The sequence below is a fragment of the Leptodactylus fuscus genome, chromosome 5 (genome assembly GCF_031893055.1).
Source record: "Leptodactylus fuscus isolate aLepFus1 chromosome 5, aLepFus1.hap2, whole genome shotgun sequence".
NCBI lineage: Eukaryota > Metazoa > Chordata > Amphibia > Anura > Leptodactylidae > Leptodactylus > Leptodactylus fuscus.
In genome coordinates, this window is record NC_134269.1 from 161787826 (window position 1) to 161854199 (window position 66374).

General features: G+C 43.2%; 1 protein-coding gene across 4 annotated transcripts; it reads right to left on the reverse strand.

Moving 5' to 3' along the window:
• Window positions 1–14517: 14517 nt before the first annotated feature.
• On the reverse strand, window positions 14518–59599 carry RNF44 (ring finger protein 44). Of its 4 annotated transcripts, none has more exons than XM_075274686.1 (11): window positions 59348–59599; window positions 32653–32829; window positions 29347–29548; window positions 28372–28536; window positions 25138–25305; window positions 22595–22756; window positions 22183–22298; window positions 21978–22065; window positions 21767–21888; window positions 19146–19245; window positions 14518–18033 (listed from the first exon to the last, which is right to left on the reverse strand). In XM_075274686.1, exons 2-11 carry the CDS (start codon window positions 32754–32756, stop codon window positions 17971–17973), a joined length of 1290 nt encoding a protein of 429 aa, XP_075130787.1. In that variant the 5' UTR covers window positions 32757–32829; window positions 59348–59599; the 3' UTR covers window positions 14518–17970. The 4 variants fall into 4 exon arrangements, with proteins under 4 accessions (XP_075130787.1, XP_075130785.1, XP_075130786.1 ...); XM_075274684.1 differs by having other exon boundaries at window positions 59335–59598; XM_075274685.1 differs by lacking the exon at window positions 59348–59599 and adding an exon at window positions 40476–40778.
• Between the last annotated feature and the right edge of the window lie 6775 nt (window positions 59600–66374).

The window sequence follows — 66374 nt, forward strand, 5'->3', positions numbered from 1 at the left end:
CTATAGTGTGTTGTATTATAATGCGTTATTATTTACCCCTCAGTGTTATGGTCTTAGCCACCTATGGTTAGGTAATTTTTGGTATTTGGCTATTATGTCCCCCCTATTTATGTGTCTTATGTTATTTGTATCACATTTTTTTAATAGTGGCATTAATACAATTTATTAGTTTTATACTAATTTTGTGTGTATTTTTCTTAGTATTCTGATCTGCTCCAGGCAGCGTGCTGACACACTGGATGGGAAAACACCTTTAATCCAAATTGACAGTTTGCCAATTTTAAACATGCCAGGAAAAAGAAAATCTAATTTGTCGCAAAATTCTAAAACAACGAGAGCTATGAAGGTAGCCAGAAGTTACAGAGTTCTACTTAAGTTGAGGAGGATCATCGGCTCGAACAATACACTCATTATATGGCATCCCAGCGAGCTGCTGAGATGCCAGAAAAATCACGGGCACAGCGCGAGGAACGAGTTCAGTGGCAGGCCAACTTCACAGCTGCCGAAACACCGGAGCAGGCGTATCATCAACACCAACAACATGCTCATTATATGGCATCCCAGCGAGCTGCCGAGATGCCAAAACAATCACAGGCACAGTGTGAGGAACAAGTTCAGCAGCAGGACAGCTTGAGAACTGCCGAAACATCGGAGCAGGCGAACTATCGACCGCAGCAATTTGCTAAATATAGGCGGATCATCAACACCAACAACACGCAGAGAAAGTCGCGAGCAGAGGCTAGTGAGTTAATAATTGCACCCAAATACCTTTAGCCGTGTGTTGAGTGATTTCTGGGTGCATTTGTTTGTCTTGTGCATTTGTTTACAAGCTTCTGCTTCCTGCTATGTAACTTCCTCGCTAACCTTATACACTTACCTTCCATGCTTCTTCCTATAAGATGGCCCCGCCTCCTCCCGTAATGATTCTGTGTGTGGTCTTCTCCTCCAGCGATGTTCCACATGCATAGATGCGCAGCAGAGGTGCGCATCCTGCAGAATCAGTATAGATAGAGGAGCCGTCTCACTGGAAGAAACATGGAGGATAAGTATAATGGGAGGATGGGGGAGTAGTAGTGACGAACCATTTCCGGAAATGGTCACCTGACTGCCTCAGGGTAAACATACATTTTTGATTAATTAAGTTAATTAAGAAATTAAGAAGGGTGAATGGGTGTTTAGATTAGTGTAGGGATTTCCAGTTATCCTGGACCACCCCTTTAACAATATCTGTCACCGTGTGCAGTTTGCATCCACAAGGGGGAATTTCTGTAGCTGGGAGAAAATGCTTAACAAATTGAGTGTATCGTCTCCTTTATCCCCTTTTCATTTTTGACTCCCCACCTCCCAAACTCCATAGATTTTTTTTATTTTTCCATTCTCAGAATCATCTTGTTCTTCATAATGGCAGCATTTATTATTCTCCACAATGTACTGGAAGCTGGAAAAAAAATCAGAATGGGGTGGCTTTTAAGAAAAATTGCATTTGTGTGAAATTCTTACGGGTTTTGTTTTTATGGCGTTCACTCTGCAGCCAAATGACATGTCACCGGTATTCTATGTTTTGGTACAATTTTGGGGATACCAAATGTATGTGATTTTATTTATATTTGAACCCTTTAACAAAAATCTAAAACGTTGCAAAAAAATAGATTTTTTAGTTTATTGCTTTGATCACTTTTTATTGAAATTTTTATGGAAACAGTGGAAAAACAGCGGAGGCAGAACAGGTCAGCTCGTGTGATCTTGCCATGTGGGAGCCAGCCTGCAATGATAAAGGTACATGGCCGATGGGGACCATTTTTTATTTTTTTATGAGGGGGTGGGGTGGGAGTCCTGGCCATCTTTGAAGACCCCAACATCCACAGTACTATTACGGCAGATGTTTGGAAGGGGTTAAAGCAACGTTGCATTGGAAAATGTTATCTTTCAAATTTATAGGTCAACCTGTGGGATAAAAATACTCACTACACCCCCATGATATATTTGCCGAGGGGGTCTAGTTTCCAAAATGGGGGTTTCTTCCATTCTAGAACTTCAGGGGCTCTGACAATGCGACATGGTGCCTGAAAAAGCTGTCCTCCAAAAGCTTAGCAACTTTCCTTCCGTTCTGTGCTCTATGCCCTTACAGCAGTTTTCATGGAGGAGCATTTCCATAGGCAGGAGAAGTTGCTTACATTGTGGAGGACATTTTTTCTTTTAACCCTATGTGGAAATGAAAAAATTGGATTTAATGCAACATTTTATTTTGCATTTTCACAGTCCAGTTCTGTGGAACACATGTAAGGTTAAGTACTCAATATACTTGAGGGTTCTAGTTACCAAAATGGGGTCACACTTTTGGGTTTTCCACTGTTTTGGTACTTCAGGGGCTTTCAGGTACATGTTACCTGAAATTATTCTAGAAAATCTGTCCTGCAAAAGCCAATGAGTTCTCTTTCCCTTCCAAGCGCTGCCTTGTGCCTGTATGTCAGTGTAGCAGTACATATGGGGTATTGTCGTGTTCAGAAGAAATTGCGTAACAAAATATGGGGAACATTTTCACCTTCAACCCCCTTGTGAAGATTTTGGGGCTACAATCGGTCGCTTTCCTAGTTTGAGAGAGCATGTTCTGGGTTTGGCCAGGTCAGACACTCCCTTTCAGACTTCTACCTATGGCTGATCTCCTATTCCCCAGGTCATCAGCCTGATGACGTGGGACACTGACCTGCATACGGTATTCTCAGACTCACAGTGCCCCAGAATTCTTCAATTTGCTCACAAGAGTTCCATTGTGAGCAGATACCGAGGGCGAGCTACAAACTCTTAACCAGATGGTACCATGTTCCATGTAAATTGCACAAAACTTTTCCCTTCTGCTTCCTCGAGGTGCTGGCAGTGCGGGACAGAGGATGGGACATTACTACACTTTTTTGGGGGGGAGTGTACTGGGCTGAAGAGCTCCTGGGATGGGGCGCACCACAATATATGTACCAGTTTTTCCTTTCTTCTCTCTCTCTCTTCTGGTCAAGGTTTTGAAATGTGTAAATCTCACCCCCATTGTGTTTTAATTCTTATGAAACATTGAAAAGGGTAAGAAACTTTCTAAAGATTATTCTGAATTCTTTCAGGAGTGCAGTTTTTAGAATTGGGTGATTTGTGGGTGTTTCTATTACAAAATGTAACTTTTATTGGGATCTTTAAAAACTTGTGTCCCTCAAAAAGATCAGCCACACTGACAATACTATGTGACCTCTCCAGTAGATATGATCAGGGAAATAAATAAATATTAAGGAATCAATCTCCTCATGCAGTGGATTCCTCTTATATCAGTGGTTCTCAACCTTTCTAATGCTGTGACCCCGCAATACAGTTCCTCATGTTGCAGTGACCCCAAACCAAAAAATAATTTTGGTGGCTAATTCATAACTGTAAGGGCTAGTTCACACAGGGGGCGGTATAGCGGATTTATACCCTGTTTCCCCGAAAATAAGACAGTTTCTTATATTAAATTATCTAACAAAATATATGACCTTTCTTATTTTCGGGGGATGTCTTATTCAGCGGCTGGAGCGGGGAACAATCGGCAGTCATGCTGATGCTTCCTTAGCAGAGCGCCGGCATGACTGCCGGTTGTATGTGATCCAGAAGGTGAAGGGGAGGTTGTCTTATTTTCGGGGAAACAGGGTAGCGGATTTAGGCACTGAGAGTGCCGCATCACTCTCGGGTCCAAACACGCTTGCCACAACTGTCACGGCTTCCCCCCTCAAATTAATGGGCCGACTCCGGAGGTTGCTGCCGCCAGGGCTCACCGAGCCGCGGAATCCGCCTGAAGGGCAGCCCGCTTTTTTTTCCGTGAGCAGCAGCATGCCGCTCACGCAAAAAACAAGCCTGGTGGTCTAAATAGACCTCCATTGTGAGGGGGCGGATTATGACGTGGACTTCGCGCCATAATCTGCCTCCTCTGTGCCCGTGTGAACGGGCCTTAATTTTGTTACAGTTATGAGTTGGAATGTAAATACCTGATATGCATTATGTATTCTCATTGCTACAAATCAAACATAATTTAAACATAGTGATTAATCACAAAAGCTCTCTTCCACAAAATCTGCTGACACCCCCCTTGCTCACATACAGCCTGAACCCCTCTATCATACTCACACACAGCCTGAACCCCCATCCCCCCCCCCCCCTTGCTTACACTTGCTGTCTCTTCTCTCCATCTTACCTTCCAGTCTCCACTCACTGCAGCTTCCTCTTCCTGTGTGACTCGGCACTGTACTGAATAGCTCCGCCCACAGAGTCCGATCACATGGTCATGACATCATCACAGGTCCTTCAGCCCACTAGGATCTACCCTGCTTCAAAACGTAGCACGGCTTCTCAGCTGCTAAAGCCATCGGAAATATGTATTTTCCGATGGCTTTAGGCGACCCCTGTGTTTTGGTCGTTCGACCCCCGCCGGGGTCGCGACCCACAGGTTGAGAACCGCTGTCTTATATCAACACCTAAGTCTCAAAGGGTGTGGTAACAAAAGTGGGCCTACGGTTTGAACAATTCTACAGGTAAGTATTAGGCCCAAGTAGCCGCTTTACAGAGGCCGAATCAACAATGTCTGACCTCCCTGTCCCATCAATAAGTCTGGGTCGACTGGACAATCATTTCTAGTGAGGCCATATATAAAATACACCTTTCCTAAGCGATTCATACATTCCCTGTAATAAAGACATTGACACTTAAAATATCCAGAGTCTAATAAGGTTGCATTGGGTGTTCATGTTCTACGCGTTTCGCCTCCTACCTTCTAGAGCAGGGGTAAGGCAACCTTTTTTGTTAGGTGTGCCGATTTAAAAAAAAAAATAAAAAAAAAATCAAAGTTGAGGTCCTCGGAGTGTCGCACAATAATTGTAAGGCTGACAACCCCTATACTACTTATAGCACAAATCATAACATAGGGGTGCTGTCATTCTGTGCTCCCAGCCACATACCCTTCCACCATTTGCCTTGATACACCTGTACCTTTCCATTAGAAGCGATGGAAATACATGTGTAACCCACAAATAGAGGTAAATGTATGAGACTGGGAGCAGAGTGAGGTAACAACTATATAGCAGTGACACACTACCTAGATGCTGCATCTAGTCCCCGGCCGTCAGTAACTTAACTTTTCCGCAGATTAATTTCACCCACTTTTAATTCCTGACTGTGCGGTAACAGTAAAACCACAGTCAGGAATTACTGAGTGTCACACTTACCCCAAAGTGACAGGACAGGTGCAAGGAGACTGGATTTCGCTATAGTTGCACAGTTGGGCACAGTTATAGTTGGGTACACAGTGTGTCACCACCCAAAAATAATTACCCTAAGGCGTTGCAAAAACGCAGCTTTTTTTTTTTTTTTTTGTTACAGATTTTGCTATTTTTTTTTTTTTTATCAATCAAAGTCAAAGTCAATAGTGACTACTAAAGGAATATATACAGTGGGGCAAAAAAGTATTTAGTCAGTCACCAATAGTGCAAGTTCCACCACTTAAAAAGATGAGAGGCGTCTGTACTTTACATCATAGGTAGACCTCAACTATGAGAGACAAAATGAGAAAACAAATCTAGAAAATCACATTGTCTGATTTTGTAAGAATTTATTTGCAAATTATGGTGGAAAATAAGTATTTGGTCACCTACAAAATCAAGATTTCTGGCTCTCACAGACCTGTAACTTCTTCTTTAAGAGTCTCCTCTTTCCTCCACTCATTACCTGTAGTAATGGCACCTGTTTAAACTTATCACTATAAAAAGACACCTGTGCACACCCTCAAACAGTCAGACTCCAAACTCCACTATGGTGAAGACCAAAGAGCTGTCAAAGGACACCAGAAACAAAATTGTAGCCCTGCACCAGGCTGGGAAGACTGAATCTGCAATAAGCAACCAGATTGGATTGAAGAAATCAACTGTGGGAGCAATAATTAGAAAATGGAAGACATACAAGACCACTGATAATCTCCCTCGATCTGGGGCTCCACGCAAAATCTCACCCCGTGGGGTCAAAATGATCACAAGAACGGTGAGCAAAAATCCCAGAACCACGCGGGGGGACCTAGTGAATGAACTGCAGAGAGCTGGGACCAATGTAACAAAGCCTACCATCAGTAACACACTACTCCGCCAGGGACTCAGATCCTGCAGTGCCAGACGTGTCCCACTGCTTAAGCCAGTACATGTCCGGGCCCGTCTGAAGTTTGCTAGAGAGCATTTGGATGATCCAGAAGAGTATTGGGAGAATGTCCTATGGTCTGATGAAACCAAACTGGAACTGTTTGGTAGAAACACAACTTTTCGTGTTTGGAGGAAAAAGAATACTGAGTTGCATCCATCAAACACCATACCTACTGTAAAGCATGGGGGTGGAAACATCATTCTTTGGGGCTGTTTCTCTGCAAAGGGGCCAGGACGACTGATCCGGGTACATGAAAGAATGAATGGGGCCATGTATCGTGAGATTTTGAGTGCAAACCTCCTTCCATCAGCAACGGCATTGAAGATTAAACGTGGCTGGGTCTTTCAACATGACAATGATCCAAAACACACCACCAGGGCAACGAAGGAGTGGCTTTGTAAGAAGCATTTCAAGGTCCTGGAGTGGCCTAGCCAGTCTCCAGATCTCAACCCTATAGAAAACCTTTGGAGGGAGTTGAAAGTCCGTGTTGCCAAGCGACAGCCCCAAAACATCACTGCTTTAGAGGAGATCTGCATGGAGGAATGGGCCAACATGCCAACAACAGTGTGTGCCAACCTTGTGAAGACTTACAGAAAACGTTTGACCTCTGTCATTGCCAACAAAGGATATATAACAAAATATTGAGATGAAATTTTGTTACTGACCAAATACTTATTTTCCATCATAATTTGCAAATAAATTCTTACAAAATCAGACAATGTGATTTTCTGGATTTGTTTTCTCATTTTGTCTCTCATAGTTGAGGTCTACCTATGATGTAAATTACAGACGCCTCTCATCTTTTTAAGTGGTGGAACTTGCACTATTGGTGACTGACTAAATACTTTTTTGCCCCACTGTATATATAACATATATAGGAATCTCTTGTGCTTCTATTCTCTGCTCAATCCACTTCTGTCTTAGGCTCAAAAAACCACAGCAAAATCTGCAGTAGAAAAAACAAAACAAAACTGTGTTTCTGTAACATGCGGCCTCAGTCTAAGGTTGGGCCCCATATTGTAGGAATGCAGCTTTTTTTCTTGCAGATTTTACTGTTTTTTAGAGCCAAGTCAGGATTGAATTGAGCAGAAGGAAGAAGTATAAGAAGCTTCCAATATATTACTTTTGTAGCTATTCTTAGCTTTAGAAAAAAAAAACCTACAGCACAATCTGCAACAAAAACACTGCGTTTCCGCAATGTGGGGCCTCAGCCTCCTGCACACAAACGGTACGGATGTGGTTTTCACTGACCTGTACATTAAAAATGAACCGACAGAGCTGCAATTGCAGACAGATATAGGTTATATATAGGCAGGCGTGAACCTGCCTTTTTCGCCGCCCGAGGCGGACGACAGAAAGCGGCGCTAGCAGGCAGAGAGCAGGCATGGAGAGGACCTGCTCTCTGCCTGAGCGTGAGGGGAGGCCGCTGGAGCAGCGCTGCTCCAGCGGCCTCCCCAATCCACCGCTCGGTGATGCTAAGCCAGTCCAGGACAGCTTGTCCTGGACTGGCTTAGGTCAGCAAAAATGCCACCCTCCCCGGGGCCCTGGCATAGCGCCGCCTGAAGCGGTCGCTTCAGGTCGCCTCATGGGAGGTGCGGCGCTGTGTATAGGACAGATATAGGACCTGATATGCAGTGTTCAGGAAAATACTTTGGGAAAGTTTTTAAATACAAATACTAAATACTTTCATGCCGAAGTATTTTAAATAGAAATACTAAATACTACTTCAAAAGTATTTTAAAAATACTAAAATACTTGAAAAATGTAAACAAAAAATGTAATAAAAACAAAAAAAATGAACAATTGAACATAGGCTAAAAAAAAAAGCTAATTTACTGTATTTCATGACATAATCATACAGTAATATATTCCCGATTGGATACTTTTTTTTTAAAAAAACAACATATACCGTATATACTCGAGTATAAGCCGACCCGAATATAAGCCGACCCCCCTAATTTTACCACAAAAAACTGGGAAAACTTATTGACTCGAGTATAAGCCTGGGGGGGGGGGGGGGAAATGCAGCAGCTACTGGAAAATTTCAAAAATTAAAATGGTCAGAGTTTTTGGGTGCAGTAGTTGCTGGGAAAGGGGAGGGGGTGTTTTGGTTGTCTGTCTGCCCCTTCCCTGAGCTTGAGGACTGGGTTTTTTCTCCCCCCCCCCCCCCTTGGAATTCAGTCTGGCTGAATATAGGGTATCTGCAGTGCTTCTATTAACCCCTTCCCGACAGAACAGGAGCACTGCAGATACCCTATATTCAGTAGACCGGGCACTTTCAGACACAGGGATACCTAATGTGTATGTGTTTCACAGTCATTTTCTACTTTTGTATGTATTCTAGGAAAAGGAGTGTTTTAGAACTTTTATGTTTTTAAAATCTTTTTTTTTTTCCTTTGCAATATTTTATGGGAGATTCTATACATTAATATTGTGGCTGGTCATAGACCCTCCCTGCTAAAAAAAAAAAAAAATAATTTTTTTTTTTTTTTTGCTGACTCGAGTATAAGCCGAGGGGGGCTTTTTCAGCACAAAAACTGGGCTGAAAAATTCGGCTTATACTCGAGTATATACGGTAACATGTTAAAAAAAACTTAGAAATTGTTTGTTTTTATCATTAATAAATTAACAAGTTAACACAGCGTGAGCGAGACTCTTGTCAATACTCGTGAATCTCGGGACACGTGAGAAAATTCTTTGAACGTATTTTACTTGTTTTAACAATGGATATTAATTTTGTTTTATATATTTGATATAATTATATTTAATTTTTAATTTGAAATTGGCTTTTTATTTTAATTTTTAATAGTGTGGTATCACTTTCAACTCACGCACCCCTAAACCGTACGTCCAGTTTTAAAAATTTGCTTCGGGGTTGGGGACTGTAAAATAAAAATCAAACCATGATGTAATTAAATAACTTACCCAAGAGTGCTTAAGGACGTTGAGTTTATTTGACCGGTGATTAAAGGGGTATTCCCATGACGCTTGTTCACTAACCTGCAGGCTGTTGTCCTCTCTTCACTTCCTGCTTCTCTCAGCACATAGGTGGGCGGGGTTTCACTTGCACGGGATTGGTTGTAAAAGAATTACCACAGTGTGAAGCTGATGTAGCAGAGCTGGATTTGAGTCAGTTTGCATTACATACAGAGGTAATGGACTCCCTATCTCAGCCCTTATCAGCCAAATTCAATTAAACCGACTGATAAGAGCTCAAAAATACTTAAAAGACACAAACAGCTCAGAGCTGCTCCCAGCCCCTCCCTCCCCCCTGAGAGCAGGCAGTTACATCACTTGACAAATGAGCAGATAATCCCAAGGGCCATAGAAACGGAGTGTAAACAGTGAAGTGAATAAATTAAGATAGCGGCCAAACAAAGCAGTTTTGATAAAGCAATGCATTTAGGAAAAGTCTTAAATCCACATAAACTAGCAGTATAGATAGGATCCTTGTGATGGGACAACCCCTTTAACTTTTTTGGACAGGCCTTGAAGTAAGCAGACACTTTTTGTCCTGCCCCTGCCGCCTCGGATTTAGTCTTGTTAATTTTGAAAAAGTTCTGTCCAAAATTGCAGGGAGATGAGGATCTTCGAGATCTGAATCATTGTCGGTTGCTTTCCCTTCACTGGTATTATGATTTTCCTCATTTTTTAATTAATTTTACGGAATGGATTATGCGATCGGGATGATTAAAAACTAAAAATAAATCATGCTTCATTACAAGGCGGACTTGCGTTGCTGGAACGCGCTGGAATTTTCCCTCCTCTCGTCGCACCTCGCACGAGATACGAGAGTGATGACGTGACTGTGGTGTCTGTTTTTGTTTTTTAGTGCGGTGAGGCGGGTTATTTAAATTCCATTTGTTTTGAATTTAGACAGTAAAAATTACTTTCTAAAAGTATTTTAATTACAAAATACAAATACCTGACAAGTATTTTAATTACTTGTATTTTAAATACTCCCAAACACTGCTGGTATGTGAGATATATGGAGGTAATAATTAAATATCTTCCTTTATTAGTACCCCCATATGTCTCACATGTTAGTAACCCTTATGTGACCCACACAGGGGTTAATATGAGGGACATGATGGGGTTAATTCCAATTAATGAGTCACATGGAGTTACTAAAACGAAATTAATAACCCCAAATGCCTGACATTAATAGCCATAACAACTCCTGATGTTGTTTCACTTTCCTCAACGGAGCTCTCCTCCTTTACTTTGCAGGGATGCAGACGGCAGGAGCTCCACACGTGTAACAGCAGGGTCCAGGCAGCATCCTTGTGCTGTACAGTGAGAGCTCCGCCTCCTGGGCTTTCCTTACCCCCTCTCATTAAAAAACAAAAAGGGAGAGACACCGAGCGCTCTGAGTGTAGTATTATTGATAATTACAAATTAAAATAACAATTACCAGTAGGCCCTTCACCTGAGGATCTCATTGGTGGGCAGAGAGGGCAGCCAGAGAAAGGGGAGTGTCCTTTACCTCAGCTCTAGCAGAGAACTGAATGGATGCTCAGTCTTCATTTAATACACGAAGGTACAGTGTAGGCTGCCGTGCCAGCAAAATAGGCCACGCGTGCCACAGGTTGCCAACCCCTGTTCTAGAGGCTCATCAGGAACAAAGATCTACCCTATGTGGATTAGATGCGGTAAAAACTGCAGTTCCTAGAGGCCAGATGGAAGCCTCCAGTACTTCAGTATGGTCGTTTTTAAAGAGCCCAATAAAAGTTAAATGTTAATTGTTTGTTTTGGGGGACACCTCCCTTCCCTACTAGTGCTTGAAATTCAGGTGTTCATTTCACCAGTGTTATGTTTCTATTACAAAGGCCTTTCTATGTTTTTTTTTTTGTTTTTTTTTAAACGAGGGGGGGGGGGGGGAGTTTATAAAATTTGATGCCAATATAAAGCAGAGAGATGGTAAATTATTTTATGAAGTAAATTGGATAGTATGACTATATGAAAGGCAGGTCATTTCAAAGTTTAACATTTCTTATTTTCCATTATTAAAACACAAAACATATTGACCAAAATTTACCAGGGTAAGGGGGGGGGGGGGGTATCGTCACTCCTTGGGGAGAGACCACCATATAGGTGTGTGGAGACTTAGTGCAAAAACAATGCAAAACAATAGAGGGCGCTCACTGGAATGTGCAAGCCTGTCTTCCCTGATTTAATTAGGAAGACAATCTCAGTGAAAATAGCCCAATAAAGGCTGCTCCCTTTAACATCATGCCCGACCTTCCAAGAGGCCTTTGTTTTGCAATGAAAACCTCTACCAGGTTATAGTCTTCTCTACATCGAGCTGACGAGATGCAACAACATCGAAATGGCCGTCCTCGGTTGAGACACTATACCTGGTAATAATCCCAGTAGCACTGTAAAACAAAGGCCTCTTGGAAGGTCAAGCATGATGTTAAAGGGAGCAGTGTTTATTGGGCCATATCACTGAGATTCTGTCTTCCTAATTAAATCAGGGAAGACAGGCTTGCACATTCCAGTGAGTCATTTTCTATGTTTATATGTATTCTAGGGAAAGAAGTGATTTACAACTTTTATTTAATTTTTTCAAAGCTCCCCCCCCCCACTATTTTATGGGAGATTCTATACATTACTACTGCGGCTGGTCCCCCCTATGCAGACAGGGATATGCTAACTTCCTTTGATGGTAGGCAGAGGAACAAAAATAAAGCAAATTAAAGCCTTTAAAAAAAAAAAAAAAAAAAAAAAGCCTCTATGTGCAAGGCTGTACCTGGCTGTCTATGGAGATAAATATATACATTAAATACACACACGGACAAAATTGTTGGTACCCCTCATTTAATGAAAGAAAACCCACAATGGTCACAAAAAATAATTTGAATCTGGCAAACTGGTATTTATAAAACTACATGTTGACAAGCTACAAAGCTTCTGGGAGAATGTCCTATGGACAGACGAGACAAAAATCTAACTTTTTAGCAAGGCACATCAGCTCTATGTTCACAGATGGAAAAATGAAGCATATGTTGAAAAGAACACTGTCCCTGTGAAACATGGAGGAGGCTCTGTTATGTTCTGGGGCTGCTTTGCTGCATCTAACACAGGGTGTCTTGAATCTGTGCGGGGTACAATGAAATCTCTAGACCAGGGGTAGGGAACGTACGGCTCTCCAGCTGTTGCAAGACTGCAACTCCCAGCATGCATACTTGCTCTGCTGTTCTTGGAACACCCATGGAAGTGAAAGGAGCATGATGGGAGTTTCACAGCAGCTGGAAAGCCGAAGGTTCCCTATCCCTGCTCTAGGCTATCAAGAAATTCTGGAGAGAAATGCGCTGCCCAGTGTCAGAAAGCTTGGTCTCAGTCGCAGGTCATGGGTCTTGCAACAGGATAATGACCCAAAACACACAGCTAAAAACACCCAAGAATGGCTAAGAGGAAAACATTGGACTATTCTGAAGTGGCCTTCTATGAGCCCTGACCTAAATCCTATTGAGCATCTTTGGAAGGAGCTAAAACATGCCGTCTGGAAAAGGCCCCCTTTAAACCCGAGACAACTGGAGCAGTTTGCTCATGAAAGTGGGCCAAAATACCTGCTGAGAGGTACAGAAGTCTCATTGACAGTGACAGGAATCGATTGATTACAGCGATTGCCTCAAGAGGTAGTGCAGCAAAATAGTAAGTTACGGGAGCCATCATTTCTGTCCAGGCCTGTTTCAAGAGTTTTTTTAAAAAACAAAAAACAAAAACTAAAAACTTATGTTGAAGCAAAAAGCAATGTCTGACTTTCATTTGTTCATTTTCATAGAGTTTTTAATTATTATTACTTTTTGTCAGATTCAAGTTATTCCTGTGACCATTGTGGGGTTGTCTTTCTATAATATTATATATACACTCACCGGCCACTTTATTACGTACACCTGTCCAACTGCTCGTTAACACTTAATTTCTAATCAGCCAATCACATGGCGGCAACTCAGTGCATTTAGGCATGTAGACATGGTCAAGACAATCTCATGGGGAAGAAAGGTTATTTGAGTGCCTTTGAACGTGGCATGGTTGTTGGTGCCAGAAGGGCTGGTCTGAGTATTTCAGAAACTGCTGATCTACTGGGATTTTCACGCACAACCATCTCTAGGGTTTACAGAGAATGGTCCGAAAAAGAAAAAACATCCAGTGAGCGGCAGTTCTGTGAGCGGAAATGCGTTGTTGATGCCAGAGGTCAGAGGAGAATGGCCAGACTGGTTCGAGCTGATAGAAAGGCAACAGTGACTCAAATAGCCACCCGTTACAACCAAGGTAGCCAGAAGAGCATCTCTGAACGCACAGTACGTCAAACTTTGAGGCAGATGGGCTACAGCAGCAGAAGACCACACCGGGTGCCACTCCTTTCAGCTAAGAACAGGAAACTGAGGCTACAATTTGCACAAGCTCATCGAAATTGGACAATTGAAGATTGGAAAAACGTTGCCTGGTCTGATGAGTCTCGATTTCTGCTGCGACATTCGGATGGTAGGGTTAGAATTTGGCGTCAACAACATGAAAGCATGGATCCATCCTGCCTTGTATCAACGGTTCAGGCTGGTGGTGGTGGTGTCATGGTGTGGGGAATATTTTTTTTGGCACTCTTTGGGCCCCTTGGTACCAATTGAGCATCGTTGCAACGCCAAAGCCTACCTGAGTATTGTTGCTGACCATGTCCATCCCTTTATGACCACAATGTACCCAACATCTGATGGCCACTTTCAGCAGGATAATGCGCCATGTCATAAAGCTGGAATCATCTCAGACTGGTTTCTTGAACATGACAATGAGTTCACTGTACTCCAATGGCCTCCACAGTCACCAGATCTCAATCCAATAGAGGAGCATCTTTGGGATGTGGTGGAACGGGAGATTCACATCATGGATGTGCAGCCGACAAATCTGCGGCAACTGTGTGATGCCATCATGTCAATATGGACCAAAATCTCTGAGGAATGCTTCCAGCACCTTGTTGAATCTATGCCACGAAGAATTGAGGCAGTTCTGAAGGCAAAAGGGGGTCCAACCCGTTACTAGCATGGTGTACCTAATAAAGTGGCCGGTGAGTGTGTGTATATATATATATATATATATATATATATATATATATATATATATATATATATATATATATATATATATATATGCCAAGACCCAATCTTGGCCAACTTGAAGCGAGAAAGGACTACACAAAATATTTCTGGATCTTCAACAGTCTTCCCACAACAGGTTCAGAGGTAGAAAAGAGAAAGAGGTCTTCCCAGTGACTTGTATCACGAGAGGCTGTGTGAAGTATAAAGAACAGACCAATAGACACCAGTATTGTCCTTGTACATTTATTAGTGAACCCTCTCAATTCAGCCACAACATTAAAAAAAATAAATGATTGCACTACCAGGTCAAGCAAAACTAGCAACTTTCATTTTAAAAAAAGTACAAATCTGTTAAAAATTTCAATCAGTATACACATATATATATAATACAATATTACTAGGTAATGTTAAATGCTACAAACCAATATTATTCCAATGGAACGGAGGAAAAGAAACACACTTTGATAGCTTCAAGAACCATTTCTATATATTAGCATTTTTTTCAAATACATACATGGGAAATGAGGTAACCAGTAAATGTGCAAGTACCAAAAGCCAAAAATAAAAAGTTTATATATAGAGATATATCTATATGTATACGCACACATATAGATATACAAATCTAACACAGAAGACACCTCCGGGACCCTGAGTAAGGGAAGCCACATCTCTGGGGGCAGGAATGTTAGTGGGAGGGAAAAGTTGAGATCAATCAAAGCCCAGTGTGAGTATGGGGTCCAGGAGGTTAGGATGATACAGTAAACAATCCACTATATCCCACCATAGGGGTGTTTAAAAGAACATATATAGATATATATAGAGATAGAGATTAAAAAAGTGGCATCTATGCAGCAATCACAGACATCCTAAATCAATGGGTATTACTTAAGCAGACTGATAATGAAGTGCTAAGTGCTTACCTAGAGCTTTACAGCACTTGAACTATAATTGTGGGGTTCCTACTGAGATTAGTGGAAGAACCGTATGTATGCTATACAGTGGAGCCGAGGGTGGATGAAGGGACAATCCCTATGCGGCTGGAGAGGACGTCATCCGCACCTCTCCAGTAGGTAAGGGTTTCTCAGAGATAGGCAGCAGATACTGCTATTGTCTGGTGTGAGTTGGCTGAGAAGTCTGAAGTGTTAATATATATACAGTAAGACCTTTGGTAACTTGTGTGCTGTAAAACAAGTGCTCAGTCCAGTTCTCTGCTAGAATCACTGCTACCTTCTTCCACTAGCCCCACTGTGGCAGTTTTACAAAACAAGGGTATTATCTATTGTGAGGGGGGAGGAAAGAAAATAACAGATACAATCACGCTCCAGCATATGAACAGTTGAGTTCTCCACTGTTCTCACTGCCAGCATATGGCTTGAAACCTCATGTGCTGCCGTTATTAAGGCAAGAAGTGGCCACCGCCCCGGAAAGTCGGTATCATGTGGCAAACCAGGAAATTTAGGAGTTACCTGTAAAAGGACGAGCACAACGGATGGGAGATCGATGCTTTGCACGTAACGTGCCAGCCGTTGAATTCATTTACCTCTTCCGATACATAAATTCATTATACATGTGTATATAGAAACACACACAAAATATATATATATATATATATATATGCAACCAGCTGCAATTTATTTCCAGAATTGTCAACAGTGAGAACAGTGAAGTGGTCAGTGGAGAGGAAGACATCTACAGCCAAACAGTGGCCAAAAAGGGGTCATGTCACTATGCCCACGGAAAGTGGGGGATAATAGTAGTACTACTGAAGTACTTGTGAAGGAGAGAAAGAAAAAGACAAAAACCACTGGTTACTAGCCCCAAAATAAAGAGGACTGCAAAGCCACCACTCCACAGACAGATAATAGAACACTGTATTAAAGGTTATTGATTCGACAGCCTAGAATTACAACCCCGATTTACTACAGGTTACAGCGGTGGCGATTTGCAAGAGTTTCTCTCTTTATAGACGTGATGTGGATCACACTAACAGAATGAAACCAGTTGTATGTAGAATTAGCCATTAACATAGTATTATATTTCCACACGGTTTTACGATGTCATATACTAGAGGGCCAGTAGAAGGAACTAATTGACTTTTGGTCTAGGAACACCCCATCGCACACAATAATCCCTGCCCGAGTGTGACCTTTACAGGCAACGAGACATTCATATCCCAACAAACAGTTCAGGTGCCTTCTGCTTGCGAACAAGTGCACAGCAGGAATCAGCTCAGCATGATACATACCCCTATATAATGCTTGTCCCAGTCCCCCCCCACCCCCCCTTCACGTCACTCCACAGACGGCCAAGGGTTAGCAGATACCATATTCCAAGCTGCTCAGACATGCATATTGTGAAACATTAAGACAGACTCTTTCTGCCTGACCGTTGAAACGCGCACACAGATCAGAAATGGTTGGCTGGCTCTTGTGTTGAATTCATTGCTGTTCTATCATGCAAACTTGAACTAAAACAGATACAAATCAGTAAATAAGGCAGCCGCTCGCCCATGTACCTCTGCGTTACTGTCAACACAGAGACCGGGGTGGGGGAAATGCGGGTGCCAAGTGCAACACACTCACTAAAACACAGCTTGGCGTGCAACAGAGTGTACCCTGTCATCACACACCAGCCTGCAATTGTGTGACCTGTTGCCTAACAAAATACATTTGAGGAGGCATTACCAGGGCTTCTGCTACCAGAAGAAACGGGAGGGAACCTCCAGACTGGTCCACGTAACACATATGCTCAACAGGTTGCCAGTGTAAGAAAGAAAGAAAAAGCTAGAAGAAGTAAAAAGATTCCAGCAACTGAAGCTTCAACGCCATGTAAAGTAGCACATGGGAAAGAAAAGCTGGTGATAAACACATAGTTGTCCCCTATAGGCCTCCAGGGAGCAAAAGCTAGGATTTTTCTAGGTCGAGAAGAAAATCACATCTGATGCTAAAGGCCTTCCAATACATTTCACAGCACACAGCTTTCAGATGGACTGAAATTGATGGCTAGACAGAGAGAAGGTGGAGGAAATTTGGAGACAAGATTAAAGGCAAGGTAACAAAAGAGCAATAGGTAATGGCAAATAGACATTGACTATCAACCTCAGAAAAGTCTGTGGCAGCAAAAGACAGAAAAGAAGCATAAAATCTGGTCCAATGAATTAAAAGAAAATAAAAGTGCCCGCTAGGGCATCAGTGCAAACATATTTAAATAAGCAGCCGTGACACTTCCCTCAACTAAGGGACTGACAGAAGTAAATTTTTGCAAACAGGGAGCCCCTGGTAATGCCTCAAGGTCCCCTTTGGGGGCTAGCACTGGTCATAATGACCGAGTCTTTTTCCTGTTAGCCTCAGCTACTCTCAGAGGAAAGAGAAAGTTTCTCTTATTTGCAACCCAATTTATCTCACACCCACCTCAAATCCCTCCCAATGCCCACAACTGCAATACATAATGATGGGGCACTGTTGGGAAGTATTGGGGTGTAGAGGTACTAGGATGGAGACAGTGGAATGTGTGACTCTTGACACCACCTCCAGATTCAAAGCTGCTGTGTCCTAGCCGTAAGGACAAGTGCAGGTGGAGGGGGAAGCTGAAGCATCCGAGTCAGGCAAGGAGGCTGGTTTATTTTGTGTTGATCCCTCTGGGTTTGTGCACCGGCAGGAGGCAAGAGGGCAAATTCCTGTCCTCAATCCCCATCTCTGTGAACCTCAGAGGCATCAGCCCGGCAGATGGGACATGTGCGGTTGGACTGAAACAGAAAACACATGGTCATTACTGCAGTCAGTACAGGTTCAGTAAAACATCTGAATTTTGCAAACTTATCACCTGCTGCTCACAGGGGTGAACCATGGGTTTCTGCCGCCTGAGGCGGACGTCAGAAAGCCGACCCCCCCCCCCCCCCCCGAAGAGGGGGCCGTGCGGAGGGGGCGGGGCCGAGCGGAGCGAGTGTCTTTAGCAGGCAGGGAGAGGACCTGCTCTCTGCCTGAGCGTGAGGGGCGGTCGCTGGAGCAGCGCTGCTCCAGCGGCCTCCCCAATCCACCGCTCAGTGACGGTGACCCTAAGCCAGTCCTGGACTGGCTTAGGTCAGCAAAAATGCTGCCCTCCCCGGGGCCCTGGCATAGCGCCGCCTGAAGTGGTCACTTCAGGTCGCCTCATGGGAGGTGCGGCGCTGCCTGCTCATATAATGTTCACATATATTACATATTCCTGCTGAAATTGCCTAGATCAGAGAGGACTGATATCCTAGCAGTTTAACTCTATGCATGCTGCTGTCAATGACAAATAAGGCATCTAAGGTATTTGATAAAGGGAGGTTGCTCCCTATATCAGCACCCAATAAAACAATTCTGGGAATGCGATAGGATACCAAGGTGGAAGGGGGCCTAAAAAAAATATACATAAATTATTGATAAATCACATTGGGGAACCAACTGTAAAGAAAATATATATTTTATATTTATTTTTTTGTACTAGTTAAATACAGTTAACATGTTATTTAATAAAGGAAAACCAGGCCTGGGGAGCTATAAATAAATCTAATTAACTTTTATTATACAGTTGCTCTATTTCCACAGAGATTATGGAGATGTGGAGACTGGCTACATTCACATCTGTGCTGGAGACCAATCGGCATAGGAAAGAGTCCTGCACGGAGGACTTTTATCTCCACTGGTTTCGGATTTAAATTTATTAGATTTGTAGATTCCAATTTCCAATTATATTTCCAATATCTTATCAATCCCCTTTTGGTCTTGGCTCAAAATACCACATTGAAAATGGACACAAACTGTCTTTTTAAAAAGAACAAAAAGCGGTGTGTGAAAGCAATCCTACACAGAAGAAGGTGGCTATGAAACCTACCTTGAGCCATTTATCAACACATTTTGCGTGGAACTCATGGTTACAGGGTAACACTCTGAGGAGCTGCCGACTTTCAAAGTCACTAAAACACACCACACACCTGGAAAGACAAAGAGAAACGTTCTTAAAGTTCTTTTTAAAATAATATAGCAAGTCCATAGCAGTAGATAATTCTATTTGTTTGGGGGTAAAATATTTAGAAAGCGAGACAACAGACTGCATGACCAAAGTTTTACAATGGGCTCAGCTAATCACTAGTCAGAGAGGTGAGCCATCCCAAACGGCTGTGTGTAAAGGGGGACCAATAAGTAAACCCCAGCAAGGACCACTTATGTGTCAGAATGGGAGCCACAGGGGGGTGGGAAAGCAAGTAGTACTGCATATGGAGGTATCTGAGCAGTTACAATGGCACGGATCTCTGCCCAACGTCAGAAGGGCGTTCCTGACAGTCTAGCTGGGTTGTGAGGATTGTACTGTCAGAGGGCGCGTTCCTTACCACCCAGCGATGACACCAAGCTGTGAGGAACCCCCACCCAACTGTACTCAACCATGGACTAGTACTGTGGGGGCATTTTTCACAGCTTAACGTCAACGCTGGGTAGTAAGGAATGCCCCCCTCTGACAGTACAGGGCTATGGACGAGTACTGTCAGGAGGGGCGTTCCGCACAGCCCAGATAGACTGTCAGAAACGCAATTAAGCAAGTGGTCAGAGATCAGTATAGGCACTGATATCTCCAGCCCCGGGGCACATTAACAGGAAATCTGACAGTGCGCTGAATTCAGCGCACTGTCAGCTTTCTAGCGGTATATAAAACCGCATATGCCTGAGGACATGAAAGGTCCTCTTTAACACTGCAAAGACGTATGGGTATGTCCTTGAAGGGTTAAGAGTGGAGCACCTGGATGTATATGGTCTATGGGTGGTCTGGAACAGGTTAAGCAAATCAACAAAAGGTCCAACTTGAAATCTGTCAACCCAAAAATACTAGTTCCCACAACTTGTGAAATTTTTACTTTCAAAAGAAAAGAAGCCATTCCGCTCTTGAACTTATAGAAGTTACCAACCATCACAACATTGTGGGGAAGTACTATAGTCTTACTATAAAGAAGCCTCATTTATGAGCACAGTGATGCTTTTATTCTTATAGATGTAAAGGATGCCCACTGTCACAGTTACAGAATAGCTGATCAGCTTAGACCAACAGCACTGATCCCTCTTTAACCTTATAACACGTTACTAACATTGGGTTTTCTCCCTTAAAATATTTTCCCCGCAGCAGAGGTTAAACGTAAAAGGCCTAGTATCCAGTCCTATCTTTTATAGAAATCAAACAGATCTGTACTTAAATGGGTTGGAGAATCCTATATTGCCAGATAATAAACTAACTACAGCTGATCACAGGACCTGCAGCAATCTGTGGAGACACCAGGCAACATATGTTCAATTCCCTTGAAAGGACACGCCAGGGGAAATACGCATTACATAATGCTTACTGAAACCAACGCCTTTGACATTACAGAGTACAAACAGCACATCAGGCACCAAAATCAACTGAGCTTGTTGCTCATGAATTGTGGACGCTAGAGAGAAAATTCTATCTGTGCTGGAATTAGTAGTGTGTCACCTACTAAAAGGAGCTAAGATCTTGAATTTTTTGAAGCTGATGAAAAGTTTTCTTTAGGCTAAGGCCCCAATGTTGCGGAAATGCAACCTTTTTTTTGTTGCAGATTTTGTTGCTGTTTTTTTTTGAGTCAAAGGATGGCTACAAAAGGAATGGGAAAGCTATAGTAAGTTCTTATACTTCTACCTTCTGTTCAATCTGTTCCTGGCTTTGGCTCAAAAAAAACCAAACAACATAAAAAAAAACTAAAAAAATCTGCAACAAATCTGCTTTTCCACAATATGGGGCCTGAGCCTTAAATGGTATTGAGATGCTGTTGTACCATGTGACAAAATCGGCATAAGGAAGATGCCATGTTGCTCCTGAGCACTGCAAACAGCTGAATGTTAAAGGTCCTGGTTGGCAGACTCCCACAATCACATATTGATGACCTTTCCTAAAGAAGCCAGGCAGTATGCAGCGTCTGCTTCTCACTTCCTGTATTTCTCTCCCTCCTGCTGAACGGGAAATACAAAACTTCTACAGGTCAGATAATCTGCAGATTCTTGTACAGAATGGACTCCTTGTTATCTGTGTGTTTATAACAGACCAGGCTTTATCAGCAAAGTGCAATTATCTGAACTGATTGTCCTGCTGGCACTGAGTAAGTGACATCACTTGTCCTGTAGGTCCATGGTTATAGCAACGCAGTGTAAACAATGGAAGGAATAAATTCACATACGAGGCAAATAAAACAGAATTTCTAAAGCAATATATTTAGAAAAAGGCTTCAATTTACATAAACTACCAGTATAGATGGGATCCTTGAGATAGTCACTGGGGCAAAAGTGAGCATTGTTTAAAGGGGTTGTCCTATCACCATGTTCACATTATATTGCTGAAAAATATTATACAGTATTGCACAATTGTTTTGCTCATGTGGCTTGACTGAGGCTTGGAAGTCGGCAACATTTTGCTTTGTAGTCCTAGTCTGGCACAAATAATGCAAAATTACTCACAGGGTTTGCTCAGATTGGTGGCTTTCAAGGTTGAAGCGATAAGATGGAAGCTGCTCTATGTTGGCTTTGGTGAGTCCACGCGGCTTTGCTTCTCCTAAACGTTCAGCTAAGTTAAGCAGTGCCTAAAAGAGAGAAGAACATAGACTGTCAAACATTACAGGCAGAAAAGGTGAGAGCTACACTATGAAATGGTGTATTGGCCAAGACTAACCTCATAGTTCTCCATTTCCACATCATCCACATCCAAATCCAGGCTAATAGCTGGGCCCACAGAGGTGGGGGATACAGGAAGCATGGAGCTGCAAGAAGATCATGTATAAACACTAAAAACTGACTGCAATAAGTACAGCTAGAATTCTAAAAATCATGACATACTGTGGTTACAAAATATGTCATATGTAGTAAGGGATACTTACAGGAAGTAGGGCAGAAAACTAGGATAATATGAAGGAGGCAGTGCAGGAGGAGGCAGTGGTTGCTGCAGGCGATACCGTTGGGTATTTAGTCGCCGTGGCATCAGATGAGCGTATGGCTACAGAGAATATAGAAAAGAACCTCAGAATCATGCATTTCATTAATACTTAATCTACTTTAATCATAGGAGGACACTTTCTTTTTCCAAATTTCTGTATGAGTGGTGTAAATCCAGTGTTACACAGTGACAGACAGGCATAGAGCTCTTAACAACAAGGCCCTACAACACACTGTTCATGGGAAGGAAAATCTCCAAACATATTTCTACTATTGGGTAGACCGGACAGCGAAGGGGATGGGGGTATGCGTACTAAGCATACAGTGGTACACCCAGTATATTTATGGCAAACTTACCACTGGAAAGGACAGCTCCTGGTGCAGTGCATCATGGGAGAGGTAATGCATGGGCACTGAATGGGGCAATGTAGGCACAGGGTGAGAGTGGTGGAATGGGAAGTTGCCCATGTGATGTTGGTCCCCTCGAAGATCCAACTCATTGTCTATCCTTTGCAGTGGCTATAAAATGTTTAAAAAAAAAAAAGGAAAACATCACCAAAAATATCCCAGATAATTTTATTTGCCACCATTATCAAGTTTTAAAAAGGGGGTGAAACCCTTTAAAGAGGACCTTTCACCTCCTGGGGCACAATAGATTTTATATGCCACTAGAAATCCGACAGTGCGCTGAATTCAGCTTTCACGTTCTGTGCTCCAGTGAAGTGCTATCAGTGCCATTACCGTAGCTCTTCATTGTCAGAAGGGCGTTTCTGTCAGTCTGTCAGGAACGCTCTTCCTCACAGTAGCACCTATTGCGCTGTACTGTGAGAGGGGGCGTTCCTTACCGCCCAGTGATGACGCTGAGCAGTGAGGAACATTCCCCTCCTGAAGGGGGAGTTCCTCACCACTCTCACAGTACAGTGCTAAGGACTCTACTGTGAGGAGGGACGTTCCTGACTGTCAGAAATGCCCTTCTGACAATGAAGAGCTACAGTACTAGCACCGATAGCTCTTCACCTGGGGCACAGAACGTGCAAGCCGATAGTGTACTGAATTCAGCTCACTGTCAGAGCGGTTTATAAGACCGCATATGCCCCAGGAGGTGAAAGGTCCTCTTTAAGCATAGATGAGTGTGAAACAAGTAAATCTTGTACCACTGGCGTAACTTACCGTATCCTTGGTGAGTGCTATACAGTGCACTTTGACCAAAAGTGTGACTACATTAGGAACAGTAGATTCCTAGCACCATGTAACTAGCTTATATGAAATGTGTAATAATTTTGGATATTAAAAGGGGTTGCCCTTCACTTAGCACCTCTGCTAAAACACAGAAATAAAGAAGCTGGGTTCCACAGTATGTGGAATAGATGGCGGGATTCCTTATCTACTTTACATTCCCAGTGTCCATATTAGAGAGATCCCTCTTTAGTGGGGCGCTTCATAGTACGGACACCAACCTGAAAGGCTAATGGATGGTCCTAGACTGGTCCCATGAGGAGGTGCACTTGTAGATATTGCTTCCTCCTGAGGTGTAACTACTCAAAAGGTAAAGGGGTTGTGCAGAACTGAGAAAACATGGCCGCTTTCTTCTTCTCAGTAAGTTACACGTCTGTTGGTCACATGCCAATGTCACAGCTCTGTCCCATTGAAACGTATAGGACTGAGCTGCAGCATGGCCATGTAATGAACAGACATGAAGTCACTTCCTGAGAAGAAAGCAGCCATGTTTTCAAAGTCTTGCACAACCCCTTTAATGAACAAATTACTTGTTCTACTTTTTTCTCTTTGTTTTTCAAAGACTTGAAAACTATAGTCAGTTATAGAGACTGCTTTGAGCACCCAGAAATAGTTTCAGATGGCTAATCTGTATCTAGTGCTCTGGCTTTGATGCAGTTTTCATAGTTGCCACTATCGATATGGCAATTGATCAATGTCTGCAGGTTATCAGTGTCCCATAGACATGAATGGGGTACCCATAACTCTTGCCATCAACAATACAGCAAGTGAGCAGCGACTGGCATGTAAACAAAGCTGCAAGCCGTGTGCGCATAGAAACATTTGATCTGCAAGGATCCTTGCAGGGAGCCCTCACCAACAAAAAATGCAGCCATATACAACCCCTTTAATGATAGACCATGAGTTTTTGAAAGGAGGATATATATTTTTTGCACTGTCAAATAAAGGGGTTTCCCCGTTATGGACACTTTTTCCCAATCCACAGGGCAGGAGATTAGTGTCTGATCAATAGGCACCCGATCTCAGAGTCCCCCGGTGATAAGGAGTACGGGGGACAGTGACTCCTCCTAAATCCTCCGGGAGCACCAGTGCACCTGTGTGAACGGCGTTCAATTCACTTCTATAGGGCTGTGGACTCTGCCGGAGATTACAGTCTTGGAAGTCATATAGGAGCAAATAGAGTGCCATTCACACAAGCACATATTCACAAATAGGCCTTAAAGGAACCTTTGGTCCCCCATTCTTCTGATCACTGGATTGAACCCTTATTTCCGATCCTGTCCATACAGGGGCAACCACTTTACAGTTATAGAGTAACATCTATACAATATACACCTTTCAGTTGTGTCAAAATGCTTCTAAGTATGTAACATTGTAAATGAAAAGTCGTATAAACCATCTGAACAGATAGACTCACTCAGGATAATAGGATGCTGTACGATATTTATAGAGACACTGGAGACATCACATATCGTGAAAAAACAAAACAAAACAAAAAAACAAACACACATGCAGCATATACAGACTGAACAATTCTAGGATGGTATTTGTTATAAAAACTTCTATGGTAGACTATATATTATACGTACGTTACCAGGGGACCTCAATGTGCAGGGTGACTATGAAAAATACTTTATGAGCCACACTTTTATCTCAAGACTTACCATTCTCTGTGGTTGCACTGTAACAAATGGGGTAAGAGAGGCCATATGAGGTGGCTGGTGTGGTGGCAGCGGTGGATGAGGATGCAAGATGTAATGATCGCTGGAAAGAAGAGGAGGAAATGGCTGGTACGAGACAGGAAGCTGCTGCACGGTGCACCCAGGGATGAGCTTAAAAGAGAAAAAGATAAGGTCTACTACACTTAAAATGATAAATGTAGTAATACTTTAAATAAAATTAAAACAAATAAATAAAAAAAAGAGAGCCTGCCTGTACAGAACCTTTAGACAGCATGCAATACTGTCAGGCTCCGTCCTTACAGAGAGCCATGCCATCTTAGAGAACAAATATAGAACATAGTTTAAGAACAAATCAGGGACGGAGAATAAAGTCCCCAGCGCTGCTTCCTGCCGGCTTCTCCCCGTACAATTTGACATAGGGAGACACTTGTCAAAAACACACCAAGCCAACAGGAGGCAGCCCAGGGGACACTTCTCACCACGCCTGGCTAGCTTTAAAACATAGCTTATAACTAGGAAGCCTGTTGGGATTTCATGCTACCCATGGTGACAGGTTCCCTTTAAGACGACTCTTTTTGCAGGCTAGGTATAGTTCTCCGGTGGCCATAAACAATGGTTACTACGGACAAACTGGAGTGCAAGGTTCTCATCAACAGTTACTATAGTTAGATGGTAACCCTATTTGTTACACTCCATCTGCCTACTATGGCTGACCAGTTAAATGATCATGGCTGTTTCGCTTCAATTTACAAAAATGCAATGCTTTTTGTAATTGCAACATTTCTGCTGCGGATATTTTTCCACAGTGTGTAGATGGAATCCAATCTTCTTTGCCGGTGCTGTATAACAAGAAATTTTTGCGTCAGGGTTTTTGCTACGTCATGCTCTGGCCTTAGAAGAAGTTGTTTAGGATATCGATTTTTATGGTCGATTTTATGGTCTGAACAGTGTGGGGTCTAGCTGTTGGGCCCCCAGTCCAATAAGATATTTATGGCCTATCCTAAGGATAGATCATAAAATGTGATATCCTAAACAAACCCTTTAAGAAAAAAACAAAACAAAACAAAACAAAACTGGGAACTAAAGGCCATTTTCTCCTAAATCTGCTGGTGATAATACTACAAGTACCCTTGAAGCATTCCAGTGTTCTCCAGACACTGTGAAGATTACATTAATACCAGGGCTGTAGTCAATGGGACAAAATACCGAGTCAAACACTTTCAGCCACAGTCAGATAGAAGTAGTAAAGTTCCTCTAATTCATTAAAAAAACCTAGTGACTGTATTTCTAAGAGAGTAACCTTGTAACAAACTATACATCCAAATAATTATACAATACCAATCACTGTATAATATAGTGTCAAAATAAATAAATTAATGCATACATACATACATGTGGATTTTATTTAGAAGCCAGAGCCTGTAATATTTTTCCTGACCCCACAAACCTGGTTATTACCCATAGAGCTCTACTATTAACATAGGAGAGTACAGAGCAATATTCTCATGGAGACAGAGCATTCTGTGCCCCATTATGGCAGTTTTCTTCCTAAGGGAGAAATTTGTTAGCTCCTAGTTGTGTGCCTATGTTCAGATTATACTAGTAATAAATAAAATGCTGTATGCCATGACACAAAGCTGTCAATCATACGTCTGCCCTAAAGTAAGTCTACAAGTAAAAGTGGCACTCTAACCATAGACATTTATATGGAGGTCCCAACTCAATGAGAAGTCAAAAGATAGCTAAATGTACTGATATTTTATGTATGGCTCTATAGATCTTTTTCAATATATTATCCTAATAAAATATTTTGAAAATATGTAACCATGTCACAAAAGCATTCATATAATGTGTATGTAGCAGTCATCCGAGATTAGCGCAGAGAATACAGAATTCTAATTTCCATTACTGTAGGCATTTCATTTACTAGACCAGTGCGCATCATAATTAACACATGTCCAACTTTGTGTCCAGTTAAAAAAAAACAACCCAAAAACGTTTCGCTGCGGAGAGGCAGAAGACGCACACGGACTGTCACTTTATAAACCCATTTATTTGTTTCAATGTAGCTTTAAAAGACTTTGCATTTTGTGGTACATTTGATCAGTTTTTATCACTTTGCTTTTGAGAGGTGAATTTTAAGGTTCTTCACTTAGGTGCTGCAGTCAGCATTAACAGCAGCACCAAAAGAGTTAAATGGCAAGTATGTTTCTGATTGATAATTGGGGTTTGAGATGAACAAGAGATCATGGTACCCCCTCTTCTGGGGTCATTGGAAGTGACATGGACAGTAGAGAGGAAAAAAATTATTTTAAATATCAATCTCTTCACCCCAACACTGGCTGAAGTTAAAAGCGCAAGTATATGCAGCTCTACTTAAACTTGGAAATTTTGGCTACAGGCAAATAATACCAAGACTGCAGCTCTAGTGCTAGAGCCATTAACCCATTTATGGGGTTATATATTTTTCAGTTCCAATAATGGAACTCTAGGCATAAATGGGTTAAGTACCAGCACCCTTTGCAGTTTCACTGAATGTCTCCTGCCCCTGAGCAGTGTGGGATGTAGCAGTTTGGAGCAATAGAGCCACCGTTGGTGCACCAGACTGCTCATTTGCCTATTGTGAAATTAATGGATCTCTCTGCAATGGAGGCACAAATTTTCATGGGGAAAAGGGGTTACAATAAGGTGACGCTGGTTTCATACGGTTCAATCTCGTGACAGAGTTCCTTTAATCCTAAACCTATTTCTGTTTTTCTTCATAATGCCTCCCTATGATTCCCTCCAACACAAACACAGTAATAGTCTTGATAACTGTGTGGGCTTTTGAGATTCTTGAAAATGTTTAGAAACATCATAACTGATGCAGTCAGTGATATCAAAGGGATTTTCCTTTAACAATACTTATCCTCTATACCCAGGAACACGAGAACAGGGGATTCCAAATATCTTGTGTAAATATGTGACCGATGCTCCATTTCTTTCTATGAAACTGAACACTACTGTTCTATTCACACTGGGGACTTCTAGAGCCCCATTGCCCATGATCCCTGACTCCCAGTGATCAGACACATATCCCTTATTTCACAGGAACAGGAGATAAGCTTCATCAGTAGGAAAACCCCTTTAATATTTCCACATTCAGCTCGGATGTCCCCAGCCTAAAGAACAATTTTTAGCAAGAAGTGAAAGTTTTCCTTTATTATTGCCACTTACCGGAGGAGGAAGGCAGCAGAGGGGGTAGTGTTGACCGCTGAACATGACAGAACATGCTGGCAACTGCTGGGTACTGCACCCTGGTATGTGCTGCCCAGTGTGCAAAGGGAAGCCTTGGGTTACTGTTGTAACAGTATATGACAGAGGGACAGGTCCCTGGTGTACCTAAAGAAAACAATACAGATGAAAACTATTACTAGCCAAACTGTGCTATAGCTAAATAGAACCTAAACAGAAATCTCTTTCTGCATGTTCCTGGCTAGTAAATTTCCATTCAATACACATTAAGAGGGTGTTCCAGGCATTAGGGAGTTTTTTTTTTTTTTTTGAAGGATAAGATACGTGAAAAGAAAACAAAAAACTCGACTGTCCCCAGCACTCTGGTGACCCAGAGCTGGTTTCAGTGGAATCGCAGCAGTCACGTGTGACAAGGACTTTCGCTGCAACAAGCCCAGAGTTGCCACGGGGCTGGATAGCTGGGGACAGACAAGTATGGGTTATTTTTGCCTTTCTCTGGCCTCTTGGAAAACTGTATTTCCTGGACAACCCCTGCAACAGTAATATAAAGATTGGAGCCACATTGCTTTTGATCTGTAATCCATGAATGAAACTAGTTCACCATAAAGAGGACCTTCCACCAACTCATTACATCCTTTTACATGTGGTGTGACACTTATTCCAAAGCAGCTGACATTTTTTCTCTAGCCCTCACTGTTCAAAGGCTATCATTTCTGTTTGTTTCAGCATATGCATGCGCTCTATTGTCAGGTGGGTTGGAGAAGAATAACAGGGACAGTCCACCTCACAGCAGAGAGCATATTTGTGCTAAAAATAACATAACAGTTGGGGCTAGAGAAAAAAAAAATTCCAACTGCTCCAAAAACAGTGGAGAAACACCTATTAAAGGATACATAGAGTCAGAGATGGCTGAGGTGGTAAAAAGTCCCTCAACTACAGGGACAGAAATCAAATTACCTGCTCATGAAGGTCAACCATGAATGGGGTTTGCTGAGTGGAGTGTGCAGTGGGGTGGAGCATTCGTGGTGGAGTGCTGGTGAGGGCAAAAACTCTGTGTTCATCTACAGGAATGAAAGTAGCCCGGAAAGAGTTTTCATCCTGAATGAGGATGCCCTGTTGAGGTCTGTCCCTCCTGCCCCACTGACGCCTCGTTGAAGGACTATAAATGAAATTAAAAAAAAAAAAAAGTGGTAAGAAAATATATTCCAGAAAGAAGGTATTCATTAACATTGAAAAAGTTAATTGTAAATAATAAACCTAAGTGTAGACAGAGACTGTCTACTCAGTTGCAGCAGACTGTCTATACAGAGGGATATCATATAAGACATATTCCTTAAAGTATTCTAATTTTTACAATGACATCCCATAGGTGATGGATACCACTGTACGGCATCCGTCTCAAGCTACCTTGAGATGTGCATGTTCTGGGTGTATACGTTTGATGGCAGACAAAAACAGAGTGTATACAAAGCCTAAGATACCAATAAATTGACAAAAACCACAAATTATTGCCTAAGGCTGGTCTTACACGACCGTATTGAATGTATGGTCTGCAAGTTGCCGATCAGCAACACTAGTTGCTGATCGACTCCGCAGATGTCCGTGTCCTGTCGCACTTGCCCATACAGTTCTATGGGCGAGTCCGTGCAGTGCCGCAATTCACAGCCATTATGGACATGTAGTATAAATTGTGGACCATGGTTGCGGCCCGGCCACACCACGGATAAAATATCTGGTGGTGTAAGAGACCGCATTGAATATAATGTGTCCGCAAATGGTCCACAATTGAAAACCCTCAATTGCGGACTTACTTTACGGCCGTGTAAGACCAGCCTAAAAGTTACCACTAAGTCAGACAAATGTGCACTATGCCCAATTTGACTCATGGTCAAAAGTTCCAATTTTTGCTATGCATTACTAGCTGGAAGTCAATGTCTCAATTTCTTTTTTCTGGATGGGCACATTTTTTGTAGCCCTGCTCTGTGGGCTCATAGGCACAAACTGAAGGGGGTGTTGGGGCAAATTACTAATCCATCTACACCAGTTTTCAGGTGTAGGAGGGAATAAATATGTGGTGCATTTTTGGGGAAAGGCTCATTTTTGAGTGGGACAGACCATGTACCCAACCTTCCTACTATTGTTATGTATAACCTAGCCTGGAAATGTGCTCATGTTGGTTGTCATCTCTAAATTGGCTTCTTTATAAACAGTCAGTTTGTGACTGAACACACTAACAAGATGATCATTTACCATTTGTTTCAGAGAAGGAGACTGTCAATATGGCTGTACTGTCTGTTGCCATTATTACAGAACTTGACAGTGCCAATTCAGATCCATCTTTAAAAACAAAACAAAACCCAACAACCACACAAGAGTACCCAAGCTCTTTTTTATGGTGGTCTGGTATGCTCTAGGCATACGATCTGAGAAGCAGGAGAAAAAAAAAAAAAAAAGTCTCTAATGGTTATCCCTTATGTGAACAATATTGTAGGATTTTACCAAAATTCTTCTGCAAAACTACCAAAGCTAAAGAGGACCTTTACCACTGGAAAGATGAATTCACTCCACTGTCAGAGGGACGGCCTTGAAGATCAGCATCAACGCTGGACTGTGAGGAACACACTGACAACAGTACACATCTATGGTCTTGTACTCTTGGGAGAGGAGCTTTGATTCTGAGCTGTAAGTCAGTGCTGTAACAGCACCGATATCTCTGCCAAGTGGAGCAGGTACTGGCAAACAGTGTGTTGAATTTAGTGCACAGTCAGTGTTCGAATGGTGTATGAAAGGAGTCTGTCAGAAGGAAAATCAGTATCAAACTAATGACAATATTTTGTACAACTGTTTCTACACATTCCAGTTGGCTTATTCTGCAATTGCAACTCCATTTTCATGAAAATCAGTGTTTTATTGCTTGCTAGAGATGAGCGAGCACTATTCGAAATAGCCGTTTCAAATAGCACGCTCCCATAGAAATGAATGGAAGCGGCCGGCACGTGGAGGGTTAAGCGGATGGCTAAGTCTTTTCTATTCATTTCTATGGGAGCGTGCTATTCGAAACGGCTATTTCGAATAGTGCTTGCTCATCTCTATTGTTTGCGTGACATCTCCCACTCTGTCTGCAGTTAGGGGTGGATATTTAGAGCAGACAGCAAAGCCCCATGAGGAGAAGAAATGCCCCTAAAGGTATTATCAGCTGATCTGCATATGAATAAAGCGCTGATTTTTATAAAAATGGAGCTGCAATGAAGAATAAGAAGGGCATATTTGGAACAAACAGCTGTACAAGGTACTGCCATTAGTCAGATACTAATATTGTTTTCCTGCTAACAGACTCCCTTTAAAGGTGAATGAATAGGTTGCATGATAACTCCAGATTTTTCATGCAAAAAAAGTGGATTCTGTGGTGTATTTGTTGTCAAAATGACAGCAAAACCTGCAGGAAAATCTGAACCGTAAATGTATATAAATTCATTTTTGAGTTCGGGCAACCAAAAAGTATAAGCAAGGGTAGCTATATTGCTTTAGAATACAATGATGGGAGAGCAGCATTAGGGTTCCCAAATCCTTTGATAGAAGTCTTTTGATATATTGAATGCACCTAGGATATACACTATATTGTATATATACTACTCAAACCATATCATCTACAGTGGATTTATATCAGCCCGATTTCAGGTGTAATGTATGGGTACTGTTGGTCTAATATTGTTGCTTCATGTTAAATGTCTGCATCATTGGAAAATTTTCACAACACCACTCAGATCTTAACTTCTGTGTAACTTCCGTGTACAAATACTGGGTTACAAGGTTACATGCACACAACCATGTGCTTGTGCTCGCTCTGTGGTAAAACGTCACAGACAGCACATGGATGACATCTGTGTGTCCATTGAGGCTTCATCCAGTGAGCTGGAATAATGGATAGGTATAGGACCTGTCCTGAATTTTGTTCTGGCTTAGCTGTGGCATAGATGTGCCATTTGTATATGGGGCCTTAGAGAAGAATAGGTCAGCGTGCTAGCTGTGAAAACACGACTAGCACAATGAGAAAACACACGGACATGAGCATAAAGTCTAAACTACTTGGCTTGCTGGCATTTTATACCAACAAGTCTGTTCCTATATTTGGTTGTATTGTACAATAATTTAAATTATATACATATTGCTATAGAGGCCCAAAAAAAAAAAGAAGGGGGAGAAAGCCTATGATGCACGCCATGTTAGAATGTGATACCTTTTCCAGAGACCCGCAGCTCCTACCTTCGCCTGAGGTGTGCTGGGGTGCTGCAGGGTCCAAAGAACCTCCGCTGGTTTATGGGGGCTGAAGGAGGCCACCTATTCACTGCCAGCTCCCATGGTCGCATTTGTGATGTTGGGAAGGCAAAGTGGCAAGCAGGGCTCTTCCAACAAAGGATAACTTCACTGCTGTTTTTCGTTCTGAGAAAAAAATAAAATGGTGAGCAAAGAATGAATAGCCAGATAATCCTACAATGAGTCAGGAGTTATTAAAATCAAGCCAAGTTCACACAACAGATTTTCAAGTTAGAAAAACTTCAAATGACTTGCAACAGAACCTGCAGCAACAATCCCAAGCATTTCACAAATCTGCAGTTCATACTAGCAGATCAGTTCATACTAGCAGATCCGCACAAACATTTTCCCTTTACTGATGCTGATCCATGTGGAATCCATGCCCAAATCGGTTTCAGTACATTGGTGGTGACTGTGACATACTGATCTCACTGTGGAATATATAGCAGCATCAACATGACAAATACTGGGTTACCCCTCGTTCACATCAGCGTTTGGATTCCGTCCAGGGGAGTCTGCATGAGGGCCCCCCCTCATCCTGGATAGAATAAAAACGCAATTGAAAGCGCTGTGATGTATAAGCACACGGACCCCATAGACATTACTGGGGTCCGTGTGCTGGCCGCGCACTGCCCGGACGAATCATGCAGACAGGAAAGGAGATGGTAAACTACTTTCCTGTTCGCACGATTCCTGTGGAGATCTCGCAGCAAGCACATGGACCCCATTAAAGTCTATGGGGTGCAAGTGCTTTTACTGCACCAGTGCTTGTGTTTGGTATTCCGTTCGGGGGGGGGGTCCTTACTCCCCCGGACAGAACCCAAACGCTGGTGTGTTACCACAATTAGATCTTGCCCTTTTTATTTTTCCTTGCAGTATACAGCCTTATTCACACAACTGCTTCTCACACGAGTACTGTCAGTGTGATAGCACTATGAGCAATTTTATGGAAGAGTTTTGTCCCTTGGTACATCCATATTTCACTTTTTTTTTTAAATTTTAAACTAAATTTCTACTTTATACTGAGCTGGATCTGTGAAATGGCATATGTGTACTGGCTGATATTCAGACCCATAGATTTGCATTGGCATTATTCTGCTTAAAGAGAGTTTATCACCTTCCCCAAGCATATTCATCTGTCACCATGGCATTACTGAGCACATTACAGTGATGAATAATGATACCTATTGCTATGTATGGGACTTGTATGGGGTTTGGTGCGGCACTGGGGTCGGGCCTTCAGCTTTCTGCTTACCATCTCCTATCCTTAGCACGCTACCATCTCCTGCCTGCGCCTCCCTATGCAGGGAGAGTGGATTCTCCTGACACTATAACATCTTCAATTCTACAGAAGTGACATACATAGCAAAGGGATCGGTTTAATGTGCTCAGTAACATGATGGTGGCAGCTGAATATGCTTGGGGAGGTGGTAGACTCTTTAATCACAAACCAAAATAGGATTTCTTACAGTCCGTGAGGAACAAGACAAACCAGATGTGTGAATAAAGCCTAAGGCGACTTTCACATGACAGTATTTTGCATCAGTTGCACAAACATAGAAAACAGTATAAAGAAAAGATTTTCTATCGCCAACAAAAACAGGAAATCGACATCAAATGCAACATTAGTAAACAAGGCCTAAGAAGCTTTAAAATGATGTTAAAAAAATTAATAAACATCACATAGAAAGCACAGTCTGGCTGAGCTCTCAGAAATCAGCTACTAAGAAGGTAAAACGGGGAGGACTATAGAATATTGGGGGGGATGTTCACACAGAGTTTTTGCAGGCGGATTTTGATGCGGAATCCACCTGCAAAAACGTCTTCCATGCATTTCAATGGGAGTCAGTTGCATTTTTTTCCCCTCTAACGATTTTTTTCAGCGAGCGGGAGAAAAAGTGGCATGCCCCATCCTCAGGTGGATCCCGTGGCTGAGTCAGCCACAGTGTCCGCGGCTTGAGACTCTCTCCTGATTAGGCCCATTCATTCGGGCCTAATCCGGAGTGGGATTTCACGATGGGATGCTGATGCACTGCATCAACATCATATTGCGGCTAGCCGCACGGAAAATGTTTCTGCCGTGTGAACTTACCCTTAGACTGTCACCTGAAAGTGCCCATTTTAACCAAATAACTGTATTCATTTTTTTTACAGCTGAAATTCATTGGTGTTTTGCATCCAGGTACGTCGTGTGTTACCACATAAGAGATGGATTCAATTAAAAGATACGTTTTATCAAATGATGGTCAACGCTACAAGCAAGTGATCACTCGAACAAGAATGATCAGCGGCGATATAAGGCTTGTGGCAGACTAACCATCAACAGCAAGTGCTAGTATGTGCATTGGCTCTTAAGAAATCAGAGTCCTGGGGAACCCCTTTAAGTCAGACTTGGAAGGGGTCTTCATAGTGCAGGAGCCAAGTAACTAGAACTTTAAAACTTCTTCTAAGACCCCATAAAGACGTGGGAATCCAGGAATATCCGCTCTGTACATCAGTCAGGATTCCCGGCCTGAACTTACCGTAGTTCCTGCCTGCTGTTCCACTGGCCTTCACTAGAATAAACAAACAAATAAACCCTCCGAACTCGATTTTGACTAAAAAAAAAAAAAAAATCCTGCCAATGTAGAGACTGAACTTTCTGGCTCCCATGTGCACTAGGACTAAGGAACACTCATTAAAGTTACATTGCTATTGGATTTTATTTTGATTACTTATATACGGTACTCTACATACATATTCCTTAGTGCGTTAACAGATGTTGTCACACCAAAAGCCTTATTTACGCATCAATGGTTTGCTTCAGTGTTTTCAAAAACAAAAAAACACAAATACAAGCCCATACGGATATGATTAAATATTATGTAATATATCAGGAAAATATTATTATTATTTAGGGGTCACACGGTGGCTCAGTGGTTAGCACTGTAGCCCTGCAGCGCTGGGTCCTGGTGTTCAAATCCCGCCAAGGGCAAAAAATAAAAAATCTGCAAGGAGTTTGTATGTTCTCCCCGTGTTTGCATGGATTTCCATCCCATAGTCCAAAACCCTCCCCCAAAAAAACCACACTGATAGGGAATAAATAATGTACATTGTGAGCTCTATGTGGGGCTCACTATATATATATAAAAATAAATAAACTATTATTTATTTTAATTACGCGCTTGTGTTTTTACAATGTATGTACACAGCAGTGGACAAAACACTCCATAACATCATGTGTGAAAATACTTCTAAGCTGCCAATGTGATTTTCTGCACATATTAGTTTAGTGATTTTTTTCTTCACAGAATATTTGCCCCGCTCTGTTCCTGCTTCATCTATCCAACATCCCATTCGAAACCTGCCGCCTTTCTATTGTCCAGCACCTCAAACATAGTAAAAGTGTGTATCCTCGCAATGTGGAGGCATTGGGAACCTCCATCTTTGAGATTGTGGTTTCGGAAAGTTCAGGAGATACAAGTCATGGAAGACCTGACTGTCCAATTGAAAAACTGGGATGAGGCCTTGTCCCAGCCGTCAGTAGTAATACTTGGGGACAATATGTCGCTGGAAAGCAGTCACTCCTAGAAGCAGAGGTAACTATACAGCTAAGTCTCTCTCACAGCATAAGCTGCAGAATAGAAAATCCAGGGCAACAAACAGACTGAATCAGTTATGGTGCATTTAGGAGACCGAGGTTCAGCCGTGAATGCACCCTAACCAATTCATCGGATCATTCTGTAAAGTGGCATAACTTAATCTTGCACTAAATATAGCCGATATAAATGAACTAAGACCCTATGCACACCAGGCTGTTATTACGGATCACAAATAACAGCACACAGACCACATATACACTTCTAGGACCTGATGCACATGATACCCGGATAGCACACTGACCATTCATTTAGCCGCAAGGGGGCTAAATCACAATATTTGCAAGTATGGGCTGGGTTTATGTGATTATGTCACAGCCCATTACCAATGAAAATATCAATGACTAGAATCTTATTAATAAGTACAAATATGTATATCTAACAGATACATTTACGCTAACACCACATGGGTCAGATATGCTGCTGGATGTCTGCAGTGGACCTGTCTGTGGCAAAAAAAAAAAAAAAGCTGGTTTTCACCATAGCTTCAGGCCACAATCCCCAGGTCTTTACATTGCAAAGGATGAAATCACAGCTGAATATCAAGCAAGAATTGACGTGCTAAATGTCCAAAACCCGCAGCATGAGACATTTTGCTTTACCATTTATTTCTCTAAATCCCATCCATTACACAACTAAGGTACATCACAATGGTTAGCCATTGACTATTTTCTAGTGGCTAACCTGCTGTAAGTATGCCACATTTGCCCCCAAACTGAACCATTTTCCATGGGAACAAAAATATTTTGAAAATGACTTAACATTGGGGCCCTAACACAAGAATATTTTTTTTCCTGCCTCTCTCCGATCCCCCACTGCTCCAGAGCATACACTGCAAGGGTCCAGCCCATACATACCCGTGTCCGACACAAAGGAAATTCCTGCTGAGTGAGCACTAGCTAAGGCCTGGTTCACATCTGCGTTCCGTATTCTGTTCAGGGAGTCCACTTGGGAACCCCCCTGAACAGAAACCTACACGCATTAAAAAGTGGTTACCGGGTGTGTGGTCATTGGCCTTTACCGCATGCCACAAGTTCTCCATCTCTTGCAGAGCACAGGAGACTAATTATAAAATTCTCTCTAGATGGTACAGAGTCCCAGCTCTCCTTCATGCAATTTATCCCTCCACATCTGATAGGTGTTGGAGAAGTCTCTCTGATCAAGGCACGATGGCCCATATCTGGTGGGGATGTCCCCTCCTGCGTCCTTTCTGGACTGGGGTCAGGCAGGTTATTCACCAGGTCACGGGGTGGATCTAGAGCAGGGGTCCTCAAACTGCGGCCCGCGGGCTACATGCGGCCCGCCAAGCACTTCTGTCTGGCCCCGCCGACAACTCCGGCAGGCGTGCATTTATAATGAAGCTCCTGGGGAGCTCCGGCCAGGCCAGGGAGAGCACTTCACTTTACCTATTGGAGGGAACCGCTCCCGATGTCTGTGCGACCTGCTCTACCTCCGGCCCACTGTTTAAAAAGTTTGAGGACCCCTGATCTAGAGGATGGCCCTGCTCGTCTCCATATTCATGTGCAAATTTAGGAAACCAACTCGCAGGCTTTTGCAGTTCATGCTGGTCACAGCTAGGCCAGTTATCCCCAGACTTTTGAAATCTAAGACCCCTCCCACACTTCTCTCTTGGCTGAAGGAGTCCCCCCCCCTTTTCATTGATCCACGTTATCATTTTTGGTCCTCCCCTGTCCCCCTTTCTTCGCCTTCTCCCCCGCCGTATTGTAAAAAACTTTTTGAAAAACCTTCAATAAACTTTAATGTTAAAAAAAAGCGGTTACCTAAGAAACCACACGGACCCCATAGACTATAATGGGGTCCGTGTGGTTTCCACGTGAAACATGCAGAGAGTAAAGTACTGCAAGCAGATGTGAACTGGGCCTATGGCAGTTCACCACTCTGGACAGAGACTGGCTGGATCCATATGGCAATGCTTTTCCTGTGTATTGGTACACACCAGGAAGTAAAGCAGGGAAAGTTGAGCAACGTTTTATTTTTTAAATATTCAGGCCTCTATCCAACAGTTTTAGGAAAGTTTTTAGTCCCCTGGCAAATAGACTGGAATAGGCTTTGTTCACAGCAGAGCTCAACAGGTATAACCGAGTACTGGAGTCTCTTGGGGTTGGCGGACGTGTCCATTGTTTTGATGGGATAAAATAGAGCAGCATGCAGAGCTTGTGCCCCCGTCATACACAAGGAGGGCCTATACAGCGTACAGACAGGGCTAGTCTAATGAAAAACATAAGGAAAATAAAAATATATACATTGGTAATTCATGTCTCATATTGAAAACTCATTGGCCCAGATTAACTATTGTGTATACTCACATCGTTGACAACGCGGCTCATCTAGTTTGGGCTAAAACTTTTCAACTTCCTAGACTTGTGGGTGTGGATTCTCAAGTCACATGGAGGGTATGGCTTAAACATACCATAAAGTGCCAAAACGGTCAAAAAAATTCTGGGCTTATAAACAGACGCCCCGATCTATCATCCAGCATCAGCCACTGTGAAAAGCTTGGTAAATATCAGACTTCCTGTCTAACCGTGAATAATTCTATAATTCTGAGCCATTGTTTATTGCCTGTACTGAATCAGACACTATACCTGGCATATATTAACCCTGTCACTCAGAACCAGGGACATTTCTTCATGCTATGACCTTGATCAACCTGTAAACCATAATAAAATTGAGTCAAACTATACACAAATATATAATGCACTACTCCCAAGGGCTACAATGAAAATTTAAGAGGTATTCCTATTGGGAACATGGGGTCTTCTGCTACCCTATTGGTACTCCAGGATAGAAGTGGCCTATGTGCATCTCTCTCCATTGCAGTTTATAGGAGCCAGAGTGTGTCTGGAGACCCCCATTCTCCTTGATCCCAGATACCGATTAGACATTTGTGATAGGTAGAAATGAATTCTGGGTTTTATTGAAGCTAGTCTAGTGTATGGCTTGACATGACAGTGCATACCTGACTTTCTCAAAGTGATAAAACTATTACAAAATAAACAAAAACTGATTATATAGCAACATGGGTCACGCAATGAAACCACCACAGGAAAGCAATATTATTATGTGACAATCTGACTCCCCCCATCATTCCTGTGTCACCTAGGAAAGTCAAGGTCACACCAGGATGTCACGCTGTTACCAGGAATACATCGGATGTTGGAACTAGGATACTTTGGGTTAGAAAGGGGCACGGTTAGATAGCTACACGTCATGCAAAACATGGTAAGCGTAAAGAAAAATGGCAGCTATCAGTAGAGCATATAACAATCTGCAGTTTTTCATGCATTAGGACTTCAACCATGTGACAGACTGGTACAGCCAAGCCAACATATTTAGGATCCAAGAGGGCAGACGAGGGCCCTGCAGAATTTCTGGTGCATTTATCAATATCTAGATGGAAAGCCAATATCCTGCATGGTGACGGCTGCTTATGTATTGTGGCTGCAGACTAGTATTGTTCCTCCATGGTAGGGGCTGCCAGCATTAGACCCTCAGTAATAGATATACCTGGGCACCCCAATCCCACAGCCTCCCCCCTCTGCTGTCCACATGGGTGCAGGTTGTGGAGGGGAGCTGTGGCTTTAAGAGCAGGCTCCAGTCTCACACCATGTGCTCGGCAGGAAACAACAATGCCACAACAAAGGAAAAATAGCCAGGCGGCCGGGGTGTTCCCTGCGGGCTGTGCCGTCACCACAGGCCAGGTCCCCAGCACCCCAGAAGCGGCACACTCACCCGTCCACACACCCGCCACAGCACTGAGCCCACCGAGACACAAAGGGAAGGAAGGAGAGGATGGCCGGGGCGGAGGGAGGTGCTGCGGGAGGAAGCGGGCCACAACAATAACAAGCGCACACTGACCAACACGTGCGCTCACACAGCGGCCGACAGAGCCCGCCAGCGGGTCACCGGTAGATGTCACCCCCCTCCCTCCACCGGGAGTAGCCGAGCTCACACGTGACCCAGGTGACCAGTATTTACATGCCGGGGGGGGGGGGAGGAGCTCAGCGCTCATAACAACATCCTGCGGGCGCTGCAAATGCACAACCCCGGACAAAGCGCGGGTGTTAGGGCTTATGGGGAGTCGCACGCTGCAGTTTAGTAGCGGTAACGTACCCGGTGCCTCTGTATCAGTGTCTGCCAACCGGGGTCATGGGAGGTAACAGGCGGCTCCTCGCTAGCCACCCAGCCCCGGGTACGGGGTAGCGCGCGCTACTGTCCAGGTACCAGCACACAGGCGCTGTCACTTTAAGACCCAACGTCCTACTCCTCTAGTCACAACACTGGGGGGCGCGTACGTGACGTGACCGCGCTCGGCCTCAACGTCAGGCCCCTCCCCTTGCCAAAGCCAGAATGATGAGAGGTGCTCAGATAACCCCGCCCACCTAGCGTCAACAGATCACGCCCACAACACCGCGGCCACTGCTTGTACTTGTAACGTGCACAGAAATCTGCATGTCCTGTACGACAGCGGGTGCTGGGGAGCTGTCGCCCATAGCAACTAGACAAGTCACCTCAGCAGCATTTGTGCTGTTCTCTGACTGATTACTATGGCTGCTCGGATTTGCCTATACAGGGATTAATACAACCAGTAGATAGCCCAGGATTTACCTCACAACAGTCCAGATCATATACTGACATTTATGTGCATTACACCCCAATAACTGCTTGAGTCATAGGCAGACCAGCAAACCCCCTGGCAGAGGCGCCACTGTCACCTAGGTCTACACCCCTTAGGGTCAGTGCACATGGTGTTTTTTGGTCGCTGATTTTGATGCAGTTCTATTGGGAGGCTTTTTTTGGAGGCTGATTTAGAGGCAGATTCAGTGTTAAAATCAGCGCCAAAAAACTCTGTGTGCAGTGACACACGTGAAAAAAGCTAGCTGATTTTGTCACTGATTTTTCAGCGTCGCTTTTTTTGGATACTGTTTTTTTGCATTGGACGCCGTTTTTGACGCTTTTTCGGTCGCTGTTTTTTTTTAAGCTTTTTTTTTTTGCACTACAAAAAAAGTACATGATTAAAAAACCGCTAGCGGTTTCAGTCGCTGTTTTTGCCAAAACAGCTGCAAAAATAAGCAACCAAAAACCGCTAGCGGTTTTTTCAGCACCCCATAGACTCCAATTCATTTTTTCAGGCGTTAAACGCCTGAAGAAAGGTCATGTCGCTTCTTTTTCTGCTAGCAAAAAAAGCTAACAATAAAAAAAGCTAGCAGAAAAAAAAAGCTAGCAATTCACATAGGTCTACATTTTATGGAGGCTGATTTGGCCGCGAAATCAGCTGTCAAAATCAGCGTCCATGTCCCCGTGTGAACTAGCCCTTCGGCTGAGTTCAGATGGGGCTTTTTGGTTCGGACTCTGAGGCGGTCTCCGCGTCAAATTCCAGACCGAAAAACCCTGTCTGAACTCGGCCTAAGGGTAACAGGGTGACCTGGTGATCTTTGGTCGTGTGGTGGCCAAACGTGCCATATAGTCCCAGTCTACATCTGGGCAGGGGTGCAGCAGCTGCTTGGGCTGCCTGGGACGGATTTGTAAAAATCTCATCCAATATTTACAATGTATAATGAATGAGCTCATGAAGCCTTTGGCCGGGGACCCTCATTGTGCCCACCACTTCTTCAATGTTTGAATTCAGCCTTACAATTTTCGGGTAGAAGGGCTCATGAAACCTATGGACTGGGCTAATGTGCTAAAATGACTGTTTAGTTGCAAGGGGTTTGATTTTAGTGGCAGAAGGTTCAGCAAGAACCCAGGGTGGAGTTCTGGGGTGTGTGAGACACACTTTGCTCGTACCCCATGTGAGACACCCCTTTAATAGCCCACAGCTGTAAAGTGGTAGGGAAGGAGGCCTATGCCTTTCTGCTCTATAGTTTCCACCTGTATAAGAAGTGCCTACATCCCACCCCTGTCCACAACACAACTGCATAGAAAGAACCACTTCTGTTCATGTGAGCACATTCTTTTCAGCAAACATAGTTGCAATTTTTTGTTAAAGAAAAACACTATAAAAATCCTCGCAGCACCACACGTACAAATCATTTTTGTCAATGCTATGGTTCTGGCAGAGGAGTCGGTGGGTGACGCAGAAATCATAACAAACAAGACATGCTGTGTTATGTAAATGTAAAAATTGTATACAGTACCCATGTACCAAGGTAAATATTACTCTAAGATATAGCGTCTGTTAACACCTGGAGCCAGCAGTGGTTTACTATAGGCCATTTAAGGAAAATAATTAGTACAGATTTAAAGGCAATGTGGATTAGATACTAAAATAAGTGCACTGGACTGGGGCAAACAATGGCACAATTGGACTAACTATTTAATGTGTACGGCCAGCCTAAATGATCAGAGACATGAAAAAACCCATAGGTTGGACAACCGCTATTAGCCACAGCACCGCCATGCCTGAGATAAACATATGCCATATACTTTATCTTGGGTAAAACAGAACTGAATACCTGACCTGTCAGACTTGTCAGCAATGTAATGTCTCATTAGAGGAAACAAGGATCAAACTGCAGTTGGTGGAATATACCAATAAATTTTTACTTTGTGAATTGGACAACTTGTCAATATAAAATTTATTACAAATAATCCGCCAGTCGCCAACTCATGTCAGGTCAGCAAATGACAGGAGTGAAAGGGGTTGTCCAGCCTCAAGTAGATTTTTCTTTAGTGATTGAATAGGTCATCAGTATGTTATCTCTGGGGGTCCCTCCAGTACCCCGAAGCCGGTGCGTGCATACTCTCTTATTCAAGTAATAGGAGTGGCGCTGCAATTCCATGGAATTATCGCCTGACAGTGCTTGAATAGGAGATCCTGCTCGCCCTCCTCGTCCAATACTAGAACTTTTGCTGCCTAGACTATTTTGGAACATGTGATCTGTGTGAGATCCAGGTTTCGTTCCCCACAAATCACCAACCTATCATGTGGATCACTGTATTAGGGTAAGTTCACATGGGGTATTCTGGTCAGGATTTTGAGGCCGTATTCCCTCAGGTGCTTTTTCTGGGAACGGGCTTGTGCCGGCTCCCGGAAAAAGTAGTAAGATGCTCATTCTTCAGGCCATTTTGCCTCGCGATTCGGCCTGAAGACACTCCCTCCTCTGGACTAGGCCCATTCATTGAGCCTAATCCGGAGCGGAGTGCGCGGCTGGATGCCGCTGCAGTCCACTGGCTTTCAGTTGCGGCAACACGGCTTTTGGATCAGAACCTGAGGCCTCCTCCTCAAGTTCCAATCCAAAAAATAACCCGTGTGAACTTACCCTTATATATAGGAAGACTGGGACTTAATCCCAGACTGAAGAACCAATTTCGCGCTCCGTACGGTAAACACAATGTTGATGCGTAGATAGGATTAAATGGATTTATTTAAAGATACCCCGAAACATGTTATCTCGATACCTTACAAGTACCACCCCTTCATCAGATCTTATTCTTTCTGCTTTCACGTGTCTGTATGCTGTATGTGGTAAGCCGTGTTGCTGTATAAACCTCGGGAAAAGCCTGCGAATGTATGTACAGACAGGCACGAAATTGGTTCTTCAGTCTGGGATTAAGTCCCAGTCTTCCTATATACAGTCCTATGAAAAAGTTTGGGCCCCCCTATTAATCTTAATCATTTTTAGTTCTAAATATTTTGGTGTTTGCAACAGTCATTCCAGTTTGATATCTCTAATAACTGATGGACACAGTAATATTTCAGGATTGAAATGAGGTTTATTGTACTAACAGAAAGTGTGCAATATGCATTAAACCAAAATTTGACCGGTGCAAAAGTATGGGCACCTCAACAGAAAAGTGACATTAATGTTTAGTAGATCCTCCTTTTGCAAAGATAACAGTCTCTAGTCACTTCCTGTAGCTTTTAATCAGTTCCTGGATGAAGGTATTTTGGACCATTCCTCTTTACAGAACAATTCAAGTTCAGTTAAGTTTGATGGTCGCCGAGCATGGACAGCCCGCTTCAAATCATCCCACAGATGTTCAATGATATTCAGGTCTGGGGACTGGGATGGCCATTCCAGAACATTGTAATTGTTCCTCTGCATGAATGCCTGAGGATTTGGAGCGGTGTTTTGGATCATTGTGTTGCTGAAATATCCATCCCCGTCGTAACTTCAACTTCGTCACTGATTCTTGAACGTTATTCTCAAGAATCTGCTGATACTGAGTGGAATCCATGCGACCCTCAACTTTAACAAGATTCCCGGTGCCGGCATTGGCCATAAAGCCCCAAAGCATGATGGAACCTCCACCAAATTTTACAGTGGGTAGCAAGTGTTTTTCTTGGAATGCTGTTTTTTTTGGACTCCATGCATAACGCCTTTTTGTATGACCAAACAACTCAATCTTTGTTTCATCAGTCCACAGGACCTTCTTCCAAAATGAAGCTGGCTTGTCCAAATGTGCTTTTGCATACCTCAGGCGACTCTGTTTGTGGCGTGCTTGCAGAAACGGCTTCTTTCTCATCACTCTCCCATACAGCTTCCCCTTGTGCAAAGTGCGCTGTATTGTTGACCGATGCACAGTGACACCATCTGCAGCAAGATAATGCTGCAGCTCTTTGGAGGTGGTCTGTGGATTGTCCTTGACTGTTCTCACCATTCTTCTTCTCTGCCTTTCTGATATTTTTATTTGCTTGCCACTTCTGGGCTTAACAAGAACTGTCCCTGTGGTCTTCCATTTCCTTACTATGTTCCTCGCAATGGAAACTGACAGGTTAAATCTCAGACAACTTTTTGTATCCTTCCCCTGAACAACTATGTTGAACAATCTTTGTTTTCAGATCATTTGAGAGCGGGCTGTCCATGCTCAGCGAACATCAAACTTAACTGAACTTGAATTGTTCTGTAAAGAGGAATGGTCCAAAATACCTTCATCCAGGAACTGATTAAAAACTACAGGAAGCGACTAGAGGCTGTTATCTTTGCAAAAGGAGGATGTACTAAATATTAATGTCACTTTTCTGTTGAGGTGCCCATACTTTTGCACCGGTCATATTTTGGTTTAATGCATATTGCACATTTTATGTTAGTACAATAAACCTCATTTCAATCCTGAAATATTACTGTGTCCATCAGTTATTAGATATATCAAACTGAAATGGCTGTTGCAAACACCAAAATATTTAGAACTAAAAATGATTAAGATTAATAGGGGTGCCCAAACTTTTTCATAGGACTGTATATATATATATATATATATATATATATATATATATATTTTCTCGGCCTTGAGCCGTGCCACCGAAGACGCTGCCATACAAATACGGTATTGTGACACTCAGGTGTGTTTTTAAGAGAAGACATACAACAAGTGTGTTGACAGCAACATTTTATAAGGACATTTATACGGACATTATGTCAAACTCCTGTTAGCGCGGCCCTACTTGATTTCTTTTCTCTTCCTCCATGAACTTACCCTTAGGCAAGGTTGCCATCTGCACTAAACTAGCATGCGTCTTGATATGGTTATTTGCCTCATGTCTACTATAGAATATCTATGGCACCGGCTCCTCCAGAGAAGGGAGCAGTATAGCAACCAGAGCAAGACACTTGCAAGTTTACTATAGGTGGCAGCACGGACTTCAAGCAATGCCTGCTACAACTTAATGCCTATGTCAGGGATTTAGAAAAATGATCACAGAGCCATGGCCTGCACAATAAACATTTTTCTTCTGAAAGTACGCTTTAACTAATAGCTTTGGCTTTATGCATCCAAATAATTCAGCCCAGTCTATGTATATGGAGTGGGTGGGCATGCCTGGTGATGTCACCAACATCTGTCTGCTCGCTCACTTCTGAAGCCAGGATCTGATAGAAAAAGCTGCATGGAAACAGGTGTGTTTTGGTTTTGTAGCCACCAGCATACACCAAGGGGGCCCATAACAACTGGCCAGCACAGAAAAGGTTTTGTTCTTTAAGGACAGCACTTGGGCCTTTCAAGCCAAATTTCCAACTGTAAAGAAGTTAACTATTTATAGCCACATTAACTCTTCAGATTTTCCTATGTTTACAAGGATTCCCTACCACTCTCCATATACACAAAGCTAGATGTGTTATTGCAATTTTCCTTCCATGACAATGACTTTTTTCATTGGTTTATTGCAAGTTAATCCCCCCCCCCCCCCAAAAAAAAGTAAGACTACATTCACACTACTAATTTGCTTAGTCATCTATTGTTTGTGACCTAACGTCCATCCCAATCTACCCATTGAGGTGAATGGGTCAGTGATGCAGTGCTGCATTGGGGTGCAGATTTTGCTGCAGAATAAAGTACATGTCTTTCCCTTACATTTCCCGTTCTTTTTAAACCCACAGCGAAAAATTATAACAAAAATTCCATGCGAGCCTCCAGCCTAATGTATGATTAATTTACACTTCTGCTCTTTGTGGGTCCTGCTAATTGACGGACAGCTCTTTCCATGGGCCACTCTAGTTGTCAGCACCAGTTAATAGGTGCTGCTCTGCTGAGTCCCTTACAGTTGCTATTTTTTCTCTCTAGCCTAGTCCTCACAGTTCCTGAACATTCAGTGCAGTTAGTTTTGGTGCCTCATATGCTGTTTAGACTCTACTGTCGGGTCATCAGTATCAGACATGAGCAGGGAAAGGGGTGTGATTCAGAGCTCCAATCAGAGGCAGAAAGTGTCAGAACTCAAAATCATTCCCTATGCCTGGCCTGTCTGGCACTGCCCTCCTGGCAATAAAGAGCCTAAACAGTATATCAGGCACCAAAACTAGCAGCACTTACTGCTTGGGTGGGGACTAGAGAAAAAAAATTCCAACTGTGCCAAAATCAGAGGGGCAGCGTCGTCACTGGACGGTAAGGAACCCCCCCCCCCCCCCCCACAACATTACTCTTCCATTGCATTGTACTGTCCGAGGGGGTATTCCTTTACTGCCCAGCGATGATGCTAGCCGGTAAAGCCCGCCCTTCTGACAGTAGAGAGATATTGGTGCGGAAACTAATGGCACCAATGTTTTCTTCACCTGGGCTCACTTCGGAAAAGCTGACCGTGGGATGAATTCAGCAAGGGGGACTTTTCTCTTTGCAGTTTTCTGGCGCAAATCGGATGGACCTCATTATAGTTTATTGGGTCCACATGTTTCCGTGGGTAACCGCTTTTTAAGCAAACTAGCTTTCTGTTTTTTGGGTCCCCAAGCGAATTTAAATGCAAGTGTGAACCTAGTGTAAGCGTGTTACGTTAGAGAGGAACATAGATAGGAGATGTAGCTTTTTTATACAACAGGATGTAGGTATGGTAGTCTGTACTAAATTCCCTGAAGTGCAACTTTTGAGTAAACAACCTTCTAGATAAATAAAGGAAAGGCATAAACAAACTATATCTGAAGAGAAAGTAAACTACCGGTATGTAATATATCAGGGCTACTCTACTAACTTTAGTAAAAGGTCCATTAACAGTGTTCTGGCATCAAGTAAAGGTCCAAGCTGAACAGCACCTAAACACTATACTATACAAACATTATACTGTGTGGGGGGAGGGGGAGACTAACGTGGTGATTAATGTGGCATTATACTGAGTGAGGGGGCACTAGAAGCATTATACCGTGTGTGCATGGGGTGGCAATAAGTAGCATTATACCGTAGGTGGGGGGCACTAAAACGCATTATATTGTGTGTTGGAGCTTTAAGGAGCACTATACTGTGGGGAACACTAATGTCCCCATACAATATACTGCTTAGTATCCCCTACAGTATAATTCCACATTAGTGACCCCACACATAATTAACATTGTCAAGGACTTGGAGAAATCTTCATCTCCACCCTGCTGTCCCCAAGCCCTAATCCAATGGACCCAATTTAATTTATTATGCTTACTTATATAGCGCCATCATATTCCGCAGCGCTTTACAGATGTCGGTCACTGTCCCATATAGGGCTCACAATCTACTTTCCCTATCAGTATGTCTTTGGTGTGTGAGAGGAAACCGGAGTACCCGGAGGAAACCCACGCAAACACAGGGAGAACATACAAACTCCTTGCAGATGTTGCCCTTGGCAGGATTTGAACCTAGGACTCCAGCGCTGCAAGGCTGCAGTGCTAACCACTGAGCAACCGTGCTGCTCTATGACTATAAATGGGTCCCATCAGATGGCCGACATTTTAAAACTGAAACAGGTGATGGAAAAAGTCAACAGTGCAGGACTTTTTAATCCATAGATTTTCAGGCAGACGCGAGACTCTGGCACATATGTGAACATAGCCTTAAATCAGTCCAAGGTCATGTGATGGCCACTCCAAGGTCACGTGAGTAACACACAAGTGCACAGCTAGTCACAGAACGGTAACCAGAAATCTGCCTGGAAACAATCTGTGTATCTGCAACTTGGACAACCCCTTTAATAAAGATAAATATAAATTTATGAGAGATTTCCTTTAAAGCAGGAAGCAAGCATTGTATAAGATACCGGTAGAAATAACAAAAGATGATGCTTTTTGCCTTCATCCTCCTTTGGTCAACCCTCATCCTTGCTTTTTGCAGGTCTAGAAACAATGGGATCGCAGGGCATGCCGAGAAACTCAGATGTTTCATGCAAGCAATTCAAGCAGACTGCCTCCCTGGCAGGCAATGTAAATGTTTATGGTGCAGGCGGCAGGTTCTTAAACCAAATCACTTTTAACAGGCCCCTTTTTTTCTTTAACAGTTTCAATACCTGAAGAAGTAGGCTTTTTTAGATAATACATGCTGGTTTACACTGAGTAAGTGTTTCTTCGAGCAATGAATTCTTACTTAATATCACACATCATTACATCTCAGAGTACAGCAGTGCTCTCTGTAGTCCCGGCCTAAACAATGTGAAGAAAAAGCCTCATCCTTACAAGAGCACGGTATACATTACATGATTGGTAACTAAATTTAGTCCTGTGTGACACCTTACTGTACGGGTAGACTGCAGGCTCGGGGGAAGGACGCGCTGTTTACATCTGTCTGCTGGCTGACCTTTAAATGACTTTCATATAGAGATTTCTGCAATGCTTTACTGTGGCCAGAGTATACAGCGGAGATGCTTCACACTCGTGCCTAGAAGACCGAAGGCTAAAAAGGAATATACAGTTGTAGTCATTACCCTATGATAGCATGCTAATAACTATAATAATAGAAAGCAAGGGTCACGTGAACCAAACACAGGCTCTGACAAGTCTGCGTTCAGTCACTGCCTACATTAACCACATCTCTCAAACAACTAAATCTTACTGTTACTAACATGCCAAGTAAATGGAGGCCGCTACCCTCACATTATGGTAACCAGACAGATCTGCAACCCTGTCAGCTTTGTCTTAAATATTTCAGGTCTGTTGTGACTATGGGTCAGTGCAGAAAGAAGAAATAGGGCAAAGATCTTAGCTCTGGCTCCAATGAATAAACTGTATGTAAGAATGAGGTCCGGGCCACATCTCATTTGGGTCATTCTGTTCCCCTATTCACATGAAATATGCAGAGAGAAAAGTGCTGCTTGCAGGATATTATAGTCTATGGGGTCCATGGGTTTCCTTTTTATGAGGCTAGGTTTACGTTTAGGTGTCCCCGAACACAGATGTGAACTGGGCCTCAAGCCTAAAACTAATTGGGTTCAAATTTCATACACTAGTCTTAGCCCAAACTGTGTTGGAATAAGATGCTACAAATGTCCAAGACATAATAAATTTGTTGCATCTTTTGACTGTCCGTGCACCAGTAAAATGAAATCTGAGACAACTATGAGTTGGTGCAGTATTATACTTTATTTCACACCAGTTTCTGGCAATAATAGTATGCCTGTCAGGATGTGGAGGCCGAACTCCTCCAACTAAGCCACGCACACTTTTGGAAAATATTTAAAGAGGACCTTTCACCACTTTTGGGCACATGCAGTGTTATATACTGCCGGAAAGCCGACAGTGCGCTGATTTCAGCGCACTGTCGGCTTTCCCGATCCGTGCCCGGTGTAAAGAGCTTACGGTCCCGGTACCGTAGTGCTCTATGGTCAGAAGGGCGTTTCTGACCATTAGCCAGAGACGTCTTTCTGCCTCGCGGCGCCAATCGCGCTGTGCTGTGGAGGGGGGAGGAACGCCCCCTCCCTCTGCTCACAGCGCTCGTCCATAGACGAGTATTATCAGGAGAGGGAGGGGGCGTTCCTCCCGGCTCCACAGCACAGCGCGATAGGCGCCGCGAGGCAGAAGGACGTCTCTGGCTAATGGTCAGAAACGCCCTTCTGACCATAGAGCACTACGGTACCGGCACCGTAAGCTCTTTACACCTGGCACAGATCGGGAAAGCCGACAGTGCGCTGAAATCAGCGCACTGTCAGCTTTCCGGCAGTATATAACACTGCATTTGCCCAACAGTGGTGAAAGGTCCTCTTTAAGGCTAAGACTAGAGATGAGCGAGTACTGTTCGATCCGAACAGCACGCTCCATAGAAATGAATGGATGCACCTAGTACTTCCGCTTTGACGGCGGCCGGCCGCTTAACCCCCCGCGTGCCGGCTACGTCCATTCATTTCTATGCGAGCGTGCTGTTCGGATCGGCTGATCCGAACAGTACTCGCTCATCTCTAGCTAAGACCCCACGTTACGGGAACACAGCTTCTTTTGTTACAGATTTTAGGCTCTGTTCTCACGGAGTAAAGTGCCGCTCATTTAGACATGTAAACACATGTCAGAGTGAGGTGCTTCAAAACAGATCCCATTGACTTCAATGGGTGCTGGCTTACGCGCGCTACACATTGAAATCAATGGGAGGGTTTGTAACCCATTGATTTCAATGTGTAGCGCGCGTAAGCTGGCACCCATTGAAGTCAATGGGATCTGTTTTGAAGCAAATGGATTGAGCAAAAGTGGGATGTATAAGAAGTTCCTATGTATTTTCCATTCCTTTTGTAACCATTCTTGGCTTTGGCTCAAAAAACAAACAAACAAAAAAACAAAACAAAATCTGCAACAAAAAAAGCTGCATTTCTGCAATGTGGGGTCCCAGCCTAAAGCAGCGAAAATCTGGCCAAAAGGCACAAGACAGACATGCTCTAAAGCTTTCTGGCTTCTGTACACCAGGTTTCTCATGTAAATTCTCTGCACTGTCCCACTAGGTGCTGGCATCAGATTTTTTTTTTTTTTTTTTATAAAACCATAAAAAAATTCTGTACGTGACTCAAGCAGAAAAAATAAAGCACAGAGTCAAGACTATTGTAAGGGCACAACAGGGTTTTAGTAGATTTTCAGGGCACATCTCAGCAGGGTAACTTGCTGTAACTGGAATATTCCTACAAACACTTTCCTTTGCCATTTCAGAGGATGACATGAATGTAAACAATTCCCAAGCACATGAGCTTAAAGGCCTCTGAGCAAACTAAAACTTGTTTAGGCAATTTTCCTGCTGTTTTTAAAGTTCTATAGAGAATCCTATGGAGGAAAATGCATTTTCACATTTTTCTTCAGACTTTTAGTCATGCTTGCAAACACAAAAAACTAGTGAAAAATGCCTAAAAATGTGTTGCAGAAAAACAAGAGCTAAATGGCAGTGTGTCAGCACTAAAAGGTTTTAATGGTAGCCACCATATCTTTTAAAGATTGCAACTTGACTAGAATCCAACAAAACCAAAGACATTTGAGTGCATGAGACATACATCACCATGTGCACTACACAAGACATGGAGGGAAGTAATAGGGTTGTCCAGGAATAGGACCAACCCCTGTGTAAGGCCTCATTCACATCTGCGTTGGTATTCCATCTGGGGGAGACTCAGACTATAATGGAGTCCATATGCTTGCCGCCAGACCTCTGCAGGTATGGGATAGGAAAGTAGTTCACAATCTACTTTCCTGTCCACATGATTCGGGCGGGCAGTGTGCGACAAGCACATGGACCCCATTATAGTCTATGGGGTCTGTGTGCTTTCACCGCACACTGCTTACAGTTGCATTCAGTATTCCTTTCCGGGGTCCCTATGTGGACTTCCCAAACAGATTACCAAATGCAGATGTGAATAACGGGTAAACCTGATCTCAGTGCGCATATGGGGTGCAGGACTTACAGCAATGAGGCTCTGGCATGAGAACAGACACCAGCGGTAGACAAGAGCGCACTGGGGACAGGAAAGTATATTTAACTATACAACCCATTTGAACCTCTATTACCCTAGATTCACAAAACAGTTTCTCCCATGAAATTCAGTGTCAGGAACAGGACTCTGAGCATTATAGTTATCTATGTGACTTACTGTCCTGTACTATAATCCGTAATTACTTTGATGTAGCCTAGATGTGGAGGGACATTAACCCAGAGATCTGCATGAAATAGTCACAACTACAAGGAAGAGGCAATATATATTTCTAAGGGTGTCACTTTTATCTGAGGCTCGAATTCTGCTCTTACTGGGAAACTGTTCCACTTTCTTGGATAGTTTAATCTACAGGATGGCATCTTCAATTTCATTGTATTCCAGATAGACTACAGCATCACATATCGGACGAGGGATATATGATGCATCCATGTCTGTAGTCCTGTCCACTTATGAAGGCCAAGCCTCAGATTTCGCAGCAACATTGGTTGTTGACCATTGAGAGTAGATGAAGCTTCAGATGTGGCACGTTCTCATCGGCACCAATACCATCTTTTGTTCAATATGAGGTTGAGATTCCATATAGTAAGGATACCAAAGCCAGTACGTGAATGAAACGTGCGGCAAGGTCTTAGTAAGTGAATCTTGCTGAACTCCTTTCACTTTTAATGGCTGCACATGGCAGCAGCTCGCATTATTTCACCAGCTATGGTGTACAGGCATTAAAAGTGAAAGTGTTAGCAGCACTCACTTGCAAAATGGGCTGATTTCCAGGTTAGCAATGTTTTCAGTCACATCCTGCCCTCAGTACGACCACTACATGAAAACCTAGATCTAAAGATACTTGACTGTCAGCAACAGCGGATCAGCCTGTGTAAATAGTAATGTGCTGCCACAAATCATTCAAACTGTATGGGAGAGGAACAATCGCAGTAGTGATCATTCCAACCCCATGTACTTTACATTGACCACCGTAAAACATATTATTTCGCTAAGTGCGCATTCGTCCACCCAGACATGAGACTGTAAATTCACAGTATTAGCTAATAAAACACATCACTCAGGCTCATCTACGGTATATCAGGCTTGTACGCAGGTCACTATTTACACCAGAAAACCATAGAGCAAAAGTTCCACATTTTGGCACAAGCTTTCTAAAAAGTGAGAAAACCCCCCCCAAAAAGGAAAGTGTGGTTTAATGTGCGTTTGTAGTGTGGGGACATAATTTATGGAATATACACAGCAAATGTAGGCCCCACAGTAGAATGCCAAAGCCATTTTTTTCAGAGTCACCCGTAAGTACATGTCTTTTGTCTCTATTGGAGTGTCAGTAACCATACCTTTCTTTCTCCATCAGAAATATGATAGATAAGTACACCCAACATGTCAACCCAGCCCTGAAGCTAGAAAGGTTTGGTCAGCTGAATCAAATGAAGTTTTCCCCTTGTGAATCAGGGTCTCTGTTAGGGCAGATTCACATCTACGCCCGGTCTCCGCTTTCAGGTTTCCGTTTTCTGCCCAAGAAACTGGACAGGAGACAGAAACCGGCAGTCACTTTTCAAACCCATTGATTTGAATGGGTCTGCAAAGTGTCCGCCCGTGAGCGTTTTGTGCTCTCTGCGGCGAAACAGCTTTTTTTTTTATTTTTTAACCGGACACAAAGTCTGACATGCAGGACTTTGTGTCCGGTTTAAAAAAAACTTGTTTCGCCGCGGAGACCACAAGACGCTCAAGGGTGAACACGGTCTGCCGGGTTTCCATCTTCTACCAAAAGCGGAGACTGGGGCACAGATGTGAACCCGCTCTCACTGTGATATCACCTTTTCTGTCAATACGCCAAGTAATTCTTTGGTGGAATAAAGGTCCACAAAATTGACAATCTCATAGATCAGTAGTGTCCTCATACCTATTTACAACATTAGAATAGCTTTTTTTTTAAAATGTTTTAAAAACTTTTATTACATCTGAGAATCCCCTCCTCCACTGGCTGTCCCTCCATCTTGCACACACGATATGCAGAACATCTCTATACAGTTACTCCATGACCAATAATAATTTATGTGGTGCTTTAAAAGTCACAAATTTGTCACTCCAATGAAGTAGGTGGTATAAACAGCATTTAGCTCCGTTCCCACGGAGTAACACGCCACGCATTCAGACATGTATACATGTGTAAGAGTGTGAGCGCTCAAAACAGATCCCATTCGCTTCAATGTGTGCCGGCTCACACACGCTACACATTGAAATCAATGGGTTAAAAAGCCTCCGTAAGCCGGTACACATTGAAACAAATGGGATCTGTTTTGAGCGCATACACTCTGACAAGTGTATACGTGTCTGAATGCGCGCCGCATTATTCCGTGAGAACGGAGCCTTATGCTACTATTAAACAGTGGGGCAGATTTACTAATAATGTCTAAAAGTTAGGCATTGCGAACACTAGACAGTCCTAAATGGTGTCAAATATACCAAAATGTCTTATGGGTATGATAAATCTGTTGCATTATTAGAATGTCTAGTCTAACTTTACACCTATTAGTTGGCACAATATGGTGCACTTTTGGTGTATGACATCACAACTTAGGTTACACCCACTTTTAGTCTTTAAGAACCCCTTTAGGCCAAGCCCCCACGGAACGGGAGAATGCTCCACAGACTTTCTGTTACAATTATACCTATGGGAAATCGCTGGCGTTTCCATAGGTATAATTGACATGCTGCGATTTCCAAAACCGTTCCGGCTTTGGAAATCGCGGTGTGTCCGCACCGTGGCATATACCGCAAAGTGGACATGGGATTCACTAGAATGGCGTTACTGTCCTGTTGGGCCCCGGCCTTAAGGTCCCACGTTGCAGAAATGCAGCTTTTTTTGTTGCAGATGTTGTTGTGTTTTTTTAAAGCCAAAGCCAGGAATGGTTACAAAAGGAATGGGAAATGTCTAAGCAGCTTCTTACATTTCTATCCAAAAAGTTCCAAAAGTTAATCCAGCAAACAACATAGTCAAGATGATAAAATAATACTTTGCTTTTAATTAGCTTATTACAAAAACAAAAAGAAAAAATAGAAAAAATAAAGCAGCAGTTCAAGTGCGGTGAACTACGCATTTCAGGGCGATGAGCCCCTTAATGCTGTTTATCGTACTTGTACTGCTACATGAATTTTTTTTCTTTATAATATTCTAATTAAAAACTAAGTTTTATTTTCTCTTCTAGACTATCCTGTTTGCTGCATTACCTTTGGGAACTTTTTAGATTTATGTATGCCTCCCACCGAAAGGTTTATCTTCATCTGGAATATGAGACTTGTGAGTGGGCTGTGTATGTTTTTTTCTCTTGGGATCTTATACTTCTATCTTTTTCTCAATTCACTCCTGGCTTCGGATCAAAAATGCAGCAAAACTTGCACAAAAAAAAAAAAAAAAAAGCTGTGTTTCCACAATGTGGGATGTCAGCCTCAATAAATTCAGACGTCCTTCTTCTTACTAGCAAACATGCAAAATGTTGTTAAACCAGAATAAGCTTCACAATTTATAGAAATGACGGCAATGGTGTGAACAAGCCATGAAAATCTATACTGCAAAACAGTAAAAAGATTTTCCTGAGGATACACCATTTCCCTTCCCGCTTCCAAACCCAGGATTGGCGAAGCCTCACTTTTGGATACAAGTTCTGCTTTTAGGAACAGGGAAATAAAGCTGTCATCTCCTCGGCCCAGCCGTCCAACACTTACAGCTTTATAGGTTTACATGAAGATTCGGTTTCAGCCGCTACATACCTGGTTTTATTAGTTACACAGTGTCAGTCTGCCCTACGTACAAAACAATTCTAGGAGATCAGGAAAGCCTTACCCAAAGATTTAATCCCAATCCAGGTCCTAAATACTGTATTAAGTCCTGTAATATGGGCAAGTACATGGGCTCTAAACAAAGACATTTACAACAAAATATGAATGAATGTAAACTAAGGGGGCAAGTATAAAAACATCCAAAATCTAGGATTACCCTTGGCAATAACACATAACTTTTTGTGAACAATATGAAAAGAAAAAAACAGAGCTCCTATAGCTGTGATGGCGAACCTATGGCATGCGTGCCAGAGGTGGTACTCGGAGTCCTCTCTGTGTAACAGATTATACTATGTGGGGCCCACTGTGGAGCAAATTGTACTGTGTGTGGGCCAATGTGGAACAGATTATACTGTGTGGGGGCCACTCAGCAGGAGATTGAACTGTGTGAGGCCTACTGCGGAGCAGATTGTACTGTGTGGAGGCCACTGTGGAGCAGATTGGACTGTGTGGAGGCCACTGTGGAGCAGATTGGACTGTGTGGAGGCCACTGTGGAGCAGATTGGACTGTGTGGGGACCCTTCACTATTTTTTTCACACAGTATCTGTTTTATAGCAGACAAGTGATATTATTACAGACTGACTGTAATTGTCCATAATTGTGGTTCCGCACAGTGTTAAGGATAAATTGCCGTATTGGCACTTTGCGATAAATTAGTGGGCTTGGGGTTGCAGCTTGGACACTCAGTCTCTAAAAGTTTCGCCATCACTGTCCTATAAGCTTCTAAGAAAAAAATGATAGATTGTAAGCTCTTGTGTGCAGGGCCCTCATGCCTATTGTTTGCTATGTTAATACTTTGTCTAGTGTAATGTCCAATACTGTCTGTTCATGTAAAGTGCTGCAGAATATATTGTCACTATATAAATAAAATGATTGTTATTAATAGTAAAAGCTGCTGCAAATTTTAAAGGGGTTGCCAAGCCCAGAAAAGTTAGCCATACTCACCTGCTGGACCACTGCTTACTTGGTCTCCCTTCCCTCCAGTCTCTATTGCTTCAAGTGATGAGATTTTGATAGTCATAGGGCTGCTGCAGGTTACACCACTGAGGGAACATGACCATGTCAAAATGTTATCACTTGAGGGTGGGATAAGAGAACAAAGGAGGATATGGAAGTGCATGGAAGTGGCAGGGTCCCAGAAAGCTAGTATGACTAAAGGACCTTTCACGTGAAAAAACTCAATAACACACAGACCCATTACAGTGAATGAAGCTATTCACATTTTGTTTTTTATTTTTAATGGGCCGAGACACTCTGAGAAAAAAAAAAAAAACTTGTTGCTTGAACTACCTTATTTGTTTTTTTTTCTCTACTTGTCTCAGTCATTGCAAGTTTATGGGTCTGTAAAGTAAAAATAAAAAATCTGCCCATGGATATCATCTGCACGTTGTCTGTGTTTTATCCGTTTTTCCACAGATTCATTTCTAGGTGTTGCTGAAAAATAAAGAAGATAGCAGACAAATGGATGGTACACAGATCAGAAACTGAAATACACTAGGATGTACAATGTCAGTTTTTGTTTTTTCTAAAACAGCCCTCAAATTGGATTGCTCATGTGAAAGCAGCCCAAGACTGTTAGTCTGTTATTTTATAGCTCGCTAAGACTTTGGCGAATTCTTTTTTTTTTTTTTTTTTTTTTTTTTTTTTTTATAGGCAGAACTTCTTCTCAATGGCGTTGTCCTATAAATGGATCACCATTGTTGCAATACACCTGACACACGACAATGACGGATTTCACTAGAGAACTGGAGCTGACAAGCCCCATTAATGTCACGTTCAGCCAAGTCTCTCAGGACAACTTATTAAATTACAATGACAATACTTCAGTGTTGTGAAATATGATATATAAAGAACAGAGGCCACTAAAGACACAAGCCTAAACCTGCGCTCAGCAAACTTCAGCACTCAAGCTGCTTGTGGAACTACAACTTCTAGCAGACTCATTTCACTTCTATAGAAATTCACAGAAAAGCAGGGGCAACATGGCGGCTCGGTGGTTAGCACTGTAGCCTTGCAGCGCAGGAGTCCTGGGTTCAAATCCTGCCAGAGACAACATCTGCAAAGAGTTTGTATGTTCTCCCCATGTTTGCGTGGAATTCCTCCCATATTCCAAAGACAGACCGATAGGGAAAAAAATGTACATTGTGAGCCCTACTGTATATGGGGCTCACAATCTACATAAAAAATAAATAAAAATCACACGAGAGCAGAGAAAAGACGTGTGTGTGTGTGGGTTCACAACAGCTGGAGTACCAAAGGTTGTTTACTTCGACTTTATAGTCGTCCCAATCTCCACCATATACACACTCAGTTTTAAATACATGTGCTTTTAATAGGAGAAGTTGTTGGACACCACTGGTGTCAGGAGAGAGTCAGAAGACCCCCCCCCCCCCCAATACCATTAGGTTGATGTACACAGCTACCATAACACCCATCAGATACAGATGATCCCGACTCGCACTCACAGGGACCAAGAAACTAAGGTACAGGGACCAAGAAACTAAGGTACAGGGACACGTTAGACAGAACTCGGACACTCCAGAAGTTTTGGTCATCTGTGAATTTCCTTCCAGAACAGTAAAAGCAGCAACATAAGGATTGTGTGAAACAAGTCCTCATAGCTCAGCACCTGGACATATCACTGTGATCTGGGGAGTAAGTGACCTCAAATGTTCAGAACAGAGTGAGATTACAATGTAAGAAGATACAGAACAAGACGTCCATAGAAGTGTGACATCAATAACCTACACAGGATGACATCATCAGCACACACACACACACACGAGCTGAGTGCAGGCAGCTTGTTGTCCTCCTGTCAGCAGCATCACACGGAGCTGGGAGACATGTTCTCAGTGACATCAGCACAAATGGCCACTAAACAGCTCTGGCAGGCAAACGGAGTGGGCAAGTGTCCGCGGCAGCCCCTAGCCAGCCTGCAGCAGCCGCTGTCACACGGCCAGCCGGGCAGAGGCCGCACAGAGCCAGTGCTGACCACACACAGCCCGGGCCGAGCCCCTGCCTGCACCCGACTACACGGGGCGCTGTACACAGACACAATGTCTCCTCACCTGCCCGCAGTACCTGCTCCCCGCCGCCTCTTCTCTCCGCTTCAGCCGCTCGTCATCCGCCTCCCCCTTCCCTCCGCTATAATGGACCGATCCGCAGGCCCCACCATCCGCGCCAGAGAAGGCGCTCAACGAGCCCCAGTCATACAATCCCGTGTTCTAGAACCGGGCAACAAAATGTACCGGGACCCCCCCTCCCCGGTGCAGAACAGATGGGGCGGGGGAGATTACCGTACATAACCTAACATACACGCGTGAAGCAGTAAATACCACAATGACGTCAGCACATGGGCATGGTCAGAAAACAGAAGCGATGGTTTGCAGGCGGTCACGTGACTCTACAGGAAGGGGCGGGGCTTACTCCTAATCCAGCCCTAAGTAGGGAGACGAAAATAAAGATCAAGGAAGATGTAACATTGGTGGTTAGGTGAGGAGGGAGACAGGGCATAGAGAACAGACTGCACGGTACGAAGGGGGGCAATAAGGTCCTGTGTGAGGAGGAAAGAGGGGCATGGAGAGCAGCTTGTTAGAGATAAGCAACACATGGAGAACAGTCTATGATACAGAAAGAAGGGAGAATAGGAGGCCATAGAGAGCAGTCTGAGGGAGAATAGGGGCATAGAGAGCAGTCTGTGAGGGAGAATAGGGGCATAGAGAGCAGTCTGTGAGGGAGAATAGGGGCATAGAGAGCAGTCTGGAGAATAGGGGCATAGAGAGCAGTCTGTGAGGGAGAATAGGGGCATAGAGAGCAGTCTGTGAGGGAGAATAGGGGCATAGAGAGCAGTCTGAGGGAGAATAGGGGCATAGAGAGCAGTCTGTGGGGGAGAATGGGGGAATAGAGAGCAGTCTGTGGGAGAGAATGGGGGAATAGAGAGCAGTCTGTGAGGGGGAATAGGGGCATAGAGAGCAGTCTGTGGGGGAGAATGGGGGCATAGAAAGCAGTCTGTGGGGGAGAATGGGGGCATAGAAAGCAGTCTGTGAGGGAGAATGGGGGCATAGAGAGCAGTCTGTGTGGGAGCATAGAGAGCAGTCTGTGGGGGAGAATGGGAGCATAGAGAGCAGTCTGTGGGGGAGAATGGGAGCATAGAGAGCAGTCTGTGGGGGAGAATGGGGGAATAGAGAGCAGTCTGTGGGAGAGAATGGGGGAATAGAGAGCAGTCTGTGAGAGAATGGGCATAGAGAGCAGTCTGTGGGGGAGAATGGGGGACTAGAGAGAAGTCTGTGAGAGAATGGGCATAGAGAGCAGTCTGGGGGAGAATGGGGGCATAGAGAGCAGTCTCTGGGGGACAATGGGGGCATAGAGAGCAGTCTGTGGGGGAGAATGGGAGCATAGAGAGCAGTCTGTGGGGGAGAATGGGAGCATAGAGAGCAGTCTGTGGGGGAGAATGGGAGCATAGAGAGCAGTCTGTGGGGGAGAATGGGGGAATAGAGAGCAGTCTGTGAGAGAATGGGCATAGAGAGCAGTCTGTGGGGGAGAATGGGGGACTAGAGAGCAGTCTGTGAGGGAGAATGGGGGCATAGAGAGCAGTCTGTGGGGGAGAGTGGGGGAGAATGGGGGCATAGAGAGCAGTCTGTGGGGGAGAATGGGGGCATAGAGAGAAGTCTGTGGGGGAGAATGGGGACAGAGAACAGTATGTGCGGGAGAATGGGGGCATAGAGAGCAGTCTGTGAGAGAGAATGCAAACCAACTCGATCCAGCGGCTGACAGCCCCTTCTTAATTTGCACTTCAGAAAGGGTGCAGAGCCTGAAACGTGTAGTGCCTGCACATAATAACAGTTGTTGAAGAGTTAATGGAATTACTGTTGTTGAATCTGTATGCGCTTCACCCGGATCCTCCTCACCTGATTGGTCCAGTACCTTGAAGGTTGTTTGTATTTTAGAATATATAATGTGATGCTCAGAAGATGATGTCCGGGCACACTGTGCTGTGTTGCACTGCTCTCAATGAGCTTATGTCTGTATAGTGATTGGGCTCTGATACTGCAACGTCAGTGGGAGCTGAGCTGCAGTAATGGCACTGCCCACTATATAGGGCACAAAGCCAACGACTCCCAGCTTCATGCTGTGTATAGTACAAGAAATGGACATGCTTCCGAAAAAAAACATCCATCTAGGGGCCTGCTCTTGGCCCGTTTCTGATTAAATATTTATGGCCTGTTCTAAGATTAGGCCCTAACCCATATATATATATATATATATATATATATATATATATATATATATACTTTTTTATCTTTGACATAGCATAGCTTGTTTTTTTTTAGCAGTGCAAGTTGTAATTTCAAATGGCACACTAACTCACTGCAATTCATGCCCAAGTGGCTGCTTCACAAAGAGTTGACAGCCGCAGTCAGTCAGTAGCAGTAAAGCCCCTGTAATTCATGTGAAGTCTAGTGACTGAAATCCTATGGAAGTAAATATGGCGTCTTCTACATAAATACAAGAGATATAGTAATAAAATTGCCTGTATTACTCTAAAGCAGTCCTTGACCTTTTACATCACGTAACCCCACAATTCTTCTGGGAGTTTGAGGTTATTTCAATAAATAACAAGTAATTGATCATTAGTAACCACTAGGGGGCATCATTGCACAATAAAAATATTTCCTTTTTGGAATGTTATTTAGCCCTGGCGGTGGGAACCGATCACTCTGTGCATGAATGCATAAGGGTTTCTAAAGTGATTGCACCGCCATCTAATGGTAGAATGTCATTACTGCATGGGAACAGCAATACATGCCAAAGTTGAGTTGAGAAGTTATCTGTCTAAATAAAATGATTGAATGGAATTAGCAAAAATGTCTGCTTCCCTTTAATAAACAGTGCAGCTCTTATCCATAGTCTTTACCCAGTGCTGCAATTCAGTACTTTCAAGTGAATAGTATGAAGTGACACTACCAGATGCTGCCAATGTATAAGACTGATTTTATTTTGGATAAATGAAGAAAATTAGAGCATATTTACTGTATTTTCCAGTGTATAAGATGACTTTTTAACCCCCAAACTTTTCTGAAAAGTTATACACCGGGTATACGGTGGGGCAGGGGGTGGAGGAGCGGGATCACAACCTTCCTGCTGCCGCTGGCTTCCTGCAGCGGCAGGAGTGGAGCGATGCTGCAGTCCCTGCGTCCATGGCATCCGCCGGGTTTGTAAAGCTAATGGCGACCGCTCTGCTGCAGAGCGGTTGCCATAGCAACGGGGTCTCCACTATACGCGGAGGTCCAATGCTAATGCCCGCAATCAGAATGCACTCTCATTCCAGGCATTAAAAATTAACCCCCCCTCCCGTCCACAAAGTGAAAAAAAACACACACCCCCATCCCCCCCGGGGCCGGTCTCCCCCAGCCCCATACACCCGGTCCCCAGGCCTGTCATAGCAATATTACTATTGCGGCTAGTCTATGACCAGCCGCGATAGTAATGTACAGAATCTCCCATAGACGGCAATACACTTGTATTGCTGTCTATGGGGACTTGCAATCAAATGACTGCAGGTTCAAGTCCCCTGGGGGGGGGCTAATAAAAATAGTTTAAAAAAGTTCTAAATCATCTCCTTTTTCTAGAATACATATAAAAGCAGAAAACTACTATGATACATATTAGTTACCCCTATGTCCGAAAATGCCCGGACTACTTATAAAATATTTTTCCTGTACAGTGAACATAAAAATCAAAAGTACCAAACCCCCTTTTTCTTTCACTGTTTTGCCTCTGATTTAAATAAAAGGTGATCTAAGCAACAGACATGATCCAAAATGGTATAACTACGGTAAATCTGGCCCCGCCAGATGGTGGTAACACTGTGGTTCTCTATGTACTGTATGACAAGCAGTGTTACTGCCCACTTGGCTAGTATACAGTAATTTGCATCAACAATAAAAGGACTTAGATCTTTGTAATGGTTTAATGGTTGAACAGACAATGAGATAAACAAAATAACAAAATACTCAGGATGATGTTATGCATTGAGCTTTTTAGACCTAGTGACATATCCTTCTCAGCATCTGCCGTACTATTACACTCTTTAAAGATGGCGGCTGCTCTGCAGCAGAGTGGCCGCCATAGCCATGGGGTTTATTCTGTAATGTAATGTACAACAGAGACTCAGCACTAATGTGCGCGATCAGAGTCCACTCAGATTGTGGGCATTGGATATTGATTCCACTCTGCAGAGTTAAAAAAGTGTCCCCATGGTGGTCCCCACTGGCTCCATACCCTTGACGTTCCAGGCTGGCTTCTGCGTGGTAAGATTGAGAGAGCTGACCTGTTCCTAGGACCGCCAGGAGCCTTCTGAAGGCTTCCAGGCCTGCTATTGGAATATTACTATTGCAGCTGGTCTATGACCAGCCTCAATAGTAAATTAGCAAAAGTCCCATAGACTGCAATACAGTTGTCAAAATGGAAAATTAAAAAATACCTGTGTTAAAGGTATTATTCAGCTTTTTAAAACCGATGTCCTATGCATAGGAAAGGGCATGAATTTTAGATTGGTAGGGGTCCAACAGATCAGATGTTTCCCTGTGCCAGTGTAAGCTGTAGTGCTCACTCTCCATAGTGCGAGTAAAGGCCATAGTGAGTGCTACAATGGACGTTCCTTTCATGTTCTTTCTAAAGTCTCGCCTGGCCCTATTATCATGGGCTTGATGGAGTTTTCATTATTGGTACATGCCACATCCACTGCTTATGCTTCAGTCAGGAAGAGGAGTAGTGAGCATAGTAGTGTCAGTAATAAAAATCCTGGTGCAACCGCACAAATGGAGGACTAGGTAAGTTGTTGTAATTTCTGCCTGTCCCTGTCATTCTCCCATAAACAGCGACACTGACCAATATGAAGGGAACTGGAAAAGCATGCCGTGTTAGAGACTCCCCCGCTGCTCCAGGCTGTATAATAGCTTTTATCAAAAATTCTTGGGAACAGAGGACCGAATTTCCTAAAGGATGTTAGATGCTGCAGACCCGCATGTCCGCTGTCGTTCACATTCCTGTGGATGCCATATGTGCCCAGTTATTCATTTCATATGCAGTCAGTGGTGCAGGCTACAGTCAAAAAATCAACTGAAGCACTTACTGAAGCCCTTACTTGATGCTGATGCATTACATCAATGAAAAAGAAGGATGACATCCATGTCTCATTGGTTTTTCAAGGACCCGGATGCCTTCAAAATATAGAAAATGTAAATACAGATGTGAAAATCCAGTCAACCACAGATAGCACAAACCACAAATAAGCAGGATGTGGAAAAGCATGGACATGTGAATAAGGCTTAAAAGAAAATGAACAAAAATAAACTAGAACTCATTAGGTATCCCTGCATCACAAAATATCTGGACTAGAAACATATAAACTTATTTAGTCCTGGGTGCAAATCCCGCCAGGAACAACATCTGCAAGGAGTTTGTATGTTCTCCCTGTGTTTCCGTGGATTTTCTCCCATTCTACAAAGACATACTGATAGGAAAAAAAAAAAAGTACATTGTGATCCCTATATGGGGCTCACAATCTACATTTAAAAAAAAAAAAAGGATTATAAACTGATTTATTCCATATGGTGAAGTGCAGTTTATCTTACAAAATCAAAAATAGTTGTGGCCGGAAGGGGTTGGTGAACTACAAGGAACAGCATGATCACATGTCCTGCTGCACATCCTCCATTAGGGTTGCTTCACATAAGCGTTGGTATTCCGTCCGGGGAAGTCTGCACGCCCCCCAACGGAATACCAAACGCAATTGCAAGTGTTGTGCAGTAAAAGCACATTTGGGAGGGGTCCCATGCGGATTCACCCGGAATACCAATACAGATGTGAATGAGGGGTCAGAGTGATATCCTCATTGATGTATTGTTGGATTTCTCCCCCTGCCACCAGCTATGATCGACAGTTTCTTCACTGTGGACAAGGAAGCTGCATCAAATAGATCAGACCAGTCAAAAAGCACTAGTAAAAAAAACATGGGCAGATGTCATAGGTTATTCAGTAAGAAATTAGATCTGCACTTTCAGCATTGCATTTTTGGCTGTTTCTCTTTTTATTTTTTTTACAAAGCAAACGCGCTCCAGATCTGGCATTTCCTCAAGTGTTTTCCTATAGATTTCATTGCAAGGAAAAAGAAACACCTGAAAATGCTGCGTATGGCAGAAGCCTGAAAAAGACATTTGTGACTGCTTCATTTTCATACCACAAGGCAGTCTGACAATTCTCCAGATGGTGCTATTTCATTTACAACTGTATATACAAGAGGAAGATACTCAAGAGGATATACAAGAAAAAGAACCATTTAAGGATAATATCCTACTTGGAATGTGTTACAAAAACAGGTTATTGCCTTATTGCTATTCAATTAGGAACATACGTAATAAGACGTGACCTTTGGACATGGGACACATCATAGCACTGCAGCTCTGTCTCCTCATATAAATGATGTCAATGCTTTATTTTTTTTCAAGGTACTGTCAGGGTCTGGGGTTGCTAGGTGGGGTGGCATAGACACAAAAGTCCAGTTTCTTTAGTCTAAACAAAGGTAGAGTTTATTTTCACTCAAACCAAAACGGTGCAGCAACAAAAGGAAACAATACAAAAATAAATACCTGCCCAGCTAGGCTCTAACTAAACATAGAATAGGTTACCTCACCTAGAATAGCAGAAATCCAAAAGCCAGTTAAATAATTCAGGACACAGCTCCAAAAAACGACCTCTCTGTTTGGCACTCCAGCCAAGCTCTGCCAAAGACTGCTGCTGGAGCTGACTTCTTAAGCCTCCTTGATGAGGAGACTCTCTGCAGCTGAGTCGCTGCCGGAACATCCCCAAAGTGTGGACTGGAGGGGGGTGGAATGACAGGTCCCACTACCAACCTACCTGTCATTCCTAAAAATACAGCCCAGTAACCGGAACTCTGAAATAACCCTCAGCAGACAATAGTTATCTGCAGAGAAATGTTCTTTCTGGAGTTTTCTCATCTCACCCACCTTAGTAGTCTGGATGCGATGTACACCCCCTCCATTATCTGACCAGCCATCGGCTTACAGTACATGTCTTCAGTATGGTA

What these genes read in the sequence shown, in the direction of transcription:
- RNF44 (XM_075274686.1), bottom strand. Translation starts at nt 32,756, where the DNA reads ATGCGACCATGGGAGCTGGCAGTGAATAGGTGGCCTCCTTCAGCCCCC. An exon ending in TGGTTGACCTTCATGAGCAG is followed by an intron (nt 28,537 to 29,346) that starts GTAATTTGATTT and finishes TGTTTTCTTTAG; the next exon opens with GTACACCAGGGACCTGTCCC. An exon ending in TGGAAATGGAGAACTATGAG is followed by an intron (nt 21,889 to 21,977) that starts GTTAGTCTTGGC and finishes TCTCTCTTTTAG; the next exon opens with GCACTGCTTAACTTAGCTGA.